Here is a 72089-nt window from a genome sequence, read left to right on the forward strand (position 1 = left end):
TGTTTAAAAAAAAAAAATCTTACTGACTTTGGAATGGCGGTGTAAATTATTTAGTTACTTATTTTATTTATTTAATTTTAAATAGTATCAAAGGAGAAAGATACTTTATGCTAACCAGCTTGTCTTAACCGTGTGTATGTGCGTTTAAGACGTAATACTTGTTTAGAGGGTTTAGTCTCATTCTTGCAATGTGTGGAAAGGAATCTTCTAGGAATCTGGTTTAATCAAATCACATCCATCTGCTTCCATGACCAGCCTTTAACCTTTGATACTGTATACACACACAAAGACAATCTTCTCTCCGGATCACTGAATGCTGTAGACCTATAAACCCTGCTGCAGTGTTGACCGAGTTCCTTTGGATGTGACCAGTGCTCAGTGGGTGAATTGTCAGTCAAACCCGCAATTGCAAATCGTTTTGTCTGAATGCTAGAGTTTGGTCAGTGGCCAACAGAACACAGAACACTTACCAAGAGTTTTGGTTTCTAAATGCTCACAGTTCAGCCCTCAGTACCTGACTTTTTTCCTCTCTTCACACAACCCTTTCTTCATTGTAATTCAATCACAGTAGAAATAAAGACAGGGAGGGAAAAGCATTGTTGCATTCCAACAGCCATTTTACACATACACGGCCATTCCATCATTGCAATCAATCTGCACTTTAACTGAAGCATTTTTTCTCGGGCAAGTGAGGCATTTCACAAACACTATAACGTACACAAACCTTTGTGAGTAACACAGTTCAAATAACATTCTGTTGAATTGTTTTGAATGACAGGGAGATAGGCACAACCTTAAATCAGCAATACTCCCTCTACAAACAACACACATACTGTAGCAGCTAAAAGTATTTATTTAATGCATGTAATGTAATGCACAGCTACATTTGTGATGCTCATCAGCCAATTATTCAGCTGTTCTAGACTCCTGAGATTTCCTCAAATGGTCTTAACAATGCCTTTGGAGATTAGCTTTTTTAATGTGGATAATTATTTTAACAACCTAAACATAATGTAACCAGATAGCGATGTTCTTATCGGACTCTAATGATCGCGGCTGTGCCGGCACATGACTTAATCTATCAGATTGTACTTTTAAAGAACAATGACATTGGTGGATAATAAAGTCAAATTCAAAAGACTGCAGCTACCTGATTAGTTCAAAGCACGCCGCCGCTTTGACACTCTGCCTCTCTCTCCCAAAGATGAATGAAAAAGGTAGAGCACGATAAAAGACGCGAATCAGACTCTGTTTGCCTTTTGTTTTAAACAAAAGTTCATAGAACATGGCTCCTTTTTTGTTACATCACAATGGTTCTGTGCCGAGTGACAGAGAGAGAATAAAAACAACTTTATTTTTACTTTCTCTTTATGGAGATGGAGAACAATGAATACTTTCATCTTTATTGTCGGGATACATTTTTTTAACCCACTCACTGCCAACCTGTTATAGACTACATTTACTTCACAAATAGGTTACAAACTTCCATTTCTCTTTTTGCTTTTTTTGCTGAAAGCGTTGAGCGTTCCAGCTAGCTTGAGGCAACTAGTGTGTGTGATTGCATGTGTATGTGTGTATTATAACTCAGCTCCTTACATGTGAGCAGATTTTGGCCTCTTTCTCAAAGCAAAGCACCATATGTCTAAAGCCGTCTCCTTCGATGGACTATGAAAGGGAAGAGTAGGGAAAACAAGTGGGCAATTGCCGAGTTTATGCATTAATTTCCTTTTACAATGACAATACACTGACCTAGCCTAAACCAGCAGCACTCCATTTGCTTGTGTTATGCAGAAATAATGCATCTACTGCATAAGTTGTTGTCAAGGAGATGGATGTCCTCAAAGCGTCCGGCGCAGGGAGAGAATGAGGGGGGCTATGCTGCCTCTAAAGTCTGACAAATCCCGCTGTTCCATCGCAACATTTTGATAAGCTTTTCTGAAGTGGTTTAACAGAGCTCTGGGAGTTAATTGTTTCCTTTTCAACTTTCTTGCACGGCAAGCGGTTTTTGTAGTGGCTCGCATGTGGGGAGACTGCCAGGCGATTTCAGAGAGACAGGGAGAGACCAAGGGATCACGTTCTAGCAAACTGTACATTCTGTGACTTCTCATAAAGGCCTAAATCTGTCAGAAGGTTCTGAGGGCTAATACACATAGCGCAGATTGCTCGGAAACAATGTGTTATTTGTCATATCCTTCTATATCAGAAACATCACAGTTAAGAGAACCATCGCTCCCAGTCTGACAGATGTGATGGACACATATCATCATATATAGACTCCAGTGGGCTAAGAAGGATGTGTTGGAATGTAAATCAGTGTAGTGTTACCACAATACACTACATTAACAGTTAAAACTAGTGAAAACAAACTAGCTTGGATGTTCCTTCTTATTAAAGGTGAACTACATAATGCTTGGCTTAAAAACTTTTCCTTTTATCATTTTAAAATTTGTATTATGTTTGAAACTGTTGAAAATCATGCATACTCACAGGAGATGCTAATATAACTAGTAGCCTAATAAATGTGATTTTAAATGGATATGATGCTATGTTCAATCTGAACTAAAAACATGGCTTTGAGGAATAGATCTGAAGTCCACTCAATCCCTGCACCTGAATATGCCCTACAATATAGAATGGAAAGAAAGTATGTGAAAAGATATGTCTGAATTCCTAGTATTTAAAAAAGAGTAGGCAAAAAGTACACGGATGACCTCCTACTTCCGGCAAGTTTCTAAAGTACACCTCATATGGACATTTTACTATACCATACTGGGCCATGGGAGAGAAGTTGTTAATGGCAGTGAAGCAACACAACTAATGACATAAGTCACATGAGTTATGACAACATAATAGAAGTAGTATGTCCAGATTTAATTCATACTACAGTCTACACATTCATAGTATATAAAACGTTTTAATGGTCTCAAAATGTGTTTCTGATCAAATATAGTATATACTCACTGTATGTGATTTGAGACATATCTGAAGTCACCTCATGTTGTTTCTAACCTGCATGACTTTCGGTCATCAGTTGAACATAAAAGAATATGTTTTGAAAAAAGTCTCAATGCTTACAGTATGTGTTTATATCAATGGGGTCCAATGTCCTTCAAATGATATTCTTTTGTGTTCCACAGAACAGATGACATAAAGGACATGAACTAATTTATGTCCAGTTTTGTTTAATGTCTGCATATTTTTAATGTTACACTGGCTGAACGATATTGAATGAATGGTGCGTCCATCTGTTCATCAGTCTTGCTGTCGTTCACTCCTTATTAAATACAGCTTCTTCTCTGACTACACTCTGTCTTGCACTTCATTACCTACTCTTCACTCCACACCGACAACACTTTGCTCCTGCTAATGAAAACACCTTCTTTTCTGGTGTTGAGAAGCCTTGGATATTCTTCCAGTGTCATCCATTCATTCCCCACAGCCATTTGATTGGCTAATAGGGAGAGTTTGTGGCGGTGCAGATTTAAGCTATTTGTCATGGCTGTGCTCCCCCAGACATGATTGATGCCCAGGCCGCTGGTGATGAGCTGCGGCTCCAATGATTCTTTATTAAAACGCTATCCAAGCTGACATTTACATATTAAAATTGTTACTTAGAGCAAATCCTCAGTGTGGAAACAACGGACTAACTGGTGGCGAACCATATTGATCATTCTGACACCGCGCTTATGAATTTATGAGGGAGGTGAGGACAGTGGGACGAGGCGTTGGACTGAAATTGGAGTAGATGGTGTTATTGCATGACGCTCCGGCCACATGGTGGATCAAAGCTGCTATCAAAGCATGAAAGGAGGAAGAGTGTGGAAGAAAGAGAGAAAGCAAAGAGCAACCTATTCTTTTTCTTTGCTTTAGCAGAGGCTTAGTTTAAGTGCTGTTGGTAATAGCCTGGGTCAATACTGTTAGATCTGCCAGCCTCAGTAAGAGAAGTAATCAAGGCAATTGAGCTCACCTCCAATTGTTTGGCTCATGATCTCTTAAGTCAGAGAACTTCTGACAATACCATTACTTTATGCAGAAGTCTTGGGTGGTTCAGAAGGTAGATTAAACTCTTGAATCCTTTGGCTGGTGCTAGTCTGAGGCCTCATTTGATTTCTGTATACAGTTACCTTCTGCTTTGATGCAGCAAGATTCGTAGCCATAGACTTTTCACAATGCCCAAATGTAGTTTTTTTTTTTTTGTTTTTTTTTTTTTTAAATCAAAGAATCCTGAAAAAAAACAAAACAAACAAAAAAAAAAAACAATATTACTGTTTTTTTTTTTTTTTTTTTTTTCCCCTGGGAATCAGACCCATAACATTTGAAACACATGCAACCTTTACCACAGTGAGGATTCATAATTTTTGGTGACAAAACAGACAAAAGACAATAGTGACTAATGTTTTCGCTAATTAAATTAGGGAAACAAAGAGCATACAAACAGAGACATCTTTTGGAGCGACTCAATCACGCCACGTGCTATTCTTTTGTTTTTGTGTGTTATCCATCCTTCTCTTCAATATATGTCTGTGATTTGCATGTGTGTTTTTTTTTTCTTGGTAAAGAGCTTAAGTCGTCTGGATGGGGGAAGAGTATTTGTTAAGTGATCCCCATGGCCGTGGGCAAAGACCTAAATCTATTCTGACACAAGCTTAGCGTCTGTAATCCTATTATTCCCATCTGATCCTGGGCTCAAACACAAAAACAAGTCACATTTCTGCAGCGAGTTGTAATGTTGTCCTATTGTGTTGCACTGCATCTGGACTCTGCTCTCAATGTGCCCACTTTACCTCATCTTCAGCAAATCAAGGTAATGTAGAAAACATGTAGAGAGAAGAATGGTGTTCTCTTTACTGTACCACAGGTGGACCAGCAACAGTATAGTGAGGTTCAGTTCATTAGACAGTTGAGCTTAGGAGTAAGCAGGGATGTGCAGAATTTCAGTTCTGTAGAGTGTGAATGTGAATTGAATTGGCCACAACACAGGAAGTCAAATTAAAATGAAAGGATGAGGAATTTGAATTGCAATTCAGAGAAATTCAGCAGAATATGGGAATCCTGGAAGTTTTCTTCCACCCTAGCCTATAAAGTTTCCTGTAACACATAAAATGTTCAAACTTATTATTTTATTTTTTATTTTTTACAGTAACACTTTACAATAAGGTTTCATTTGTTAACATTAGTTTATGTGTGAACTAACATAAACTAACCATGAGCAATACATTTGTTACGGTATTTGTTTGTTCTTTGTAAACGTTAAAAATACAGATGTTCATTGTTTTTTCATGTTAGTTCACAGTGCATTAATATTAACAACTACAACTCTTGATTTTAATAATGTATTAGTAAATGTTAAAATTAACATTAACACATAAAATAAATATAACATAAACACAAAATAAATGCTGTAGAAGTGCAGTTCATTATTAGTTTATGTTAACTAATGCAGTTAACTAATGTTAACTAATGAAACCTTATTGTAAAGTGATACCTTTTTTACTTTCAAACAAGGATGTCAATGAATATATGAACATATGACTGAATTTTGAGTTTAAGGTTTTTTTTTTTGTTTTTTTTTTTTTTTTTTTTTCACACCTGTAGATCGATTGCATTGTTCAGAAACAGTGACTTAATTTGTTACAATGTTGCATTTTCTTCTTGGTTCGGTTTGCTTTCACAAGGCAATATTTCAAAGTGTACCAAAATGTGTTTATGCAAGTCACATGCGTGTACAACTGTTCTCTTATTGGTCAGAGTTTGCTCTGCGTCATCCATTAAAACGACTGACAAGTTTGCTTCATGAGCTTACTGTGTTTTTTTTTTTAAACTGTCGAGACACATGCAAACACTATACCAATGTAGCCGTCATTCCTACTGTATACTACATTCGTATTAATTCAAGCGCAATCTCTCTGTATCTCCCAGCGCTGTCTTGTAGGCTAACTGTGTCGAGACAAAAACACTATACAAATGTTATAATGCAGCGGAGCGGGAATCAAGGCTTCGTCAGGACCGCATTCTTACACGGAGAAGCACAATTACACAACATTTAAGATGAAAAGGTGCTCTTTGGTTTTTAACTGTAGTAACTAATGTGCTCACTCACAGAATCAGACACTGCTGCATTGTATATAACATATTTCCCATTATGAAATATGATATTGTTTGGTCCGTTGGCTCGGATTGCTTTCACACTACAAGTGAACCATATGCCTAAACGAACCGAGCCAAGTGAGAAAACGCACCAGGTTCCTAAACAAACTCTCAGGTGTGAAAACACCCTAAATCCGCTCCTCTTTGCTGCATAATTTCAAATTCAGAAATTAGAATTCAAAATGCATCAAGTTACAGAAAAAAAAAAAAAAAATGGTTTTGCAAATGCAATTTAGTTTTAATAAGTCATCTTTTTGAACTGTGGAGGAAGTTTTGAGGAGTAAAAATACATAAAACTTAATTTGTTTTCATTATATGACCCCATTAAGTTACATTTGATATTATGGATGTGTAAGCAAGCATGTCATTGGTAGTGAGAGAGAAGAAAGATATAGAGCATCGAGGAACAGTTTGTTTGCGATCATTTCACTGTAAACAACACCTTCTGCTGTGAATGATTAGATGAATCCTCATATGGGACCAGTATGGAAATGAAAGAGACAGGAGGGAGATGTCCGTGAAGGACATTTTGCACACGTGTTTGGACACAAATGTGTGTATGTGCCTTTACAGACTCATTGACACACTTGAATTGCTAGCAATTGCTGAAATTCAGTATTTGTTTTCAGAACAACAGAGTGATTTGAAACTCTCACAAACATATGCAGAGCCTGTTTACACCAGATATTAACATCCATATCCACAAGTGGACAGACCAGACAGATTCACACTTGGAATTACCTATTACCTCTGCTTATAGCATTTGTTCTATTTAATTTAAACTTGAAAATTAAGTCTTTTTTAATGCGTTTAATTTTTATTGTGGTGCCATTGGGGGCAGTACACTTACACATATAGGTTACACAATTACCCCTAAAGGGTGCATATTAGTATCTTGAGTGAGCAAATTATAATTTTAAGGGTGCATACTTATATGTTAAAGGTAGCCTATGTATTATAATTTCAAGGCTACATATTTGTACCTTTTAAGGGAACTGCCCAGTAACAAGCTGTTGTACCCCAGAACATAGGGTGCTTTCACAGTGGTAGTTTAGTTTGAAACAGAGCATGGTTAACATGAAAAATTTGTAATGTAAAAGCTAACATGCAGACCTAGGGTACCAAACCCGAGACTACGTGTAGGATGTGGTCTGAGTTTGGTTGTAATGGAACTGTGGTACGATTCGCAGGAATGTGAAAGCAACTGGGACTCAGGTGTGCACTTGTTCAGGAAGTTAAGTTTTCATTCATGTGCCAATCACGTTTGTGACGATGAACACAAATGCACCAGGGTTCCATAGAGTCAAGTGTGAACAATTTGGGGACAAATGCACTCAGACGGCAGTAAACATGCCCAGTGTGAAAGCTCCCACAGTCTTTTGATGCTTTTAACACATCAAAACACAGGTAACACTTTACAATAGGTTCATTAGTTAAACATTAGTTAATGTATTAACTAACATGAACTAACCATGAGCAATACATTTGTTACTGTATTTGCTAATCTTCGTTAACGTTAGTTAATGAAAATACAGTTGTTCATTGTTTGTTCATGTTAGTTCACAGTGCATTATCTAATGTTAACAAGATTTTAATAATGTATTAGTAAATGTTGAAATTAACATTAACTAAGATTAATAAATGCTGTATAAGTGCAGTTCATTATTAGTTCATGTTAACTAATGTAGTTAACTAATGTTAACTAATGAACTTTATTGTAAAGTGTTATCAAACACATTAGCATGTATGCTACAAATGCGAGTTTCTGACTACCTCCAAATGGTTTTAATCTGATCACAAGTTGTTTTGGACCACATCTAGACCTGTACTTATGGCCGTCCAACTCTGACTGAACCATCCAAAGCGGATGTTAATAAATGGAGCCATAGATTCACAAACATGAACATGCAATGCAGTTCTATAGTATATAACAATACCATCACCATCATCAATGGTCATCATCTTCATTTTCAAAATCATCACTCCCTACCTTATTAGAATCAGACCCTGTGAACTCATTCCTTCCTAGAGGTTTAAAATCAATACTGTTGAAATTAAACTCTTGATTTGATGGTTTAAGCAGTTCAGACCTCCCTGAACCACCATCTCTGGACATCTCAGATGAAATAATGATGTTTGAATCCCCCTCTTTTAAACGCCTTAACTCTGTCTGAGCTGTGATTGAAGAAGTTTAGAATTCCCTTTTCAGTCTCTAAGGAATAGATTGATTTGTTTTTCATTGGTTGTTTTTCCATTGCTCTCCCTTTCTCATTTGTGCGGCTCACTTCCAAGTGTTTCTCCGTTCCATTCCAATGTGAACAGAGGCTTAAAGCTTTTACTGCCTCTTTGAATCCTCGGGTCATATAATACTCAGGGTGAAGAGTAAACTCTTATTAGGGAAAATACACCACAAACAAATACGCACTTAGCAAAACCATTTACAGTTTGCTGAAATCATTAAACAAGAGTAGCTCTGTGTTGCAAAGAAGAAAACTGTAAAACAAATATTCAGCACAAAGATACTCTCTAAGGTCTGTAACAGAATCCAAGATCCTCAAATAGAGAAGAAAAAGCCTCATCTCTCCTAACTTTCTCAATCACTTCATTAAAAAAAAGTGTCAGGGCCGGAATTTAATTAATTGCTGTAATTATGTATTTTGGACAACTTACTATTGAGTCACTCTCAGCTGCTTTTACATTTTTCAAATACCACTCAGCTTCTTGGCCACACCACATTAATTATGCTAATTAACAATTTTGACAGTTAATTTAAGATAATTAATAAAAATACTAATATTAGATGGCACACAATTGGAACAGAAGGAGAAAAAAGGTTTGTGACATGCGCGTGAGAGGGGGAAAAAGAAAAAAAAAAGTTCTCTCTAAACTGGTTTTTAAATTGCTTCACTCATTTTTTTAATTCTCAGAGAGTTTTACTTTTCACTAACTCTTCATTCCTGTCTTTTCCTATTAATGGAAGCATAAGAGACTTGAACTGGTTGAACACTGTCAAATAATAATGTCTCCTCTGACAGCCTTGTTCAGCAATATAAGCAAAAATTTTAAAAGTTCTATAAATGAAAAGCAAAAAGAGGTCACCATAAATACAGAGCAATACTCTGAAGTACATTAACATTGATTTTCTGATTACAGAGAGTCATTCAGTGTCATGATCTATAAAACTCAATCATAGCTCATGGCATCCGTATGTCTGCTTTTAAGAGGGTGGATTACACGTCCATTAATGAACCTGAGTGGATGCTCTCAGACTGAGAGCTTTAGTTCCATTTGCACTACTGAAAGTTTCACCGAGTTATGAGTAAGTCTTTTTTGTGAAGTTAGAGAACAGGCTCGATATAGCATTGTTGAGTTGGTGAGTGATGGTGACTGGCGCTCCTGTGAACCTCTTTGGCAGTGGTAGACTCATTTACAGCTTCTCTCTCTCTCTCTCGTACTATTCTGCTGAATAGATGTGTGCCGTTGTGAGGAATTCATCACTGTCCTGTTCACACTCACAAACGTGAGCCACACACACAACCGGACAAACATACTAGTTTTCTCAAGCTTAGTAATGCTTTTATTTTACTTTGTTCCACATTCTCCATCAAATGATGTTTTATTAAAGTTCAGGAGGAGCATGTTCAGATAATTACGTCAGTTAGCATTAGGAGGTATATATACAGCAGACTTACCTCTGTTAGTTGTTCAGCATCCCTACACCACCCCATCTCCTCACTTCTAATTATTCTTATCCCAACCTGGGATGGGAGGGAGTACTTTGGGTTCGGGCCAAATTCTGAGCTCAGAGCCCTCCCCTTGGACAGCACCAAATACGCATAACCTTTACTCTATTTATTTACTATGTTAGTATGAACTTGTGAAAACACTTACGATTTAACGATGCCTCATGGAACCAAGCAGATCATTACGAATGATAATTACAAACTGCTGTATTTTGTAATATGACTGTTGTTATTTTTGATTATTATTTATTTTAGATATTTGATTTGTTTAAAGGGGACCTATAATGCCCCTTTTCACAAGATGTAATATAAGTCTTAGGTGTCCCCAGAATGTTTCTGTGAAGTTTCAGCTCAAAATACCCCACATATAATTTATTATATCATGTTGTAAATGTCCATTTTTGAGTGGAAGGAAAAACTGTTTCCACGCATGTATCTTTAAACGCAAATGAGCTGTTGTTCCCCACCCTCTTGAGCCTTTACAACTCATACCTCAAGATACTCTGCCAAAAACTAAAACATCTGTTCGGTTTTGATTATCATCTCTGTCCAGGTAACGCTCATGCGACATTGCAGTTCTTCGTCATCATGAAAGTTTTAAATGCATTTTAAATCCATATCCATCTAAACTTCTGATATATGGTTTTTCTGAGCGCACACATCCGAAGCATGTGCACAGAAAGCTGGATGCACGTCCCGTGAGTGTTAAACTAAGTTCTCTTTCATGTCTTATTTCGCATAAACTGTCAAATACACAAATGGTTATGTAAAAAACACACAAAGTTCACATAAACACAGTTCAGTCATGTCTGTGAATGTAAACAGCAAGTAAAGAAATCTCATGTGTATATTAAAGTGAAAGCAGCATAATATACAGTACCTACTGCTATATATGCTGTTAATATGAATCAAACAAAAGAAAAACAGAAAATCACTCACTGCTCTTGATTGAATAACTTTAGTAGCTTTAATAAGAATACATATCTTACTTGAATGCTGCTGTTATATGCTCTGGCGAGGAGATAAACATAGCGGACTATGTGCAACTCACTCAGGACAGGGTCTAACGCTTATAGGGCAGAGTTCATCAGCAGTCATGGGCGGGGCTTGTGCAATGTGACGCCATATTTCATAGAAACTGCAAATGGCTTATTCTGAGACACTGCTTATGATTTATGGGGGTTAAAATAAGGAGTGGGTGGATTTTTACCATTATATGGTGGTTGTGTACACACACTTCCAACACACATTTATGTTTAAGCACAATGTAAAAGTGAATTTTTCATAAAAGGTCCCCTTTAAAACTAGATTTCATTCTAGGTTTATCAAACATATCTATATCTCCCCTCTAATTATGTAATTGTTTAACTCTTGATATCTATTTATTTCTAGAAAATATTAAACGTCCCGAATTTTGCTAACAGTGTTCCAAAAACTGAATAAAAGGAAACAGATACAATTTTTACATTTGACCACCTGAGGTTTATGATCAACATTTTCTGAACATTTAAAGAAGAAAAAAAGACATTTTGTGTGGAAAGTGGCTCTTTCTTACATTAGTTTTCTTATGGTTTTGTCAAACGACAAGTCACACCCGAGCAATTAGTCAATCAAACAAATCAAACAATCAATAAGATGAAATAAAATGTATTGCGATGTATACAAGCCACCTCAGGATAGCACAGTCCTTTACATGTGAATGGTAAGCTTAAATTTGAATGATTTATTGCAGTCCTATGAAAGTGACAGTTTTTCTACCACTAATGCTTTTTAAATATAGCCTCCATTTACACTTGACAAGTGGGCCGCATTAAATCATTTTAAGGAAAGTTTCAGATGTAAAAGTTCTCAGTTTTATTCACTCACTCTGACAAATTGTCTTTTAAAGGGACTGAAAATGAATGCTGAACTTGAGTGGTCTTTGGAAATGATTGATGTGTTTTCGGTACATTACTGAAGTAGTCGTTCACGCCACACCATCAACAATTAATTGTTCTGATGGCGATTTCACTTTAGCATTAAAAAGGGACCGAAATCATGACCCGTGTATTCAGAAGCCTGGAGTGTATATGTAAAATGTGGAGCCAGACTGGATTGTATTCCCAATAGGTCTGTGTGTCATTGTGTCTGGCTTCTGAACCATGTTAGCTCATTAAGGAAGTCAAAGTTGAATAAGTGATGAAGAGATTGTTTATCAATCCAGTCAACACGAGTAACCTCTAGATCTTTGGTTTACATTGCACTTTAACGAAAGCATATTTAAAAATGTCTTATAAAAAAAAAATATATATATATATATATAAAAAGTGTATTATATGATGGCATTTTAATTGGCACTTTTTGCTTTATGAACAAGTGTGCTATTTATGTTTGAGCTTAGACTTAATACTCACACTTGTGAAAATGTTTATTTTAGAGAAAGCAGTCGTTTTTTGAGCAGAGGCTGTGGAGACTATATTTAGGCCAGATCATTTACTGTACTTCTAGAACTTCTAAGTACAGTTTGCTTTGACTTTATATGAAGGACGTTCTTCAGCTTGACTTTGTCTTGATGAGGTCTGTGCTTTAGCATGATGAAGTCGTCTGCACTGACTTTGTTATGGTGTAAAAAAAAAAAAAAAAGAAAAAAAAAAAAAAAAAAGGCTGTGTACTGAAGCAGCAAACCATGTGAGATTTTTTTTTTTTTTCCTTTGGCATCCCTCATCAAAATTTTTTTGACCCTATAGTGCTGAAGTGGACAGAACAAGGGCGGGAGGAGATTAGCGGGCATGCTAATATGTGTATAAGTGAATGAACAAGTTATGCTATTTTTGGTAGTTGAGCGTAGAAAGATGAACGTGAGCAAGCTATTAACATACGGTGAAAATGGTTTGCTTGCTCCATCTATGACTGAGAAGAGCAGTTTCAGTAGCTAGCTGTGATTGTGAACCAGAGTGGCAGGTGTCTGGGGGTTGGAAGACACACACGCGCACACATACACTCACACACATGCACACAAGTTCCCTACTGGCTGTTGTTATGTGCTGGTAAGAGCTCAGGTAATGGTGTGGTATTGCTGATGTAATTTGCTGTAACAGATGCCAAACACAGTTGCCGGCGTGAGCTGTCGCATTGACGCTGTTATTGTTGTGACTGCAGCCATTTTAAATCTCAGGTGTGTTTTAAAGCTGGCAACAGTTGATGAGAGGAGGCAAGATGAATCACAAATATTTATGTGTGTGTGCTTGTGTGAACTCAACCCAGTCCTGTCCAAACATATAGACCCTTGTGCAAACATGCTTCCGCACACAAGTAAACCAGGATGAGGACATCCTGACACAACACATAAAACTCCCTTTGCGCTCTCGACCCTAAATAAAACCACATCTCCGCCTTCTCAAATGTCCAGCCTCTCTTTTTAATGGACGAAAAAAAAAAAAAAAAAGACACTACCTATGGTCTATAAAACCAGATTAGTCAAGTTTACATAAATAACTCATGGAAATAGGTTGCAGTGACCCATTCAGACTGACATTGTTGCACTTTATTTGCATAGGTTCGGCTTATTTACTCAAGTAAATTATGTCAGGTGCAATGACGCCATTGTTCACAAAAAAAGTTCTTATATGAACTTGGGTAATAGACATGAGGTAATAGGAAGATGCTTTCTCTTTTGATCTTTCCCACTCACTACAGTTTGTTTTCATCAAACTGTGTTCTCATCTAACTTGCTGTAATTTAGGGACGAGGCCAGAAATGTTTAAGGGTATTGGTCTTCATAAGACAGGGTGGGCAAAGCATACAGTTGCATCCCAAATTACGCACTATACTATGCACTATGTACTTAATCATACAGTGTATAAACTGTATTTGGTTATTTTGTCATTCAACATTGGAGATGACAGCCCCTCCCCTTCCACTACGCAAGGAAAGCTGTGACAGTCGTGTGCATGAAGTGTCCAACACTCCAAACTTTATTCATTCATTCATTCAGTTAATTGAGTGCATCATCCAGGTATTTTTTAAGGGGGGTGAACACACTACTCACACTATTTATACTACAAAACAATATATGTGACCTGTGCTGGCAAAATGAGTCAGAATGCAGACGAGCTAATTACGAGCTACTGGCAAAATAAGTCAAAAATGTTGATTTTGGTCAAATTTGAGGTTTTCACAAAAATTAATTAAGCCCTCATCTAGCGATCCAAATGTTTCAAATAGCAATTAAACATCTAAAAGTATCTTTATTTCTATGTTTTCTGAGAGGAGTATCGCTTTTCTCTGCTCGCTTCACCACTCATGCTTCCCCTCAGCAACTTCCTCAGTCCAAGTTTGGTATCATTTAAAGCGCAGAATTCCAACTTTGTGAATATTCATAGCAAATTTTTGATGGCATGAGTCTGAACCAATGAAATGTGATTTTCAAACTCATGCTGATGTAAACAAATCTATCTTACTCGCGCTGACTGACAGATCTGAAGTGCTCGCACAAAGACGCCTCAGACAGCGTGCGATCCTGACATACACATATAAACAGAATTACAATACTTCAAAATATTGAAGTAAAATATTTTTTTTTAAAAAGATGAATATATATATTTTCCTATAGATATTTGGTTTTGACGAGGTGTGTGCCAAATTAGGTGTTATTAACAGGGGTTTTAAGGTATGGTTGCTAGATGATTTTATTTCGGAACCTTCAGAAACCTTTAACTCGATTTTTCCAAAATTGACCTTGCTGACTCTATTGAATTCAAACAGGTGTAGCTCAGTCATTGTTTGTCGGATTCCAACAAATCATACATCATTTTGAAGGTTTTTTTTTTTATAGAGATTGTGAAAATAACAATAACATTTTTAAAATTAGCTCATTGTGACTCATTTTGCCAGCATGGGTCACATATAATTGTGTATACAGTCTTTAAAAAATAAGATTCTTTATTGGCATCTACTGTTTCTATGAAGAACCTTTAACATCCATGGAAACTTTCCGTTACATAAATACACAAAACTGGGAACAATTTTCTTCAGGGATGCACCTTATGAACACTACACACCAATTTACCAACAAAAATTCAACGCAGTACAATGTTTCAAAATAGCAAATAACAAAACAAAACAAGCAAACAAAAAAACTATGACAAACACAATAAAAATGTCTCTTCCCATTTTCTATCAAGTACTGAAAGTATAAACATTATATGAATGACTTTTTAGACTTTTCTTTTAACTATAAACAAATAAAATGTTTGTGCTTACCTTTACATGTCCTACTGCAATATCAGTGTGAGATGATAGGACTTCTGGTTAAACACAGAGATTATCTCATCATAATCAAACGTCTCTGTCAGTTTGCATTTAAAGAGCTGAGATAAATTGCTTAGGCAGCATAAGCATTGAGGTCCGTATCCAACACTTATCCAACACTTCCATCAGTGATGGAATGAAAAGTGATGAAAATTAAATTAAAAGTGAAAAGGTCTCTGTCTCCAAAAGTGTTTGAACCAGGTAAACAGACAACAGCAGCACACATAAGACCACAGGTGTCCTCATGAAAATGGCTCTTTAGCTCCATGATTTGTCAAACCTACACCTCATTCCACAGATGCTTCAGATCTACATCACTTTTAATGCTGACACTTTTCCCAAGAGAGACTGGGAAAGAGTGGGCAAGAGTAAAATAAACTGAAGAATCATATTTAATATTTAGCATCATATTTATATTTTCATTTTGACAAGGCCTACCAGGGAGAGGGAAAACTTGGAAACTGCCTGGTAACTATGGTAACTAGCATGTAATCATTACTTTAAAGTGCCCCCTGGTATTTGAAGGGTTTATAATTTTGTTTTGGAGGTCTCCTACAACGCATCCAAGGTCAAAAAACACTTTCATTTTCTCATAATATACATTGGATATCACCACATTGTTCAATGATTCTCAAACGAGTCGATGAATGAATCAGTCTCTCTAAATCCCTCCTTTCCGAGAGCCTGCTCTGCTCGGCCAGACGGCCCCGTCTGTTGTGATTGGTCTACCGCGTACAGCGCAAGTCGGAAACAAACGCCCATTACCATAACTGATTCAGCTCCGTATGATTCCTAAAGCTCAGCGATTGTACACACTGTAAAGACCGTAACGATGGCTTCGATTTTACCATATAAATCTGAGCGCGAGTCAGATGATGAAACATTATAAGAAATAGTTATTCAACCCGAGCCTCCATCACAAGAACGACTTGAGTTTCTCAGTGATACACTACTCAGTTTGAGGTACATTATGAGATGTAATTCCTCACTATCAGCATTAACAAGTATAAGTCCATCAACAAACCGATGTGCATATTTCTAATTTATTGCGGTGCACGTGGTAACTTTATCATTAACTGTATCAATAACGGTGCATTAGCCCAGCACTAACGTGAATGACTGATTTAACATTAAAAACAAATCTTGCTCCATCCTTTATCATTACTCAAAGTAGTAAGAACGACAGACAATCTGTATTAATGGACACAGTTTTAGGTAATTGTGGGCCCACAGCTGATTAGCAGAAGTATTTCACTAAGACAGTAATAACGTGGGTTAGCCAGAGACATACACAATATAGCTAAAACACAAAGCTATATATTTTGAACATTCGACACAAAATACATCAATAATTAATCACACTTACAGTTTGTGATTCTGAAGAGCAAGCTGGTCCAAATAAAGCAGCTACTGTCCCATCTTTAATCACTGATTTTTCACAGCCCTTTAGAAGTGAAAATAAACCGAATTTCCTTTCACAGTGCAGAGCACAGCCAAAGACTATAGAAAACACAAGACGCATCACTCGCATTGTTTTGAGTGGGAGAAAGTGCAACGCGCAATATGGTGGAATAAGTCCCGCCTCCTAAATAAGAGCCAATCGCCGATTGGTAATCGCGTCACTGCAGCGGCCTTTAGAAGCTCCGGTTCCTATAGAAAGAGTCAGACCCGCGCCTCCGAAAAAGAGACGCGCATTTAGGATTGCGCATGCGCATTAGCTTGATCCATCCTGAAAAATACCTTTTTTTTTTTGTCATGATTCGAGCGTTTAGAAACAAAATTTATGAGACAGTTGTTTTCAGATTTCATTGGTGATTTCAAATATGAAATTTTATCGATAGCTTGGCAAACAGCTTTGGAGAATTTGATGTTTCCCCATTCAAAGTGATAGGAGCTGCACTTGAATGCTGAGAGGCATTTCAAAGATGGCCGCCGAGTGAAATGACTTGTCTTACAGGGACTTTGGCACAGCATCTTGTCGACATGTTATCCACACGAACGAGCCACAGCGTTTGAAGCCGTGGTCACACTAGTCTTTGAAATTGCGAAATTTCATTGGATGCTGGAAAGGTCTTGATATGACATCACGGTCAACAGTGTCTTTTTTTTTTTTTATATAAACATGAATTCAACATATAACATATAGTAATACATTCAAAATGTAAAAATATACAACCTAATCGACTTTACTGCAAAAATATCATTCTTTTAATTCAGCAAAGTGGTCATGCCATGACAAATCGATCTTCTACTGGTCGCACATCTTCACATGATGCGAATTCGCAAGGTCAGAGTTCACCAAAGTTGAACTTTGGAACGCAGCGAAATGCGAAACTTTTCGCACGAGCTTGCATTTCCGGTCTGATGCATATGCACGCGTTTGAATGGAAGTCAATGGAACGAAAAGTGCAGTGTGACCACATCTTGAGAGGGGTTCAAGTTTTTGCGGGATGTCCACTCAGAACGTATGCAGGCAATGGTCAATGTTTTAACTTGGGATTCGAACTAAAAGCGAATCGTTTAAGCGGTTCAGAGTCAACTCTTTCTTTTGAGAGACAATAATGCACTGCTTTACAACTTTGCGGTCTGTTTACATTCACATACAGCTACATTGCACACTGCATGAAAGGTAATTTTTCAAAAATCCATAATAGGGGCACTTTAACTAAATATAGCCTATAACGTTATACTGTGAAAGACATTGTTGTTGTTGTTTATTAAATAATTTAATATATAAATGACCAATTTAGGTCACGGTAGGCCACGATTCAAAGTTTCGCTACTGATGCAACTAGACTAAAACTTTTTTGATAGAGTGACTAATAGTCTTGGGAGGCAAAAGACTTCTGGTGTACGTGTAATGACATGCAGGGAGAAAAAAAGTGTGGCCCAATTATCATCCAACCATGAGTCACATGTTCAAACTTAATGTCACACTTGCAGAATGACAGCGAGTAGTGATCTATCACGTTTTAGCATATGCACATATGCGCAAGTATGTCATCTGCCGTGCAAGTATGACAGTGATGCTGATAAGTAAAAAGAAAATAATTATTCAATAGCTGGGCTGTAAATTGATGAAGAAAGGAAATAATTTCACGATAAGCTGATTAATTATTCAAAATATTCACAATTAATACATACAATATGTATAGCGCATATCTATCTATCTATCTATCTATCTATCTATCTATCTATCTATCGAAACTTTTAGCATGTTTTATTTTTTTATTTTTAGTTGTTTTTTTTTTAGCCATTTGGTTTACAAGGACACAGGAAGTGTCTTCATAAACTTACATTGTAATACCCATGTCAGTATACACAGTTGTGTCCTCAAACTTTTAATGGTCTTAATCATTTTAATTACAAGTCACTGATCAAAAAACAAAAGAGATCCACACATGGAAAATGGGCCAAAAAAGCTCAAAATAATTTATTGTCCAGAGGCCACAAATAAAGTGCCTCTGGACAACGTTTTCGGGATCAACCCTTCATCAGTGCCAATTACAAGTCACTGGACAGGAAATTAGCTGGAATTGCACAAATACTGTAAAGTAACTTGGCTTGGAATAGCCTTTCCCTTCGTTTATAGAATTGTGACAGATGAGTAAATAATGTATATCATTTGGAAGTCCGTCTGTTTTATTCCCATATGGTTAAACATAGCTAATCACTGTCCTACAGTCCTACTTAATAAGTCCTACAGCCCAAGGCTAATTAATAATTTATCAAAAAACACCCTCTGCTCTAACAGAATTTAAGACATCGCAGAATGTGGTTGTAAAATATGAAAGTTGTCCAGTGTCCAGCAGATGTGCTGATTTTCTCAAGGAACATCCCAGAGGTACTGTGGAGTTCTTTCGGCCTGGCATATCCTTGCTGTTCTGGAAAGGGTTTCCTGGAAGTTACTAGGAGATTTTGCTCAGGCTGCTGGTTTAGGCGGTGGTGTCTTAATGATGTCCTTAGGGAAGCCTCTACCTGATACCCACCCAACACCATGTGACCTTCTGTTTATAATGCAAGATACTGCCAGCTGATCCCTCTCTATACACACACACTGACGCAACAAATCGTAAGTGTTTACTTCAGTCGCACAAACATGATTATGCACCAATCTGGTCACTCAGTAATGTAAGCACACATAAACATACATCCATAAATACATGATGTTGAATTATGGTCAAGGGTAAAAAGATTTCAGATAACCATTTTAAATTTTACAATGTCATGCTAGGCATCATTAAATATTTGAAGAATTAATATTAACTCACGTGTTAATTCTAAATGTTCAATCTATAGGTCTCTCTCAGTTAACAAATTAGCTAATCTGCAAAATTGATGATGCCCCCGGGTGTTGTCAACCAGTGGCCCATGACTTTAAGACAGTGAGCTGAACCTGCAGCACACACAGCAGAATCAGCCAATCGATTTGCTCATCACAATTGAGGAACAAATCCACTAGCATAATCTGACTAGATTTCTGAAATGGAAATTGGGGACATTACTTAAACTTGAGCGAACAAAAGGAATTGTATGTGTTGTGTTGTGATGTTCTCATCCCTGTTAATTCCCACAACATGTGTGAAGGTACTGCATCTTTGTAAGTGTCTATATATAATGGAAAATTAAATCAATAATAACATGCATCATTTAAATAAATATTGAATGGCTCTAATGCAGTAACCGTAGGGCCTATATATACACTGCCCGGCCAAAAAAAAAAAAAAAAAAGGTCGCTGTTTGGATTTAAATAGGCAAATGCTTAATAATCTATGACTGGATCCTTATTGCAGTGATTATTATGTTTCTAGCATGTTATATGTTTAGCAACAGTTCTTCAAATGCTAATTGATGGAGTGTGTAGGTTTTTCTTTTCTTCATTTCTTCATTCTTCTTCATATATATTTCTTCTTCATATATATGAACAGCTCCCGTTAGAGAAAGGCCAACAAAAACATGGACTGTCCCCAGGCCAGAAAACAAGTCTGTTAACCTATATCCTTTTAATTTTTAAAGAGAAATGTCGGAGGAGCTTAAATTTGTTGCACAGCTCTATTTGTTTGAACCACCAGAGGTGTCTAAGCTTACAACACTCCAACATCCTGCGTCATACATCGCGTCAGAGGATTACTCATTTGGCGCAAGTCGACTTGCGCATTCTGCGTACGGTCGTCCGCCGGAAGCTAGTTATTTGAATTTATAAAGTTGTAAATATGGATATTTTTCTCACAAAAATGTATCGCTTCGCTTCAGAAGACCTTTATTAACCCCCTGAGTCGTATGGATTACTTTTTTTTTATGGATGGATGCATTATTTTTGGCTTCAAAATGCAGCCCCCCATTCACAACCATTATAAACCTTGGAGGACTAAGGATATTTTTAAATATATCTCCGATTGTGTTCGTATGAAAAAAGGTAGTCATATACACCTAGGATCTCTTGAGGGCAAGTAAATCATGGGATAATTTTCATTTTTGGGTGAACTATTCCTACAAAATTTTGCAGATTAGTTTTATAAATTCGTTTAAATTATATTTGGTCAATCTAAATTTGGTCAGATTTACCCACACACACCCTAGTCTGCTGTCTAACTTGCTATCTGTTACATCACAATCTGTTAAAAGAGTGGGCAGTGCAGCAAGGATGAGATAGAAACTGTTGACTAATTAGAGCTATGAAAGGTTACAGACAGATAGAAGAAAATGGCAGGCAATTAAAACTCCCCATCAGGCGACTGCAACTCTTTCTGCTCAACTTCACTTTCAGCTACTCCTTAATCCTCAGTTTGGCACTGCCACCCATTTGCAGAGATGCACAGATCTTCCTCAAATCAAAATAAACTGTAAGGATAATCTGCAGCAAACATCCAAGTACCACAATTTGCTCAAAGACGCAAGGGGCTTTATTGCGTTTATGAAACTTCTATAATCTCTGAATCAAACGACCTGCAGGAATGTCAACTTGAATATCAGAGACTTTCGCTTAAGTTTCCTGCTTCTCAGATGTTTCTCCTAAAAAATGTATTTTCTAAAATTTCAGAAAATATCTTTGAAGTATCAAAAACTGTGCTCAAATTTGACAAGATTCTAAAGTCAAATATGAACTTTTAACTCTTACTATAATGTAACAATTGTGTAATTTGTGTCAATTTATATTATTTCTAGGAATCTAAGGAGAAAGATCTGAGATAAAATAAATATTTGAAATAAATAAATGAGACAGCCATATCTTCTGAGCGTTGAAAGGGCAAACAAAAATTCTAAATGTTAGTTTCTCTTGGTGTATCTGGGGACATGGTAAACTGGAAGCCACACCTGTGTGGATCTCTGTGTGTTGTATCGTTAGCTCTGTAATTAGCAGCTTGTCTGCATGTGAACACTGCATGAGATTGTGGTCCTGTGTCTATTTTCTGAGTGATTGAGTTACTGGCATTTAAAAGTAAATGCATTTCACCTTGAATGATAAATGCATGAGAGCTAATAGCTCTAAATTACAGCTTTTCCACGTTAAACCCCGATACTGCAAAACACAGCTTTGAAATGTTCCAACTTTAGATTCTGTATTGTATAAATAGATTCTATGTATAAATGTGCCTACACCACTGGTTCTCAGCCAGTTTGCAGATTGCCGGTGGGCCTTGGAGTCCAAAAATGGTGTATATATATTATTTTTACTACTACTACTACTACTATATATACAGTGCTTAACAAATTTATTCGACCACTGTCATGAAGAGAAAACAAATATTTTAGTTAAATCTGTCAAAAACTTGTTTAAAACTAAAAATTGTATTGTCATTTATTAGGCAAATAACAAACTGAAAACAACTAAATAGTCTTCATTCACACATAATAACAAAAAAATATTTTATTTTTATTTTGTATAGCCTCCTTTGGCCTTGATAACAGCTTACATTCTGCTGGCATTATTGTTGTGTACTTTTCCACCATCTCTGCTGTTATTGACTTCCAAATAGTTTCTAGTTGTTTCCAAAGACTTCCTTTTGATGAAACATTTGTGAATCCATTAAATTCCAAAAATAATGATATTTTAGCATTAGAAACACTGCTGTGACTAAAGAGCTTACACATACTGGTGTGGATTAACCATTACAGAAACATAAAAAATGAGTTTGGTAATCACCAATACTGTTAGTTTAGGGCTGTACACATGAGCAGCACGGCGCATGCGTGTGTTGCTGAAGCATTAGCTGGCCAATACTGAGTCTGCGTTATGACGTAGAATACGGAAACGCTGCACTGTCTTATACTACGCAAACAGCACAGGAGACTGACATGGAAGAGAAGAAATTGTTCAATAAAGTTGTTATTTTTGTTTTGTTTTTGCGCACAAAATGTATTCTCGTCGCTTCATAACATTAAGGTTAAACCACTATAGTCACATGGACTATTTTAACAATGTCTTTACTACCTTTCTGGGTCTTGAAAGGTGCAATGACTTTGCTACCACAAGTTAATCCCATGAGTTATTTTGTCATGGCCACGACAAAAATAAGTGAACCGAACGTGTCCCCTCCCGGTCATCATAGGTTGCTACTTTTTACCTGTTTGTATTCTGCTTAACACATCATGTAATATTATAATTCATACTGTAGCCTATACATAATTTATATAAATCATTTCTTCCTATTGGTCCATTAGTATACAGTAAAGCCTAACGCACATGTCAAATGGATTATATTTTGATGTGTGTTTTGGAGTCCCTGAGCATGGTGTACTCACATTGGATGTAAAAATGTTTGAATGGAAAAAAAGCAATAGCATATGGGCTTGTTATTACATAGCATGAGTAAACAACTACTTTAACGGGTAGGCAAAAGCAACATATAGCTTTTTCTATTCTAAAGAGTCATCCTTGACACTGATGCATAGGTGAGCTGGGGGTCTCAAGACTACTCTCTTGACATACCCCTGAGGCTGTAGGTTTTTGGAGCCATGAGGCCAAATAAATGCACAGTTATCTGAGTTATCTGCGATGGACTGAGCACCCAAATTCCCTCCGGGCTGGTACAAAGCTGGGAAAATGTTCCAGAAAACATTAGTTATTCTGCAATGGTTGAAGGTGCCAGAACCTGACCACTTTACTCATGCAGGTAATGATGCGTGTTGTTTGCCTGTGACTCCTGCCTGCCTCCTGTGATAAGAAAGAGGAAATGCCAAAGAGCCCAGCACACCTGAAAGAAAAAAAAAAAAACAGAAAGAGGAGAGGGGGAAGAGACACAGGATGAGGGAGGCAGCCAGAAAGGCGAGGATGGATGGACATGGTCGTTTCCGTTCAGTCTAGGATCTGTCAGCGCTCCCGCACATGGAGAAAGAGCAAATGGGTTTGGTGGTGGAGCAAGGAGGTGGGAAAGCAAGCGAAGCAGAGATTTATTATAGGTAAGAATGACTTCAAAACAAAATGATGCGTGACTTCATAGAAAAAGCCTTAAAAGCAGACTTGAAAGGAACAGTTCACCCATAAATGAAATAGTATCATCATTTACTTGCCCTCATGTAATTCCAAAAACCATTCATCATTTTTTCCAACGCAATTTTAGCTTATTGAGCCACTGAGTTGAATTTGTGAATCGGATCTCTCTGATTTGTGAATGAATTATTCAGAACTGTTTAGTGAACCAGATCAATCAAAAGAAACCCATTCAAAAGAACAATCTGTTCACAAATCAGGTATCGCTGATACTCTTGAGCTTGAGTGGATGTCAAAAGTTTCAGTGAAAAAAAAAAAAAAAAAAAAAAAATATATATATATATATATATATATATATATGTATATATATTTTCTGTTCCTCACACAAAGCTATTTAATGGCTAATAATATAGCATTCAGACTCATGTGGACTCCTTTTAGAGGCTTAAAAGAACCAGTCCCATTTCATTGTAACTGCTTAATAAAAACTACCAGTACATTTATCAAAATGTCTTCTTTTGGGGAAGAAAGTCATACACACAAAAATAAAGGCCCGTATAGGAAGTTATGGTTCCATGAAGAACATTTAATATCTAAGGAAACTTCTCAATGCACAAAAGGTTCTTTTTTTAAGAAATGTTCACTGAAAGGTTATTTTGAGAACCTAAAATAGTACTTATATGGCAGAATTACACACACACACACACACACACACACACAAATTAAATAACTTTAAAACACATTTAGAGAAAAAAAAAAGGGAAAAGGGGGAAAAAAGAGACAAGGATGGAAAATATACAGGTACATTGAGGGTGGTAAGGTAGATTAATGAATGAGCCTTTTCCCTCTGCAGTTCCAGCTCCAGACTGCCAGCAACCTTCCATCCGGGGGGCCATGTCTCTCTCGGCATGCCCACAAGAGAGGCGTCTGTGTGGGATGCAGCGCTGCCAGACCCCCTGCTCAGCCTCTTCATCATCCACTTCAACCTCTGCACTGCTCTGGCAGAAAACCTCTCAAAGAAGAGATGGGAGGGAGAGAGGTAGGAGGGGTAGAGAAAACAGAAAAAGAAAGGAATTACTTAAAGTCAAAGTAGTGCTCTTTCACAAACTTTCTGCTTGATGATCACTTTTCCATTACAGGGCGGCACAAGGTTATACATCAAAAGTGTGAATGTCTATTCATCTGATAAATGATTCTGAAAACAGCCTCTGTTTAGTCTCCGCTTCATCCGCTGTGGACTAATGTCAACATCTTTATTCTTTGCATCTGTGGTGCAGTTAGTGTTTGATAGATTGTTATGATCCGTGATGTATGGATGGTCCTTCAAATGAGTCATTGCTCCCTGAACAAGTTTCTCACATCTGAGGTGTGTGGTTAGAAATAATAGTACAGCTGTTGTAATAAAAGGGTGTTAGGTGGGTAGAGTATAAATATACATTATGCTAAATAAAATACATCCTTTTTTTAGACCGAAATGGCTTTTTTATATCACTTCTTTTTGACCTGCTTTGTAACATTGTGATTTTTTATTTGCTCCTTGTACTTGGAGACCATCAATATCAGCAGTTGCAAGAAAGTCTATAATACTATATACCAATAATGATACATGAAAGATTTGATTTTGCAGATGGTGCAGGTACGAGTAAACAAAACAACAACAAAAAAAAATTAAATAAATAAAAAATAAATAAATAAAACCAACTTATTCTCTATTTTGTCATCTTTGGAAGCCCTGAACCGCATGGTGGAGGGAAAAAAAAAAAAAAAATGGTGGGGAGGAAAAATAAAAGGAAACTGATCTCATTATTTCAACATAATAAGTCATTATTTCAAGATATTAAGTTGTTATTTCAACATAATACCTTGTTATTTCAAGATATTAAGTCGTTATTTCAACATAATATCTCGTTATTTCGAGATATTAAGTTGTTATTTCAACATAATATCTCGTTATTTCGAGATATTAAGTCATTATTTTGACATAATATCTTGCTATTTCAACATAAGTCGTTATTTAAACATTATAAGTCGTTATTTCAACATAGTAACTCGTTATTGTATATCAAGTTTAATAAAAGACGCGCACAATTCAACGTCTTCAGTTACGGAAGCCCTGTACCACAAGGTGGGAAAAAAAAAAAAAAAAAACTTTTGGTGGGGAGGGGAAAAAAAAGGAAACTTATCTCATTATTTCAACACAAGTCATTATTTCGACATGATATCTTGTTATTATGACATAATATCTCGAAATAACGACTTAATATGTCGAAATAACGAGATAAGTTTTCTTGTCTTTTTTCCTCTCCACCATGCAGTTCAGGGCTTCCGTAGTCATCAGTATATTGATAGGAATGTTTTGTTGTTGTTGTTGTTGTTGAATCTTGAGTCTTATTTATGCAAATATTCATTCTTGTGCACAGGACTTTAATCCAAAACAGAAGAAGATACACATGTACACTGATATGATAAGATAATTCACACTGACGAAGAATGTGTGCTTGAATATCCAACATCAACTTGTCAGGACTGATACAGCATTCAGCTTATTAAAGATTAACAGGGAGCAGCACTGGAATGCCAAGTTTTTTTGATTCACCTTGAACATAATGAGTTCATGTAAAATTACAGCAGCAAAAACTGCTTTCCTTTCATAGCCACAACTTAATTTTTTAATAAACTCATATTCATGATGGAGATGAATGTTGATTATGAAACATGTAGCCTTTTGTGTTGACCTCAGTAGAGGAATAAAAAACATGGACTTAAAAACATTGTGTTCAACAATAGTGAGCTGTAGGAGTGTCAAGGCTTGTGGGTTTTCAGAGAGCCCATAATTCAAACAACAATGCATGTCCATCACTAACAAAAATGAGTGCTACTTTATTATAGTACCTCATAATGTAATCAAATCCACTCAAAGGAGTGTGAATGCCATTGAAAAGACTAAAAATACTGTTGTTGATTGAGTTCACCATGTTAAGTTGGTGAAAAATGCAGTGAGTGTATACATTTTACACAGAATTACATTACCAGCTTTTTCTGAGTTGTGTTCTATGGCAGTTGCGATTTCTCAAATATCAGCTGCTGAAATATGTCAAATGCTTATGACTTACTGTAGTTAAATTTATGTACAAATAGGTTTGACGTGAATTATCCTGTGCATACAACAGCTTAGATGAGTGGTTCAATGCTGTCTGAATGAATAAAAAGAAAAACACCATTTCAAGCATCATCTTTCATGGACGTTCTATTATCGACAATTAAGCAATATCATGAGCAGAGTGTTGTTGTTTCAAATCACAATGGAATCACAGCCTTACTGATTTTCAGACCAACAGCACGACTGTGAAAATTGTATTGATTTTATGTAACAGTTCCATAAATAAGAATGTGGCAAGCAGGGCGGGGCCGAAAGCCGTGGGAACGGACCAATGCCGGTGGCACAATTGCTAATGAGCATGAAGCACCGGTCTCGAGTCTCACAGAGGAGCTCCGGGAGGATAAAAGGAGGAGTTATGACAGTGAAGGACGGGAGACAACCAGGCCTGGACTATTTATGTTGGGGTTTTTTTTGTTTGTTTGTTTTAGCTTAAGTGGCAGTCGTCCGTGAGGGGCTGATACTTTATTTTGTTTTGTTGTTTGATTATTTTTGGTCAATAACCCATTGTTGAACATTCACTGGTTTACGCCTCCTTCTTCCCTGAACGTAAACTTTGTTACAAAGAGGTTTGATTTTATACACAAATAGCTTGTGTATTTTTGCTCTGCCAATGGAAATTCAAACAAAGCCAAAGCACAATCAACTGTTCAACCGAATCAAGCACAACAGTGGTGTAGCGTTTCTGAATGAATCAACCCTAACCCTACTTGAACAAATCAATTTGGATAAGTGAATGATTAAATGACTCACTCATAGGCAGTCATATGTTTCATTTTTGAATGAGTCAGTATTTTTGAATGAATGGACACTCAATTGATGCGTCTCATTTCAGGGTCCGCGTCCTCAGGAGGTCGCATTCATCAGCCGCATACATCATCAAGGCAGTCTCATTTAAGAAAAGTAACCATTAGATTGCAAAGTAAGAAAGAAATTACAGTATTTTACACCTCAAAAGGAATAACAGTCAATTTTATTATGGTTACTTTTCTTAAATAAGACATCCTCCATGACGTATGCAGCCTACAAATGCTACCTCCGGAGGACACAACCTCCGAAATACAGCAAATGACTTGCTTGTTTGTTCATGAATAAAATAGCATTTCAGTCTAAAGCCATGCTACTATGTTATATATGAAGTGGTGTTTCACTAGTTTGAGTGTCCATCTAATCTTTGAAAGCAAAAACAAATGGGCTTGCTGTCTGTAAAGGAGGGAGAAGCTCAAGCTTAACTGAAGGTGGTTAATATTAAAAAGGCAGGTGCAGAGATGCTGAACAAATGTCATTAAGAACTCAATTTTGTTACTGTTAACAGAAACTTTAAAAGTCTTTTAGCTTTAATGATGTTTTCCCTGAATTTGTGAAGAACTCTGAGTTCTCCACACTGTCAGTGTTCGGTGTGAATGATGACTCATTTGTGCAGACGGTCACTTCACATGTAGGCAGCAAATCACTGCCTGATGACCGCAGAATTATGAAACACTGTGAAACCACCAAAAACTCCCTTAAAATACAGGCGTCGACATCCATCTGTGAAGATTTTAAAGACACACGCTGACGTAAGTACAAAAACACTATACTTTGATCTGCAAATAACAACTTGTGAATATACTCAAAAATTATTGTGGTTTATCACTAAAAGTCTTTGAAAAAAAAGTATGAATGCATGCCAAAACTACAGGCAAACCTGAATTATGGCTGTAAGATTTTCCATAGTGGCTAAATGTGGACATCCTGAGGCAATAGCGAATAATAAGTAGCGGTGACATTGATGGATGGCCACTCCACAAGGATAGACACACCAATTGTTCTTGTGATAATGGTTTCTCCTGAAGTGGATTAATCAGACCATCAGACTCTTTTTATGTGAGTGCATACATGTCTCCATAAAAGATGTGGAATGAATATTAGACTCCAATCTAACACTCAGGTCTTGGCAGTCTCTTAATAGAATGAGTGGTTAAGGAGGTGTTACAAATGTCGTTGCCACTAAAACAATCACACAAATGTTTCTAAATATGTTTGCAGCCGGGCCTCCCAAACATAATGGCAAAGTCAATGTTCTACCCTTAATTTAAAATAAAGCCACTACTCTTATGTTAGACTAATGGAAATTTAATTATGGATTCAGGACGACCCTTTTCAGAAAGCCTTTCATAGTTCAGCTAATCTGGGCCTCTTTAACAGTTTAATTTAACTTTGTGTTCAGGATGACCTGCTTTGACAAAACCCAGCTCGCTATACATTATGAGATCTGTCATATTGCGTTTGTGGTCATTCAGACTGAAGCAAGCGCTCAAGGACAAAGACGGCATGCAGAAATGGTCATTCACGCTATCAATCTGACCTACCGAAACGCAAATACCAAACTGTCCTAATTTCCATAGTGGCGTATCGTCTGCGTTTTTGATAAAGATATCAAACAAGATTACTGGATCAGTTCTTGCTCCTTGGTGTGTGATCACAAAATATGAGAGCTTTAGTGGGAGCATCAACCAGATTAACTGCGAAAGCTGTGGGAGTGATGTCCAATGGGGTTTTGGGCCCCAAACCAGAATCTCTGTTTCATCTGACTTCAGAGCAGAAGTATTACCTCTGTGTCTTGGAGACACGCTTTCAGCCACAACAGACTGAGTTCTTCATCTGTTCTCGCTGATATGTGGATTGATGTCCCTAGAGCGACATAAAAAGCACATGCGCAAATCTCCTACTCAAGATTCCACATTGATACCTCATAAAAAATTAAGGGCCCCAAAATTAAACCCCGCACTACGCCACTGAGAATCTTCATCTAGCGAGAGTGGAGGCGTCGCTCTAATTGTTCAAGCTGATATCTATCTGATGGGTGGTCGCTACCGCGGGGCAGGCGTGGGGGCTTACACACACGGGCTCGCGCGCAAACACAAACACACGCAGGGACTCCAGAGTGTGCCAGTGTGATTCCAATCTCCCTCTTATCTCTGTTTGTTTTCATTTAGATCAGTATCTCATCCACTGTGGCAGCCACTGTTATCTCCCGGGGGCTACACGGTTCTCTCCTCCTGTTCCACCATTTGGTTCTGTTCAGCTCTATCATATCCTACTCCACAAAAGAGTTAGTTCATGTGTTCGTCATGATAGGGATGTGCCTTCTGTCAACTTGATAAGTGGAATGGTGGTCTGTTAAAATCCGATGCCAGAGTTAGACTTTGAAGAGTCAATACAAACGTTGCGAATGAAGAAGTCAATGCTAAAATTAGAGCTCCAAAGACTCAAAGCAATCGGAGTGTTTATACTCAAATGTGTTGGGTTGCCTTCCAGTCACTTTACTGAACAATCTCTGTTGCTGTACTAAAAAGCTTTGGCTTGTTTTTACACTTACGCTGCATTGAAATGTAGGATGAAATTAATAATAAAAAGAATTCAAGAAGCATTTCTTTCACAGCAGATGTAGAGAGATCCTTTGTATTGCAAGAACAGAATCACTCTGAATCACTCATTATCTATCACAACCAAAAGTCAGAAAATATTTATATATATGTGTGTGAGGCAGAATAGAATGTTGTTGTATCTGCTACAATGGCTGTATCTCAGTAACTACACTGTAAAAAAATATTTTCCTGATTTGTTATCACAAAATTTTTTCTTTTGTCAAATCAACTTAGATAGTTAATGTAACTCAGATAGCATAATATTTTGAATTTCTGTTGATTAAACCGATCGCCTTCATTGTATTAACTCAATTTTTTAATTTCAATGAACTAAAAATTTTAAGCCAAGCAACTTACTTTTTTAAGTTAAACCAACAATTATTTTTTTCCGTGTAGAAGGTTTTGAGTACAATTATAGGATTCTTTTCTCTTGCCGGGTTTAGTACTGTACTGTGGTTTAACACACCTTGTTCAACATCTCTTCAAATAATACTCTTATATTATATTATATTATATTATATTATATTATATATAAGCAATAAGGTACGAGAGAGTTGTACCTTATTAAACAGCTAAACAGCCTATTGGCATTTCAGCAAAATTGAAAAAAAAAAAAAAATAAATAAATAAAACAATTATAAAATATAAAACAAATCATGAAAAAGCAACAATGTAAATGGTAATGCACAAACAAATCAAATTATTGTTTTGGCCAACAAATATTGTAATAAAAACATTAATATAAAAATAATATAATATAATATAAAATGGTTAGTTCCTGTTCTTGATTCTGATTGGTCAATAGCGGTGTTTTATTCACAATAAAACACGGCTATGACTGCTTCATTATATTATACTCCACTTCGCGTCGTGCCTAACAATGCCCTTCAGCCGTGACTTATTCACGATACAGCACCAGCCTCGAGTACCTTATTGCTTTTATAAAATGGTTACCACACAATACAAATATTAAAGCCAAAAAATATATGTATCAATGCAACTTTCATGAAGTAAAATCACTAAAAGCCTTCCTTCCGCCGGAAAAAATAGTCCCTGACCGTGAACAGCAACAGAAGTTACATTATTACGCCATTAGATGGCAGCAAAGACTGTCTTTATGAGTGTGTCAGTCAGTAGCGAAGACTTTTATATTAAAAGTCTAAATTTTTGTGAACACGGAACAAGACACAACTGACAAATGCTTTGACTAGGGCTTTTAGTCTGGAAAACCCTTTAACTGTTAAAAGGACAAGATATTGCAGTGGACATTTAAACAGATTTTTTATTATTCATAGGACTGACCTGAAGGAAAATACTAAATCTGAATGCAGGTAATAAACTCGTTCACTCGATCTCTTTCTCACAATACTCTTCTATATAAAATAGTAAGCTTCAATGAACAATATCAATTGAGAACATACAGTTTACGAGTGTTTGCTAAGGATGTTGTGTAGTGATACACAGAACCATTGGATGAAGTGGTCATAGCCATGTTTTATCGTGAATAAGTCACGGCTGAAGGGCGTTGTTAGGCACAACGCGAAGCGGAGTATAATATAATGAAGTGGTCATAGCCGTGTTTTACGGTGAATAAAACACAGATATTGACCAATTAGAATCAAGGACAGGAACTAATCGTATTATATTATATTACCGTTTACACTGTTGCTTTTTTTTTTTTTTTTTTTAATTTTGCTGAAATGCCAATAGGCTGTTTAGTGGCATGTTCCATTGTGACAACTTACCCCATATAGCATGACCATCTTCTATTGAAGGAATGCTGTCACATAAGGTAAATCTGTATTTAGTGAACTTTTTCTTGGTCAAAAGTGGTGGAAAGCTGATGGTTTCATCTCTAAATTCTGACTGGATGAGCTAAGCATACCTAGATAACACACTCTTAGAAGAAAAGGTTTTAAACCCTAAAGGGTTTATAGAACCTTTTAGGGGTTCAATCATGCGATCATTTTATTGACTTAGTTTTAATTAAGTTTGTTTTAAAATTAAATTTAATATTTAAATTTTATAAATTTAGCTGTGTGTAAATGTCACTACAAAAAAGAGAGAAATAACCTGTTAAAAAATGAAAGCATTACGCAATCATTTAAGACATTTCTCCTTAAAGAACTTTTTTTTTTTTTTTTTTTTTTGGCATAAAGGTTTCTTACTGATTCAAGAACCCTACACTTCTATATAGAAATGTGCTGAACTTTTTTCTAAGAGTGAAAAAATAGGGTTAGTATGCTGTGATATAACCAGTCGAGGTTCTTCAAAAAAAAAAAAATCACTCTGTAAGTAATAAAACTCTTAGAAACATATGCATTTTTTTTACTTTCTATGTGATTAAATTATGAATAACATGTCTTGGATCATTATTATAATAGACCATGGATCATTATTAAACATAATTAAAGAGAACACAAGGCTCTCTGACATTTTGAATGACATAGAAAAGTTGTGCTAATTTGGTGCTACAGCCCTATACTATACTTAGACTCACCTTATCAGACAGAGCCGAATAAAAACTTGACACAGTTTCACCCTGCTGGACGCTGGCAGAAATATTGCTATCCCTTTTAGCCAGAGGACAGGGACAAGGCTGAAGATGAATGGACGCTCCCTTCGAGATTATGCTGTGAAAGGGATGTGCAGAGATGTCAATAGAGACTATCTTTAACAACTTTTAACGTGTTACACAAATCAGTATAGCTAATGACCGGGACACAGACGGCAGAGCTTGGGACCTGCCGTGGCCGATAAAATTGATTTACCTGCTAACACAGAGATCAGTGCTGCCTCAGAAAAAAAAAAAAAAAAAGCCCAGGAGCCTTGAACAAATAATAGCACTTTCATCTGAAGAAGGGAAGCTGTGCCTATAAGTATAATAAGAATAATGGCCTCAAATCAGTATGTCAATACTGCCTGAGCTAGGAGCTTGTGGTTCTCAAGATTCACATGTTTGCAACTGTTTACTTCATAAATGTCCTATGTTTTCTCTACAGCAATAGTATAGGCAAATATTTTTACTTCATTACTATATTTTGTCTAGTATCTGAGCATTTTCATTTTGGGAAACTTTTAATTTTAATTAACTACACTCCAAAGCATAAAGTCTGATGTTTTACTCCAGTGCATTTTATAAAAATGTATCATTCATCATCATTATTTTAAAGTAAAGAGAATGAGATTGAAAAATAATCATTCTTTCAAGCCAAATCCTTTCCGTTGAATCGGTTCTCAAACCGCATTGAACTGTTCAATAGTGAATTGTACTGATCCGATTGCTGCTGTTGTTGAGTCAGCAATTCACTGATTCAGTAATCCGATCGGAGCGAGTCTACATTTAGCCTACTAATATTTCATTAAGGCAGTGGTTTTCAACCTGTGGGCTGCGGCACACTAGGGGGTCTCAATGATCCTCCAGGGGGGCAGAAAGATAACTTAAAATTAAATATATTAATATAATTCATCAATTTTATTATTAATACATTCAATTTAAAAAGATAAATTAATTTAAAAAAAAAAGTAAATTAAAACAAAGCACCATCTCTTTTTTACGTATTCTTGTTTCGAAGCAGCCCAAGCCATTTGTCATCGTGCTGCTGTGAAATACGGACTAAACGGCGGCCTTGGAGTAAAAAAGGTTGGGAACCACTACATTAGGGTAGTTGCACATTAACTAAAGTACACAGCACTGCTCTTCAGATCACTGGAGAATCACCAAATGGCCAAAGACTCCCTTGCTGTCCTTCCTGCAAAGTTAGCTTGAGGTAATGTTACACCACCACGGCCATCAGGAGCAGATGGTTAAGCATATTTATGTATGTGTGTGTGTTCTCTCTCTCCCACAAATGGCCCAAATGTGACCCAGAAATGACTTGCGCTTGTCAAGAGCAGAGGGTACCTGAATGGTATCTTCTGTATGGGACTTTGTTAATGCATTTCACAGTGGGAAGGGACAACATTTCAGAAGCTGACAAACAAATAGACCCATAACATTTGGCTAGCATCTGTTGATTTACACACTCATGAAAGCAGTTGAAAGAACATTTTCTCTCCAAGTTTTCTCTAAAATCTTTAACTTTGTGCTGTGCTGTGTTCCTGCTGTCTAGGGTCAGTTTTTTTTTATCCACCTGTAAAAAGAAATCAAACCACTTTAATCCTTGACCGACCCCAGCCCAGCTTACCTTTTTTTTTTAAGGACACACCCCTTTCATTGTGAGCATTCTGAATGTGTTTGAGATCAGGCTACACTGGTATGAATAGAGCTGGCACTTAGCAAATTACCAAGTTTTCTTTCATCACTCTCCTGTGGTATTTACTCTGTTTATCTGTGATTTTTTAATGCATCTAGCTGAGAAGGTCATGCAATTTTATGGCAAAGGTCGAAATGTTCAGTAAGAGTACTGCTATAAGGAAGGAGCTGAGGTTTTCTTTTCACTTACTTTTCTCTTTCTTCTAGAGTTCTTGGCAAGTTGAGCTCCCAACTGGTGCAGCATATGGTGGCTGGGGTCCTAAGGAGCGAGGTGTGGCTGTCTGTGCATGTGCCAAAGCCTAATTACTCACTCATTAGTACCCAGGTGGCACCTACAGTCCATTCACACACACACACACTCATACACATAAAGACAGGTTATAGCCACCACTCCCTCATTTCAGCAGTTACTTACTTAGGATAACAAATAAAACAACTCATAGTTTAATTATACTAACTATCTATCTGCTACAAGATAATAGACTCTTATTTGGATGTTTGAGCTTGTCTTTGAAAAGATACTAGGATAGGTAGGACATGAATAGTTTCTTATATCGGCAGACGATGCATTTGCAATATTGTAAAAGTTATAAAATGAAAGGCTGCCTGGAATGTTCGTGAGAGAGATGGAAAGACACTTGTCTACCTCATAAACACTTCTTTCACAAATGCTCTGTTCAGGTTGTTATCACTTTGTGTCCAAAAAAAAAAAAAGATAACCACACGCACACGCTCACACACAATCTGACCTTGAAGTGAAGAGAGAAGAGCAAGAAAAGAAACCTTGCTCTTTACACCAACTTAAAAAAAATAAATAAATAAAATATTCAGGAAGGTCACACTGACCTCTCAGTGTATGAGTGGAGAAATTGTGTGCATATGTGTTTTTAAAAGATATGATGCTAAGTATGCTTCATTGATTTTTTTTAATTGTTAATCTAAAAACAACAGCAGCAACAACAATAATATTACAAAACTATTAGTATTATTATTATTAGTATTATTATTATTAATGAACTGTATTAATATATTATAGTGATGCCAAGTATGTTGCCAAGTATATTGTAATTTATTAAATTATTATTATTATTTTTTTTTTACAACTGTTATAACAATACACATTATTATTATTATTATTATAACTCTATTTATATATTATCCCTCTATGGGACTAATTATGAAATCACAATTAGGTAAAAAATTAATGACTTTACATTTTACTAATATTTAAGTCTAAAATCTTATACTAAAATTAATTTTATACATCTGACTTTTGTCCTTTATTTAGGGTTTCGTCATTTATAACTGACATTGTCCTATTAGGGTAAAAAAATGTTATTGGCAAATTGTCTGAAACTTCGCACACGTTCAAATGCATTTTCACTAAGTAAAGTAGTGAAAAGGTCTTAGTGTTTCAAAAAACATTAAAAAGCTTTAATAATGTTCCATTTTATCTTCTTATAGCTTCTATATTTCATTTGGAACTCACATGACACAAATTTAGATGCAATTTCGCTACCTGGGAAATAGTGAAACCATGCCTTTGTGTTTCAAAAAACATTAAAACAATCTTTAACATTGATTCTTTCTTGGAATTTCAAATCAATGATTGTAGCATAAGTGAAAATCAACCAGACTCTTCTTTTTCAGTGTACCCCACACTTTCCACATGCAACTCGATTTTAACCTTTTTAGTCATCATTTTTGGAGCATTTACTTTAATATGCAGTGGCATCTTTCCTGACCTCTGGTTGTAGTGGATCACATCTTCCAAACTGGCAAAGGATAATGTATCAAAATGCCTGACTTCCATAACAATCTATGACTTATATTCTTCATTTCTGCCATCACCCTCACTGCTTCTGTCCTCCAGGATCTTCAACTTCTTCCTTTCTTACTATGACCTTCGTTTCTGATGCACTGCCGTCACTATCATCAATACTTTCTAGAAAAGATACAGCTTGTCCTCCATCTCTTCTAAAAAACTTACTAACATCAAAAAACAAAAAAAAAACAAACAAAAAAAACACACAGGCAAAAAGGCTATTATACTGCCTGCCAGTAATGAACAATAGTGCAGCTACACAGAAAAAAATCCATCCCCTAAAAGGATTTTTTTGGTATTTGAGTTATTGAATTTACAAAAACTTAAGAAAACATATTTGGATGTACAATGATATTTTTTTTAAAATAGAATTTATATGTATTTCCTAGTGTAAAATGAACTCACAATGAAGCCTTGACAGCATGTGACCTAACATGTGCTCATGTCCTTCATGTCCTTGTTGCCGAAAATGTCAAGCACATGGCACATAGATTTTAATTTTATTGGCTAAAGGGAATGCAATATGATAAAACTAAAATGTAATTTTTTGAGGTTGAATATTACTGCATTTTAAATGCGGTTTTCTCTGTCATTTATAAATGGCGACACCATAGATGGTTAAAGTGATGCCAAATATATTCTTGTTTATTAAATGGTGTTGTTCATAATAATTATGATAATAAACATTATGGTTATAATTTTTATTATTATTATCTACACATACAGTTTGATTTGTGTGTATGTAAAGTATGCATACAGTACAGTAAGGAAATAGGCCAAAGGCACTAAAGACAGATTAACGTTCATTCAGTGAAGTAAATAGGCTTACTGTCAAGTGGACTGACAGATCTACACTCCGCTGCTCAGTGAGAGTGGAAAAAAAAGTTCTCTGAGGTTCAATCTGAGGTTACAAACTGCTGTTTAATCTTTTTCACTGATATCCTAAACTATAAGCTATTGTAATACAGGTCTGTAGTTAGGAAAAAGCTGTTAAAATTCACAGCCTACGATGGCGCAATTGTCATTTCAAAGCTTTTTTGGATCCTTTTTGTCCTGAAGTCTCAGTGGGGCTGTGTCACTAACAGGTCTGATAACAGCGTTTGAGAGGTCTAAATGTCAGAAAATCTGTGTACACAGAGCCCCTGGCAGAGCTCAGCTCACGGGGGCTCTCTGCCCCTCTATTTCTTCCTCTTTCTCGCTCCTTTCACCCCTCCCGTCACGCTCACGACTGTCGTTCTTTTGTCATCTTATCTGCTGTCCGACTCTCTTCCCGCTCCTGCGTAACAGACAGCACACCTGGGATTTGCGGCCTCCCTGCTCTCACATTCCTGTCCTGCTCCGCTTATCGCTTTTTCGGCGCCTTGTCGCATCAGACGCTTAGGCAGGGGCCCCCAAGGCTCCTCAGAGAACTGCCAGGGGTCCGATGAGCCTCCACCACGTCTCACTGTCACCTCAGACATCAGACATCTGGCAGTGCCACACACACACACAGCTGAGATCTTCAAAACATTCCCTACAGAGAAGCATTTTGAAGTGAGAACAGACACTGAACACCTTGACAAACCAGCACCGAAGACGCTCTCTTTCTCTCTCTCTCTTTTTTAGAGAAGAACAAAAGTTGCCCTCATAGATGTCATCAGTCAGAAAGAACAAATGGAGCGCTGACCTGTCAGAGGAGATGAGGTGTGTGCAGGAGGAAGGAAAAGAGGGGTGAGATGAAGGGAGGAAAGGCGTGAGGGAGGTGAGAGAAAAGTGTCTGACAGGGGATGGGGCTGTTAGCATATTTATGAGGACAGATTTTCTGTTCAACTTCAATCTATCTGTCAGCGGTGGCCTCTGCTTAAAGCGTCACCCAACACACCTCCACATCATCATTTGAGGCCCACCTTCTCACATTTTACATGCTAAACAAATAGGATCCTGTTAAAAGAACCTATTTGTATTCAGCAAAGCTTAAAAAAAGTTAACAGAACATCTTTGAGTGACTTTAAAAGTTTGTCTCTGGGAAATGTATGACTTGTTTGGGGAATTGTAAGTCATTTATTTTATTTCTTTAATTATTCTTATTATAGCCCAGTGATTTCTGTATTTAGGTCCCTCTGTCAGCTCTACCGTTCAGATATTAAAGCCTGCGGTTTGTGAAAGAGATTAATGTGAGTGGAGGTCAAACATAATGGAGTCAATTTTAGGGAAAATGAGATATGATCACATTGCTTTTGTCCTTTGTTTCGTGCTGCATTAAGTTTAGTTCTAAGCGACTGGCTTTAAATTGAACTTTGCTGGAAGATTTATATACAGTATTGCATTTTCTTCTCTTTGCAGATGAGAAGCAAATGAAATGTCTTTGTCCACATTTCCCTCCGTTTTCGTACAAAACTATTTGAACTCAGACGTCAATGTTAATAAAACCTAAATAGGATTTGTTTGGAACAAATAAATTGCACTAAAAGCTCATTTAAGTGGTTGCATCTGTGTGTGCAAAAATAGATTTTAAGATGTCTTGAGCTACAAAACAAAACCAGACAGCTGAGCCCAGTTTTCTATTACATATTTCATTGGAAAAGAATGTTTTATGTAGTATTTGATTTTTTGAAGGGATGTAGCTTAATTATTGAACTGTCTGTTTGTATCAGTTCAGCTAAAGTTGTCTTAAAATAAAACACGGGAGTCTAAGATGTAAGTATACATTTTTCAGTTTATTTGTCTCCTCCTCGTATTAATGTGTTTGTGTGCATGTGTGTGTCTGTGTGTGTCTGTGTGTGTGTGTGTGTGTGTGTGTGTGTGTGTGTGTGTGTGTTTGCTTTGCACTGTGTGCACCTTTCTGTATTTGGCCTCGAATTTCCAAACGGATCTATTTGGCTACAATAATACACAACTGCCATGTATTCAAATCTAGAATATTATGCCCCTCTTTATTTATAGACATGAATCTCAATATCCAAAAGTGAAAAAAATGGATGAAAAGTTTGGAGATAAGGCTTTCTGTCACATTAAGAACCCCTGTAAAGTGGATTAGCGATGCTAACGGCTCCCTTGAGGAGCCTTACACACTACACTTGAAAAAACGGCGCAAATGAAGACTGCACTTTCAGAAAAAGTATATATAGATAGATTTATAGATATAGATTTATATTTATTTTGAAGTTTAAAAGAGTACAGTTAAGACTTCTCACATGTGATATAACCTACGTATTGTCTGAGAGAGTAAGATTTAGGCCACTGCTGTCCCGCTCACAACGTTAAACACTTAACCCTGACGGGAAAAAAAATCCCTCTGCGGAATCTGTTGCTTTTTTTTTTTCTTTTGACAAAGAGTTGGAATAGATTTAGGGAAAACACCTGATCACACACACACAGCCGCACACAGAATATAAAAACAGTCATGTCTAAAAGAACAATATTGCATTTGTAATGCACAAATGAATTTTCTGTACAATTGGCTTTTTAGTGGTGTGTGTGTGTACATAAACAACTAAAGGGCTCAGTGAATATATCTCCATTTTTGTCGTTTTCGTTGGTGGTTCTCATCATCGTTCACATTGTTTTGTTTTGTTTTTTTGTCTTGTTTTTGTTTGTTTGTTTTTTTTGTTTTGTTTTTTTACGATGTACAGTAGTGCTGTAAACAGGCACACACAGAAGCCAAGAGGAATAATCGTCCTCTTGTTTCTCTCCTTGTCTTCCTATCCTCCATGTATTTTAACGTTCTAGTTTTGTCCTCTGTCTCAGTCCTGCTGAGAAGCGCGTTATGTCCAGCCGCTCGGCCTTGAATCTAGTTCTGCGAGTCCGACTCTTTCACCAAGTTTTATGAGGTTTCTGGAGCCTCCGGGAATGCACGATCATCTGACGCCTCTGGAAATAGAGTCTGAAAACTTGATGCTCTTCGCATTTCCATCAGTTTCACTGATTGTGCAAAATCACGCCGTCTCTGGTATGTCCACTCGGAAAGAGCTAGCATATCCTTTTCCGCGCTAAAAAGGAAAAAAGAAAGAACGCTTATTAAAGATGATTTTTAGACGGCAAAATGCAAAGTGTTGTGCTAAGCTATTAAAAGACCATTGTTTGGTACATACAGAAGCAGAGCTTTGATGAGGAACTATAAGCCTACAATCATAAACTATTTCCTCAAAGTTAAATGCACCACCCACACAGCCTCGCAGCGCTCTTTCTGAGACAGATGTCTGAAGGTTTCAACACAACAAGAGCAGTCAATAATATCTCAATCAATTCCACTACCACCTCCATCCCCTCTAAAACAACAAACAGTGGTAGGCAGCCTAAACCTTATAAACTCCGGCCTTTTGAGAGCGTCTGTTTCAAGCTTCTGAGCTGATGTTTGGCATGACTAGTCAAACGTTGCCTCAATAAATATACTGCCTATGTACAAAACAATAGGGAGTTTCTGCCCTCCTTTATTCTCTGTTTTTTACAAGTTAATTTTAGATATTGTCAATCTCTGTCGAGTCTTTTCCTATGGTCAGATATTGTTTGAGCTAACATCTTATCACATTAAAATCCCACAACTAGACAACAGGGATTCTGTAATTTCTTACATTCACAAACACTGAGCAATTTCATAGTGGAATTTCTTGTTTCAAAGCATGCGCAATGTTGAAATAATTAATTTAGCAGGGTTGTGAACCATACTGAATTTGAATTAGAATGTTGGTCAAGACAGACATTAAATGTTGGCTTGACCTGTTTCAAAAGTCTCTAATGTTTATAGGCTACGGATAGATATACAACTTCATGCCAATTTAATTAATTAAAAGCTAATTATTCAAATCAGATTTTTTTTTTTTTTTTTTTTCACAACCCTGGTAATATTATAAGTAAACGTAAGTAAATGTATGAAGAAAAAACTAATCAGACACTCTTATAAATAAAGGTTCTTCAAAGCTTCAATCAAGAAAAAATAAAATCACATCATAGTTTTTGCTATTTGGTTCTCTGAATATTAAAATGGTGCTTGGTGCTACATTAGAGGTTTTTAAGATCAGCATATTGATTCCTCCGTTTAAAATGTGCAGCCCTCCAGGGGCCTTTAAAGCACCAGTAGAGGGTTTTCTAAAGAAAAAAAATCTTTGAGGAAGTTAAAAAGATTCTTTTATGGTCTCTCCTACACTTTTCCCCTCTATCAAATCCTTTATTTTTAAGAGTGTACACCAGAAACCAGTAGATGAAGAGCAGATGAAGGATGGGTAGATGTTGATGGGTGAAGGAGAACAGAAGTGTGAGGGCTTAGAGTTCTTAGAGGAGAATTCAGCAGCACTTCACGCTAGAGGCCTTGAATTTGGAAAGTTTTTCAGGTCAGATCAAGAGAGAGGAAAGCGCTCTCTCTTTGAGATACTCACACAGACAGGCGGCTTTGTAAGGCATGCGCGAGTTACACAGAAGTGCATCGAACTCTTTCCTCTCTAGCGTGGAAGCATTGAGGTGGTGTTGATGGTGTTGATGTTGGTGCATCTGGTTGGGGTGGTGTGGCGTCTCTTTGCCAAAGGTTGAGAATGACTGATCGCCCGCCAATGTCTCGCCCTCAAATACCTCAGAGTCGGGCACAGAGTCCATGCCCGGCACGTGCAGGTTGCTGCGGTAATCGGCACCCTGTCGCGCCTCGGTGGGCATGAAACTTGGCATCCAGCAGCGATCTGAGTGGCCGAGGGCTTTGCACTCCTCTGTGCAGTTGGAGAACAGGTCTGCTCCTGTGAGAGAGAACAGAGAGATGGGTTAGCTTGCGTTTAATTGTCCATGTGGGTGGATGAGAACGAGAATATGCTCCCAATTGCACTGGAAGCATGTCAGTGCATTAAAACAAGACAAACAAACATAAATGAATACAATAAAACATGCGTATGCAATGCATCTACGCTAAAACGTGCCCTTAATGTCTCCTCTCTTAGATAAAAGACCGAACCGCCACAATCTGCATTAATTCAACCAATCAGAAGTTATCCAGCATCTTTTTTACACTTAATCAAGCATTATAAATATGCTAATCCAGATGAAATGTAATGCATGTAATTCACTTTGAAAACATTAAAACTGTATGCATGAAATGTCTTTGGCACTTAACGTGCTAATCATGAAAAGATTGCGTGGTGCTTTTTTTTTGTCTTTTTTGTGACTTTTAAATTACAAATTACCCTGATCAAAGCATGTGTGGAGAACATACACACAGCGAGAAGATGAAGTCAATGCTGTAATCTCCTCTTGAGGTCTCTTTTTCCACTTCTCTCTTTCTATTTGACATCAAAGGTAAACTCTCTGAGACACCAAGCTTGCAGATAAACCCAATCCTCTGTTCTCTTTCCTTCTCTTCCGCCCAGCTACAAGATGAAGGGATATATTATAAAGGTTATAACCCCCTTTACTCTTTTGTCTCTTTCTCATCATCTCAATTAAATGAACAAAAAGAATGATGGACACAATAAGATATTATGTCACCTTATAAAAAAAAACAAAAGAAAAAAGGAAGGAAAATAAAACTAAATGATTAAACAATATTGGTAACTCTTTACAATAAGGTTAACATAAGTTAACATTAGTTAACTACATTAGTTAACATGAACTAATAATGAACTCTACAGCATTATTAATCTTTGTTAAAGTTAATTTCAACATTTACTAATACATTATAAACTCATGAGTTGTATTTGTTAACATTAGTTAATGCAACATGAACAAACAATGAACTGCTGTATTTTTATTAACTAACATTAACAAAGATTAACAAATACAGTAACAAATGTATTGCTTATGGTTAGTTCATGTTAGTTAATACATTAAAGGGGACCTATAATGCCCCTTTTACAAGATATAATGTAAGTCTCTGGTGTCCCTAGAATGTCTGTGAAGTTTCAGCTCAAAATACCCCACAGATCATTTATTATAGCTTGTCAAATTTGCCCCATTTGGGAGTGAGCAAAAACATGCCGTTTTTGTGTGTCCCGTTAAATGCAAATGAGCTGCTGCTTCAGGGGCACTTTATAAAAGAGGGCAGAGCTTTAACAGCTCACACTTCAGTTGCTCAACAACAACAAAGCTGGGGAATCTCACGCAGCCAAACTGACGATTGTCAGTAATGGTGTTCAGCTTTACATTGTTCAAACCGGAGTCAGACACTGATGAAGAGACTCAGGAAGAAGTTACAACCTTTAAAATGCAACTGGACGTTTCTGAACTGTTAGTGGATAAATTTATGCAGTTGCTGTGGAGTTGATTCAATCATTGAGAATGTGTCGTCATGTTAATCTTTTGTGCAAATCCAGCGTTGAATTAACCCTCTTTTGTTAAGCAGTCCGGCGTAAAATGACGCCATGGCAACAACACTCTACTACAACAACTCTTCCTCTTCTCTAAAGCAGCCTAACATGGCACCACCACCTTTGTTGCATGTTCTCGGGGGCAGGGTTTATGTAAATTTTAGGGTTATTGATGTCACCAACCCAGGAGGAAGCTCGTTGTAGTTCTTAAAAAGCGAATTTTTAAAAGAAAATATCTCCCTTTGCATTGAACTTTGAGTGTCGTAACTTTGCAGATGTTGTTTATGCTCTAACAGCAACATTAACTAAAGTAAAAAAACTGAAATCATAATCAACCACCCCTTTAACTAATGTTAACAAATTAATCTTACTGTAAAGTGTTAGCAAAATATGTATATATATCTAAATCATTTTATTTAATTGCTTTAACTAAATGAATATATCCTGAAACTGCATTTTCTGCACCATTTTCCAGGCCTTAAAAGCGAAGCTCCACCCCCAATAATAGGCCAACCACATCTCTCCCAGAGGTTTATCATGAGCCTCTTTGAAAATGTATTTTGATTTGCAGCATGTTTTTCAAGCAGCCCGCTGCTAATACTGCTGCTAATGTTCAACAGCGAACAACCACGCATTTCACAAAGCCAAGAGAAGCTAGCGCTACAAGAGTGTTACAGCTAAAGCCAGCGTGAGGGTAAAGATCCTGTTAGTTTGTGCGTAACAGTTGCATGATGCCTTTTACCCCCACCGGCACCCCAGCAGGTGTAAGCCGTGCCGTTTTGACAGCGTGCATCTAAGAAGAAGAGAGAGGTGAGCATTTTTAAATCCCCTTTTGGCTCCTGTGTCTAAGAACCCCTTGTCTAAAACAGTCAGTAATTACAGCTGGAGGATTAATGAAGTGCCATTTTCAAAGCAGCGCTAAGCGGAGATGTTGAAGGTATGGAGCAGAGTCAGTGGTGTGGGGGGGGTGTTCTTATAGCTAATCCTCAGACTAGCCCTTCAGACAGAAGACAGGTCAGCATACACAGACTTTGGGTTTCTGCTTTAAAAGAGGATTAGAGTCCTTTGGAGCTACATGCAAACAACCTACTTAGGCCTGGGCTTGGTAAGACTCTCCTAATTACAGACCCAAGTATAGGACCGCCTTACTAGGCAACAAGTAGTTTAGACACTGAACAAATCTGGAAGCTATCTGTGACAATATTCAGAGGTCTCATTTTTATAAGAGACTGTGAGCAAAGGTTCTTTGTGTATATATCTGACATACAAAGAAGGTAAGAGAGAGAGAGAGAGAGAGAGAAAGAGAGAGTTTGATATTTAGAGAGCGTGAGATAAGACACTTCCTCGTTGTGTAATCGCAAGGAGACATCTTGATATTTCCTGACATTTTCTGAAATTAATTGCTCTCTGTACTCATCCAGTGTCCTTTTTTCAGTGGAAAAAAAAAGGAAAAGTAATTATATTGTTGACTTGTGGTTCAATATTGCAAGAAAGAGTCAAGCCTGATGAAAAATGCAATGCTCTATGTTCTCTGGTTGAAAAATACACGCTATTTTTATACCTTAATTTCCGTTTCAGGTAATCTAATGCTAGGTATAAATTTGAATGGGGACCAGAACGTTTTGGAATATGTCCACATTCGGATTTTAAGAAAAATGTTCATAAGTAAATCATCATTCATCACATACTGATCTGTGAATCAATTGCAAGGGTTTTAATTTTGCCAGTTAAAGTAATTACTACACTAAATTATATTTCTTTTATATTTTATACATTATGTATTCAAGATTAAAATTAAAAGAAAATACACACCATTCAAAAGTCTGGATTTTTTAAATGTTTTTAAAAGAAATTTTATTCTTACCAAGGCTGCACTTATTTGATCGTCATCATTCTATCATTCTAATATGTCATCATTGAATTATTCAAATATGCTGATTTGGAGTGTATGAAACTTATTATTATCAATGTTTCAGAAGTTCGCCTGCCCATTCAGTCTGAATGGTTAATGGTAAAACAAACTTGGCTTGCTGTCCTCGAAGGAGGCTCGAACATGAGGCTCAGCTTGAGCTCTGAGTTAAACCCCCCGATAACAGTACTGCGTACAGGGAGAATAAGAGAAATAGAGGAGGAGATGGGGAGGAGGAGGGATGCTGGAAGAACTGTCGCTGGGATGACGCAGTGACTGCTGCTTATATACGCTCGTAATGATGACTGACAGGACTGAATGTTTAGGCTCCTCCCGAACCTACGTTTGGAACTACATTAAAAAATAAAATCTTACTGACCCCAAACTTTTGAACGGAAGTGTATTTGGGAGAAATCTAGCACTATTTTTTTTGCGCTTTTGTGCCATATGTCCATGCCAGTTACACACTGACAAAGTGATTGATGATACATAGTCACAAAATCAGAGGCTCTCATCTCAAAATCTGATCATAAGTGATCACAAAATATGCATATATATATATATATATATACACACACACACACACATATATATATATATATATATATATATATATACCAGGTTAAAATGCAATGACCAGATCACCCAGAGGTCAATTTTAATAGAATGTTTAAACAGGGTCCCTATGCCACAAAAGGCCACAAGAACACCACATATATTTCACCCACAAAGAAAACACATATTAAAGTCATTTGGAAGTTGTCTGAAACTCTACATCACTTTTTTTCTGGTGCTCTACACCGTGTATGACAAAGTGAGAGAAAGAGAGATATATATAAAAAGAATTAAAGATTACAGAAGATATATTGCAATGGACTGTAAACGAAATGATCCATAGAAACATCTCCCCTCTATATCTGCTCTGCTGCTTTCTGAGCAGAAGCCTCGCAAAGCATTAGATCTGATAATAACCTTCATTTGCTAATTGGTATGCATCAGGCTGAAAATAAATTACTGATCAGTGAGCTGTTTCTGAATTCTGAACATGACCTGCAACCCAAATGAGAGATTCTGTTGCAACGTGGCAGATCCTCGGGATAAAAGAAATGAAACCGGAATTAAATGATTCAGGTGTGTCACTGCATCAGAGAAGCTCTCCACTATGTATTACAGATGCATTTTTATGTATTAGAGAGAAATTAAGCAATGCTTATCTCTGCCTGTTTTTAATTTAGTAGAGATGACTAGATCGAGATGTCTACGTTGTGGCACAAGGCATTTGGATGACTAAAATTTCCTGTTTCAAAAAGCCCATAAAACAGCAGCTGGTTAAGAAACAAAATGTCTGAAATAGATTTGAAAGGATGAAGGCAGTTTCTACCGATTTCTCATTAAAATGAACAATGCAAGCTCCTGAATGCTCTCCAAGTCTGCATACCAAGCGGTGCTTTCAATTATCTTAATTAAAGACGATAGCATGCAGCAAAACAATTAATTTTTTGTGGGGGCAACATGCTCACAAATGGGAAAAAAGCACAACAGATTATTTTTTTTTTTTTTTTTACTTTATAGAGCTGTATCTTAAAAGGCAAGTGTTATTTGATGGCCTGCGACAACAAAGGCAGATGGGCTAGCTGACCTTGTATGGAAAAAAGTCTTGATTTTAATCTAATGTTTAACTGAGCAAAAACAGGCTAAATGAGAGCTGAAGCAGTCCAGCCACAGCATATGGTGCTCTGGAATAACAGCAGAGGACATATGCTCAACCAAAGAGAAATTAATGATAATAAGATGCAACTTTTGGTTGTATTCATTTGTGTCCAACTATGTCATAATTACATTATACAGTCAACTTCACAATGAACTTCAAGCGAGGTGTCATTTAGCAACAAAGCACCATTTCCAATGCAGCCGAATCTCACACATGTGGTCTTATGAAGGTAGACAAGTAGTGTCCTCCGTCAGTGGAATGCGGTCAGAAGGATTATGGTGGAAGGGTGAGGGGGGTGAAGAGGAGTTTTGGGGGGGGGGGGGTCGCACACAGTCAATGAATCGCTTGTTTGTTTGCTGCTCAACCTATTTGGTCCCATTCCCACAGAGTTGATGACAGACTGCCTGGACTGATCTAAATTCCATCATGTCTTGAGAGACGTGGGTGAAAGGGAGATAGTACCACTGAAGTAAATCCTCATTATCAGGAGGTATTCATAAACAATTGGATTATATTCTCCACTATGGCGAAGCATGCTCGCGCATCCATACTCAAAGGCTCGGTGGTCTAAAATATTTCTGCAAACAGCCTTGACATGCCTTGATCAGGGTTTTTGTTCTGATTGTGTGTGGATGAAACGCAACCAAGCTATTTAAAATATGCCATCTTTCAACCAGCATGTCTATCTCAACTGTTTAACCAACAATTTAAAGCCACATCTCTACATGCTCAGCCTAAATAGCAGCTCTTCTGTTAATCAATAACAAAACGAGAGAAATAAGAGAAATTGACTTATATAAACCTACCAGAGGAATGTCCGCGATGCATGGCGTCATGGTCACTGTCTCCCTGCTCACTGTCTCCATGACCGCTGTCTTTTGAGCTCACGATATCTGCTTCCTGGAATGCAGAGCTGAGAGAAGAGAGAAGGTTTGAGTCGACCGCTATGCCACACGACTCTTATATAACCACAATTTTACTGCTCAGCCTTAAAATGGTCTCAATTTGTCTCATATGCTCAGGCTGGTTTAGTTCAAATGTTTATAGACTTCTCATATTTATTTACTTCTATCATATTTATTTAAAAAAAGGAAAAAGGAAAAAACAAAAAAAAGAAATCTCTTCCATAAAGTAGGAGGGAAAATAAGTTTAAGGTCAGTTAAGTTAAGTGCTTACCTGTTAACACGCCTTGGTCGGTCCACCAAATAACTGAGCTCTGCTCTCTGGTGTTTTGTCTGTAAGAGAGGTGTCGATTTGAAATAGGCCCAACATAGTAATTAAAATAATAATAATAAAATATAAATAATAATAATGAAAATAATACAGGTCAGGATTCAAGCTTTGCTCACTGGGGGCATTGCAGGGACTTTATGGGCAGTCAAAATCATTAGGCTGTGTTGCTATTCAGCAGAATTCAACCATAGACGGATCTTTGTTCTTGTGAGGCTCTGCAACACCGTGACTGGCATATCTAATGCCCTATAACCCGGAGAGCTTTTCACAAACATGCAAATCTATCAGTTCAGTGACTCACTATGTTTACACTCTAACATGGGTAATTGCACAGTATAGGCCACACAGAAGATATACTAATAATAATAATAAAAGTAAAACAGAATAATATTGTTAGTCTCAGTCTGCAAGCAACTGGTTATCAACCTGTTTTTAGAGCTCACTATCCTAAAGAAAATTTTGTTTTGTTTTAATTCACTGAATGTGTATTTAAATTGAAATATGATAAGATAATTCAAATGTAAAATAGCAGACCATTTCAAAAGTATGACTATTGACACATCCACACACAATGCAGTCTTTTAATATGTCTGTATAGATACTGTGGCCTATATCTAAAGAAGAAAGCTAAATTTGCTTTCTGAGTACCATTAATTAAAATCAAACCAAAAAAATAATAATAAAAACGAATTACTTACAGTACAAGTAAAAAAAAAAAAAAAATAAAATAAAAATGTTTGGCAGGTAATTATATTACTTGAGTAAGTTTTACAAATTCTCGTACCTCACTGGAGAGCAGGCTGCCGTTGGATATGATGTCCGGCTGCTGTTGGTCTGTATAGCCGGTCACTATGGCTCCGCACGGGTTGTGCTCGGTGTCGTTGCTGCGCGACGGGCTGCAGGCCTTCAGGAACATGAGATCCGTTTTGGCCGATTCCGGAGTCAGACAGACCTGATAGCAGTAGTTCTGACTTTGATGTAGCGAACCGAAGCTCCCTGACTCCTCCACGGGCACCTGCGCGGCGCTCGCCACGCTCACGTTGGCTGTGTTAGTGCTCTGAACCAGCATGATATCTGACTTGCTCAGTTTCTTCTTTTTCCGGGCAGCCCGGGCCTGACGACCGCAGCAGCCGCCTGACCCGCACGACCCGCAGCCCACGAGGCAACAGCAGTCGCTCGCCAGGCAGGTGCTGTAGATGTTCAGCTTTTTCTCCTTCTGACAGCGCACGGCCAGCACGATCATAGCCAGAAGGAAGATGAAGGAAACGGAGCCGAGCGCGATGATGAGGATGAGCGTCAAGTCCAGAGACGCGTCTTTGGCCTTGGCAGTACCGCGTTCTCCACTGTGGCCTTCCACGAGACTGTCCACAAGTGTCACCTGCACCACCGCGCTGCATGACATGGGAGGCTGCCCGTGATCCCTTACCTCAATCAGCAGCTCATACAGCTGTTGCGGGTCTCGTTTGACTGACACCCGGCGGGCCGTGCGCAACTCCCCGGTGCGCCAGTCCATTCTGAACATCCCATTCTCGTTACCTCTCTGTATACTGTAGGACAAGCGCGCGTTCTCTCCATCATCTGCATCCATGGCGACAATGCGCGTAACTAGGTAGCCTGGCTCGGCAGAGCGCGGCAAAGGTTCCCGCGCAGTGCCATTTTTTCCAAGAGGCGCAATCACAGACGGCGCGTTATCGTTCTGATCTACTATAATGACATTCACCGTGGCGTTGGACCACAGCTCGGGGCTGCCTGAGTCTCTCGCTTGAACCACGAAGCTGAAGTCTTTTAGTTGCTCATAATCAAAGGATCTGAGGGCGTACAAATACCCGTTCTCCGAGTTGATGGACACATACGTGACCACAGACATACCCTGGATTTCACACTCCACTATGGAGTAAGTTATATAAGCATTCTGTCCGACATCAGGGTCGACTGCACTGACAGCGTAGATGTAAGCACCGGGGACGTTGTTTTCAGTCACATACACATCATAAATGGGCTGCGTAAACGTGGGCGCGTTGTCGTTCTCGTCAGACACGTGCACTTTGATTGATTTGCTGGTCGCCAGAGATGGAATCCCTTTATCTCTCGCAACCACGGTGACCGTGTACGCCTCTACAGTCTCTCGGTTGAGAGGACCGTCGGTCACGATGGTGTAATAATTTCTGAAAGAGGTTTTGAGCTTAAAAGGAACATCTCCGAGAATCTCCACATGAGTCTGGCCGTTGTCTTCAGAGTCTTTATCGGTGACGCTGAGCAGAGCGATGACTGTGCCCGTGGCTGCGTTCTCGCTCACTGACTCCGTGACGGTGCTGAAGATGATCTCTGGAGCGTTGTCGTTCACGTCCGTCACTTTGACCAAAACTTTACAGTGCGCGGGCACAGCATTAGGTCCCATGTCTTTCGCTTGAACGTAAATCTGATACAGACTGCTCTCCTCAAAGTCCACCTCACCTCTGACCTCTATACGGCCCGTTCGGGCATCGATATCGAACAGTTCCTTGACCCTGCTTGAGATGTGGTTGCTGAACGAGTAAATCACCTCTCCGTTCGGGCCCTCGTCTGAGTCGGTCGCGTTCAGCTGGATGACGAGCGTGCCCACGGGCGCGTTCTCGGCCAGGTTGACCGAGTACACCGGCTGATCAAACACGGGGACGTTATCGTTGGAGTCGAGCACCCTGACCACAAGCAGTGCTGTACCTGTCCGAGGAGGCTGGCCACCGTCCACGGCCGTGAGGACGTAACGGTGCATCGCCTGTTGTTCCCGATCAAGTGGCTTTTCCAAAACCAGCTCGGCGAATTTGTTGCCATCAGTCTGTGTTTGCACGTCTAAGTAGAAATAGTTGTTGTTCGTGATGTCGTAAGTGCGCAATGCGTTACTACCGACATCCGGATCAAAAGCGCTCTCCAAAGGGAAGCGCGTACCCGGGGTTGCGCTCTCGGATATTTCCACGGTGATGTCCGTCTCCGGAAAGCTCGGTGGGTTGTCGTTGATGTCCACCACCTCTATCTCCACGCGAAAGAGCTCGAGTGGGTTCTCCAGGAACACTTCCAGGTGAAGCAAACAGCTGGCGCTCTGCTTACAGATGCGCTCCCGGTCGATTTTCTCGTTCACGAAAAGCACCCCGTTTTCCAAGTTTACTTCCAGGTACGGCGTCCGCGAGCTAGGCACCACCTGAAAGCGGCGGGATGAAAGTTTTGTAAGGTCCAGTCCCAAATCCTCTGCTATATTCCCCACAAACGTGCCATGCTCCGCTTCCTCGGGCACAGAGTAACGTATCTGCGAAACTACCCCATCCGCGAGACACAGCAGGAGCAAAAACACAAACATCTCCACTCAGGAAAGGACACTTGGAATATTTTATCTCCGTGGAGCACGCAGCAAAACCATCACCCTCTTCTCCAAGGTAAGGCGCGCAGGCGTGCGTAAGGCTTTGGTTGTATGGTAATATTTTCCCTTAAACAGGGCTGTCAGCCAAAAACCATGCTGTCTGTGTGCTGGTTTACACAGGACCGATTTCCCAAGGCGATTTCCTCCACGAACAAGCTTTAGAGTCGCAGCGGATTTCTGGCACAAGTGAACATTACAACATTAAGCTGACACTGATATAAACAGATATCAGTTGGCGTATGATAAAGCACAATATCATAATCCACAGAGTTAATGCAACAAATGCATTTTATATTACAGCTAGAGTCTCTGACATCTCAAAGGTCCCAGTATATGTGGTGCGCTCCTGCGGGGTCCGCTGGCACAGTACTGAAGCATCAGCGTTTAGCTGTTCGGTTTTCCCGCAGCACCCTCCCCTCGCCAACCAATGGGAGCAACCGGCACCAGCAGAGCTGAAACTTTATTGGCTGTGTCCTACGTCAGTTAAGCCTCCTGGTGGCTGATAAACACGCCCCTGGTCAGAGCTGCGGGATTTCTGGTCATGAGGATTGAATGGCTGATGAGTTCGTAAGAGAATGAGTCAGAGAGAAGAGTGAGGTGTGATCAAGTTTTGGGAAGGAAAAAAAAGATTATCAAACCGAGATTATATATATATATATATATATATATATATATATGTGTGTGTGTGTGTGTGTGTTCCATACATTACTTTTTGTACAGTAGCCTAATGCTTATAATGCAGTACAATTAGTATATTGTGGGTTATGTGACCTTTATTTGTCTACATCACTTTATTGTTGACTTGTGTATAAGTGAAAAAACGCGAAAAGGGCATATGTGCATTTCATTTCACATCAAGTGCTTTATTGAAGCTTATTGTATTTCATTTTAGACCCGTTTTCTTTCATTAGAACATTTTTTCCCCCACAATTACTTTTGTTTTCTTTATATAGGAATAAAATGCATTTAATATATCGATTGCAGACATATACCAGGCATGTTCTCTACCTCATCTTACAATGTGTTGTCTTTAGAGCTTTCTCAGGTTTGGTTCCCAAGCGCGAGCCACATGCGCCTCCTAGCTGCCAAAACGAATCTGTTGCGCTGCTGTCAGTCACGCGCCTGGGATTCCTCATGGCAGCTGCACATAAATAAGAAATCTGTGGAAATGTCCAGCACGTGTATTTCATCCCTGTAATTAAATAAGATTCAGTTGTGCTCGCTGGATTAAGTAATTAACCCGTTTAGACCCAGTGTCCATTCTAATGGACATCACCTTTCTCTGCTGCTTTTTGTCATTTGGAGCAAAGCAAATCTGAAAGGATTACATTAAATACTGCTAAAACAACCTGCGAGTGTTATATCATTGAATTTTAATTAAAAAAAAAAAAAAAACTGAATGTTTATTGTAACGGACAGTGGGTCACAGCTAAGAAAATGAGCTAGGCCTATACTATATGTGACTCTAAAGCTGTTAAATGTGATTTCAGTAATGTATTATATCCTATAGATTTCTTCGAATCTTCGCCAAAATCAAATTAGAATATCTTTATTTTCAGACATTGCTGGGCAGAAGTTGAATATTTTGAATTTAAAACAATTGCCTGTCACAACAACCGAAAGAAGCTCTTGCAATTCAACTGTCTGTTTGAAAACATGTCAAAAGTTGTGGGTGGTGACACATTAAACCCATATGTAGCCTATATAGAGGTTGTCAACTGTAATGGAAATTACAAATAGGCTAACTAATAAAACATCATAACTAATTATCATTTTTGGCTGCATTTAGAGTAGAAATAAAGCACGGTCATTCTCTCTCTCTCTCTCTCTCTCTCTCTCTCTCTCTCTCTCTCTCTCTCTCCACGGAATAGCCTATAGGCCTAATTCGTTTCTGAATTGGGTAGAGTAGTCATCCAATCCCTTATGTTTCAAATAATAACTTTAGTGCATTATATCCGTGCGTTTACCCCTCTACCGGTGAAAGCGACACTCTATCAAACTGTTGGTCTATACCTCCTCCGCGTCTCCCAGCAACCAAATGTCACGGTTTTCATCTGAGCGGAATAATGCAGGATCCACGGTGGCAAACACAAGGAACAGTCGGAGCGCCCCCTAGCGCATCACAGAGGCACCACACCCCAATGGCACATAAGCCATAAAGGACTGATGGCTGAGTTTAGTGTCCCCTCAAGAAAGGCACATTTCAAGAAGCGTCTGAAACGGTGCTGTGCCAGAAAGAATCTTAACACCAGTGGAGTGTAAACATGAATCGCTTCCAAAAAGAGATTTTCTAAATCAAGTTCTGGCGAGCCACTGGCGCACTCACTCGACTTTATGCTTTAATTCCCACAAGGGTGCCGGAAGGATTGAATAGATTTGAGTTTTCATGAATATTTCAAGATTTATGGACAAACAGTGATTTGAATATGAGAATCAGATTATCTCCCCTCCTGTATTATAATGTGAGCATACCTCTACAGCATGAGGAGAGCTGCCATTATGATTGGCACCCAGGCACGCTCTCTCTCTTTCTCTTTTTGTCACTCCTGCAAAGCTGATTTAGGGAAAGGTGATGTTTAGAGATCCAGAATAAGTAATTTATTCCATTACCTGTGTGAAAACGCACAATTAAAGATTTGTAAAGAAAATATAAACATGTGGTGGTTCTTTCTCTGTGGGATCATCCCCAAATTTGCCAAGCACAAACTCGGATTCGGACTCAAATTGGCATGAAATGGAAGTTGTGATAGTCTTTTCCTCCCTATTGTGACATATAGTGAAACGATTTCTCAAATAAGAAAAAATGTAGGGCAGGACTTTATTTTGTACATCAGGAATTGATTGGATCATTGTGGTAATTTGGAATTCATTTAAGTTTTGTGGGCCTACCATCTTCTAACTGTGCTGTATAATAGTAGTAGTCCCGGGTGACTTCAATAATAACATCATTTCAGCTAACAAATCAAATTTTGAAATCAGGAATTAGAGAATTTGAACTTTTTTTCCCTCATCAAGCTCAATTCCATTTATTTCTAGTGGAAGCGAATGGTAGGACTGTGGTTGTTTTCAGGAGTGTCGATCCAGGAACCAGTCCAATGTTGTGAAGTCATCTTTGTGTAATTTTAGACAAGTTTAATGCTTGTTTTGATCAGTTAGCATGCTTTTTGGATAGAGTTTTTTACAGTTCAGGATGCCATATTTAGATCTGCCATGGTAAGTCGGGAAAACAATGGGTATCAGATTCTCTCATTAGGTGCGTGATGGACAAGGAACAGTGACAGAGCCTTTAAACCAAATCATCTTGGAGTTCTAACTAAGTTTCACCATGTCAGAATCTTGAATCTGGAACATCAGAGGAAAATAGCCTCAGTTCTTCAATCCTGCTTCCCTTTTCCCCCACAGAAAATAGACAGAAAACAAAAGAAAATTGAGTTTTCAGAGATAACAAAAGATGTCTGTTCTCACATCTTAATATCTGATGGCCATATGTGGCGTCGGTCTGTCGATCAGCCCTGCGTGTGGTTATGTGCGCGTCTGGACGTCTGGCTGCTTTCATAGCAACTCTCTGGTGTGTGTCTCTGGCCCGGAAGACCTTTTCATCTCCAGCCTACACATGGATATGTGTGTGTATGTGTGCAGGTCTGACACTGCAGTGACAGGATGAGATGGGACAGAGAGTGCTGGTTGACAGGAGGATTGTTTTCACTCCAAAAGCCTTATTAAAAATTTAGCTGTCCCTCAGAGACTGGGTGAAGGCGAGTGTGTGTCTCTGCTCGTGGTCAGTCATGAGGAAAATGTAATGTGGTATTTGGTATTTGAGTTGTGTTAGAGGGATTTGTGAAGTCTTCTCCTTTGCGAGTTGTGTTTCATGTGAAACTTCCAACCCAGATATCTGCATGTCAGCGTATATGACCCAAATAAGTCAAGAGTTGACATGCTTTCACAAAAGATCCTATAATAATTCAATAGCAACAAAGGTCAACATAAAAGCTCAATTTTGTTCAATATCTCAAATCTAAGTATCATTTCCTGAGTTCAGAGTGTTTAGTTGATAGTAACAGTGCTGTGGTCGTATTTGGTGAAGTCCCTGCTCATCGCGGTTACATTCATAACCAATGTACACTACAGTTCAGAAGTCCCGTATGCTCACCAAGGCTGCATGGGAATTAATGAATCGATCTTTTGTATCATTAAAAATGCCTTTACTGTCACTATTGATCAATTTAATGCATCCTTACTGAATAAGAGTATTATTGCATTTGGAAAAAAAAGGGAAACTGCAGGGAACTATTGAAGCTTGTTGCCAGCTGAGAGTAAAATTAAATAAATAAAACAGTTAATTGTGAGATAAAGTTTAAAATAAAGTCACAATAATAAGAAATAAAGTTCAACTGTGAGATATAAAATCACAATTAAAGAAATAATTCAATTATCTTTTTAGCTGGCTTCCATTCAAAACATTTAGCAGATAATTGTGTTTAATATTGTGAAGTTGCTTTGAAACAATCTGTATTGTATAAATGAATAAATGTGGCTTGAATTGTGCAGTTTTATCTTTAGGTCAGTGTATTCACTTATATTTCTATGCTTTATGGAAAAGTTTATGAGAAATGTACTTCCAGTTCAATAAATTCCCCAGAACACAAATGGCTTTTAGAAATAGTTTTGGACTTCAAATACTCAATAAAAATCTTCTCATAAACTCTATAAATGTGTGAAGAGATCTTTAAAGGTGGCTCATTTAACCCAACCTCGCCTTATTGCTTTGATCATACACTCACAACTGCACACAACAACAATCTCCAACTATTGATTCAAGTATGTCATAGTAATCAATATGAAACATCTATAAGAAATGTAAGGACGGTAACAGACCTACATTCTAGGTCTCCTCTTTGACATGCAAATTATATCCAGTGCCAAAATGCAACACCCACACGTGTGCACACACACACACACACACACACACAAGCAGGTTGTGATGAGAAACATGATCTACGCAGGATCAAAAGGGATGCGTACAGCAGGATGAATAAATGGAAATGTGCGCTGATTTCATGTAGGTCAAGAAGTCTTTACACAAACACACACACACACACACACACACACAAACACACATACAATCCATTAAGATGCTCAAAGCAAAACACTTCAGCAATACACAGCTGATACCAGTATGATTACCTGTAATACAGTTTTGCCCTTTCCGTCACATACAGGTAACATTAACATAAATACATCAGCATGCTATCAGTTAGCATTCAGTGTGGGTTTCTTTGAGAGATTAAAAAAAAGTATTTTGTGAGGAATCAGTTTTCGTGATATGTTGATGCAGCATCTGTCAGATTGCTGTAATTGACTGATTATTCTTTCATCTTTTTTTTAGTTAATAGAGCGACAAGACACACTAAGAGAGAGAATGTCAGCAGAGGAAAATAAGGGGCATATTCGTAATCTTTTTTACGAAATAAAGGCATGCTCGCATTTTCTGTTTTTCACACGTGCCATTTGAGCCTTAAAGGAATAGTTAATCCAAAATGAATTCTCTTCTAAGGGTAAGGGGATTTGTGTGTTACAGGATTGGATTGACATTATGAGTAAAAGATGACAGTATTTTTCACTTTGGAGAGAACTATACCTTTAAGCAAAACGAAAAGCATATAAATGTATATAAAAGACTTAAAAAGGCTAGAATTCAGAAACCCTTGTTATTAGCGACACCAGTGGCCGTTAAGTGAACTGCAGCCAGCAACTTACTGCTCATGCTTGGACTCATGCGCAGGTAACGTTCAAGAGACTGAATATGATTCAAGGCCCCGATATACTCAGGGCGAAGTTCTTTTTCGTTCTTCGCTTAGAAGTAAAACGAAGTAAAAAACCGTCACATCCTTTTGATTTTCCTGGCGAAATCAGCCCGAGTCCTTCACATAAAAATCTGTCTACAAGCTTTCATAGACAACGAGGAATGTCTTGTTTTTTAAAGGGTTAGTTCACCCAAAAATGAAAATTCTGTCATTAATTACTCACCCTCGTGTCGTTCCAAACCCGTAAGACTAAATCCGTAAGATCCGGAAGCTCTAATGTGTTCTGTAACCAATGAGGTTCATTCTCGTGTGTTACACAACATGTTTGAGCTTCCTGAAGAGGCTGTTCTCGCACGTCATTCAGGTTTGGTTGAGCTTCTGTTTATGTTCGCTGATCAGTGTTAATAGGCGAGTAAAAGCCTAAATTCAATCTGTTCATCAGAAAAAGCGTTTGAGTCTCTTCAGAAAATCTGGACTAAACCACTCAATTCATATAGATTACTTTTACAATCTCTTTATGAACTTTTTGAAGTTTCAGTTGCGTAGCTGTCTATGGAAGGACAGAAAGCTCTCGGATTTAATCAAAAAGATCTTCATTTGCTTTCCGAAGATAAAGGAAAGTCTTACGTGTTTGGAATGACATGAGGGTGAGTAATTAATGACAGAATTTTAATTTTTGGGTGAACTAACCCTTCGTTACAAGGTGTTCACACATTGGCAATACAAAAAACGATTAATATATGAAAATTCTTACATATAGCCCCTTTGAAGGGTTTTCAAAAATGAAAATAATGTCATTTATTACTCACCCTCATGTCATTCTACACCCGTAAGACCTTCGTTCATCTTCGGAACACAAATTAAGATATTTTTGATTAAATCCGATGGTTTAGTGAGGCCTCTATAGACAGCAATGCCATTGTAAATCTCAAGATCCATAAAGGTACTAAAACATATTTAAAACAGTTCATGTGAGTTTAGTGGTTCTAACCTTAATATTATAAAGCGACGAGAATACGTTTTGTGTGCCCAAAAAACAAAATAATGACTTTTCAACAATATCTCGTGATGGTCGATTTCAAAACATTGCTTTGGAGCTTTACGAATCGAATCAGAGTTTCGGATCTCCTATCAAACGGAGATCCGAATCACTGATTCGATTCGTAAAGCTCTGAGCCATCAGATTTAATCAAAAATATCTTAATTAGTGTTCCGAAGATGAACGAAGGTCTTACGGGTGTAGAACGACATGAGGGTTAGTAATTAATGACAGAATTTTCATTTTTGGGTGAACTAACCCTTTAAGTGCTGAAATACATTTGAGATGCAGTTACTTTGATTCTGACTTAATGGAGCACATCTGCTTTAAAAAATAAATACATTTTAATGTCATGTTAAAGTGTCACACAGATTAGATATCACAGTTATCATTTTAGCTTCTACCTATAGGGAAATTAGAAAATTGTGACTATATAAATGTCAAGATAAACAGACTCACAGTTCAGTTTTTAAGTTATTTGTATTTTATGTTTTAGCAACAAATGCAGTGAAAACACTAAAGAAACTGATTGAAAGTGAACTTATTGTCTTTGTTTCCCTTATTTACACATAAACAAGACATTCTGATCTGAACAGTGCAACCAAAAGTGCAAAAGCCAACAGATAAAAGTTATCTAGTCGTAACTGCCCTCCCTTGATCTTCCTTGATCCTTCCCACGCTGTCAAGAGTAGCATTCATGGTGTTTCACATCCATTTTTCGCGATTCTAATCTGAAAAATTTGTAACATTTAAAATTTTATGCAAAATGGATGCAGTAAATACTGTAGCGTTCACAACTGTAAGATGCAACAATACAAAACAAACTTTGTCCCGTACAGATTATTAATACATAAAGCAATTATGTTCCCTTAAATACAGGTTGATTCTGTATTATATGGTAAAGTTGGAAACCCTAGAGGCAGAAAAACATGCAAATGTGATGAATTTGATTTGGAGTAATTCTAAGACACAATGAGAGCATCAATGATGAAAGTTAAAGTTAATTTGTGAGAAGTGCCTATTTGAAAGACAGACGCACTGTCCTGTAACATGATCTATGGCAATATAACAAACTCACAACATCCAGTGAGTGGTGAAAACTCTGCCACCTACTCACCTAAACAGTATTTGCATACGGCTCCCTGCTTCCTTCCTGTCTGTGTCCTTGTGCGCACTCGTGAGATGGTAGACACAAAAAAATATATGGATCCTGTGGGATGTCCAATCAAACCACAAACGGAGCACATTTCAAAGTCAATTAGCCATATAACACCCTCTTTAGAGCAATCGGAGCAGAGCGATCAGCATCAGTATCAAGGCTAAAGCACTCAAATCTTATAGACCAAAAAAAGGCTAACATATCCACCCTATGAGAGCAGCAGGTAGGATCTATTTCTCCAGCCCCCGGATATAAACACTCGAATCAGCAAAGAAAGCAGCCATGAATCACCTTAATGTGTGGTCAATTACATAACTGAAGAGCGAAACTTATAAGCCTGCAAAAGGACGGCTATCCACCCACTTTCTATATCCCGAGAGGCCCATTTTAAGCTTATACGTTTTAATACGTATGAAGTGCTCTAACATAATTCACATATCATTGTACCCTAGTGGATCAGTGTACCCCAGTCTCATCTTTTAAGTAAAATTGCATTTTTAATTTCAGTTCTTTTGTTCATAAAGTTTGCAGCCTCATGCATTATTAGAACGGTTATGTAACTTGTCCTTATTACAAGGCTTTCCAGAATACTTGGTCAGTCACAGCTTAACTGTACATTTGACCATTGCAACATGCCGATGATACTTTAATGTTTCATGTCTTTAATGTTTCTCTGCAGACATACGTGTAACTTAAAACTATTAACTATTGTCTGTTGTCTAACCCTTGTTCCCTGAGAAAGGGAACGAGACACTGCGTCGGTAACAACACTTTGGGGAAGTGTCGCTACAGACGCAGTGCGAGTTCCCTCGAAAGGGAACCAATGTTACCCACGTATGGAGCAGAAACAATGCAACCTTGTTGTCCGTTTCCAGGCCTTCCCGCTTAGATCTCTCCAGCGCTGAAAAACTTTTCTAATATTAATGTGGGTCCTAAAGCTCTTGCCTGATCATAACTCTTTTTTCAGTGATATTTCTTCTGACCTTTTCTCTTTTGCAATGTTTCTTGTTTCTTAGCCTTCACTCTTTCTAAAGTCTTTCTTCAAATGTCCCTCTTACTCACTCTCTCTCGTCAACCATCTTGAGTGTATATTGCACTTGGTCCGATCCACTTTGGCCCTTTCCCAAATGGCACACTTCATGTGCACTTTCGGTCTTGTGGACTTAAAATGGCCACTGCGTGGACGTCCATTAAGTCCGAGAGACCGTAGGGAGTCCTATTCGTCATTTTAGCTTTCAGAAGGGTGCTCGCGAGCGCCCCCTTTGCGGCCGCTATGCGCCCTTGATGCGCACTTCTCCTGAGCCCACAAGTCTGTGAGCTATGCAGAGGACTTCTACCCGGCAGTCAAAGCGGCATTACGTCACAAAAGTGCGGATTCAGAGGAAGACCATGAGGGTTTAGGGTGCCATTTGGGACAGGGCATATCAACAGCATTTCTCAGAAATCACTTCACCTTTAAGAGGATTATGTGACACTGAACGCTGTAATGACTGCCCTGTTGAAAAAAAAAAAAAAAAAAACATTAATGTAATGTTTTGCTTAAAAGCTGGTGTCTGATATACAATATTGTTGAAATGTTTGTTTTGTTAGACCAGATGTCTTGTATTTCATCAACTGGAACCTTAAACTTTGTTCATTTTTTTTTTTTTTTTTTTTTGTCATTCTGTATACTGTACTATATAAAGGGTTTATTTGTGTAGATTCTTTCAATACTTTTTATTGACCGTGAGACATCTATGACAGCAGGCAGTCTATAAGGACATCTTACAAACAGAAACCATTATTTGACAGGTCTTTATCACGGAGTCTTTTATAAAAATCATTTAAAGTTTCTTAGAATAACACATTCATCTTTGAGTCATTTTGTATGGCAGGTGGACTACAAATAGCAAATGTCTCCAGCAGTTATGAAAAAGTAAGGAACCATGGGCAGGCTTAACACTGGCTGGCACCATGTTGTTTGTGATGCCTCTGCTTACTTTTTCACTTCGACATATGCAGTCGCTTCAGCGGGGCAGTGTGTGAGTAAGACCAAAATTATAGTGGTGTTTTTCACAGCCAAATTGTGACAGGGATGAATGAAGACAAAAAAGCCCGGGTAGGGAGAAGGGAAGATTGTGTAGCAGCTGTTACAGGGCACGGGATGCTGCTGGATGAATCCTCTTATCTGTCACTCGCTCTTTCCCATGTAGACCCGAAATACTCTCTCTGTGTCATTTGTCATCCAAAGCAGCCATTAGATGAGTTTGCATTTGGTGTGTTTTGAAGGCAGGAGAGAGGTGCAGATTGTTTTGGCTAATTGAGTTAACTCTCTCTTTGTGTGTGTGTTTTTTTTGCACTTTCATAAGCTCACTTCATTTCATCCCCCCCCCCATCGTCGTTCATTCTACTCACAATGTTGTTTGTCATCACAGATGAGGATGTTCTGCGTCATACTGTCAGTACGCATCTCTGCCCACACACACATACACACACACAGTCCTTTCTGTGTTGAGTCTCTCTTTCTCATCCTGCATATAGCTTAATTATCCCCCTTCTTAATTAATTCAATCGATAATTAATTCAAATATACTTTTAGAATTAATTATTGTTGTATTCATGATAATTAACTCTTTTAATTAACCTAAAATTGTAATTCCTCTGCGCTGATGAGGAGCACAGAGAGAGCTGTGGACTTTTGTTTACCACAAACCATCATTAGACCCCCAATGCCACAAAGGAACTACATTTATGTCTGAGTGTGTGTGTGGCTCACTGAATAATTTCATGTTATAGATAACATTTAACTTAAGTAATCTGTATAATATGAAGATTTGCTATGGTTTCCGCTAATGAATCCCTCTCTGGATGGATGGATGGATGGATTCAGTGAGTGATTGATTGATTCATTCATTCATAGATAGATAGATAGATAGATAGATTCAGTGATTGATTGATTGATTCAATAATTCATTCATTCATTCGTTGATAGACAGACAGACTGACTGACTGATTCATTCATTCATAGGTAGATAGATAGATAGATAGATAGATAGATAGATAGATAGATAGATAGATTCAGTGATTGATTGATTGATTCATTCATTCATTGATAGACAGATAGATAGATAGATAGATAGATAGATAGATAGATAGACAGACAGACTGATTGATTGACTGATTGATTGATTGATTCATTCATTCATTGATAGACAGATAGATAGATAGACAGACAGACAGACTGATTGATTGACTGATTCATTCATTCATTGATAGATAGATAGATAGATAGATAGATAGATAGATAGATAGATAGATAGATAGATAGATAGATAGATTCAGTGATTGATTCATTGATTCACTGACAGACAGACAGACAGATAGATAGACAGATAGATAGATGGATGGATGATGGATGGATGGATGGATAGATTGATTGATTTAAACCAATGGTTGGGTTTGTCTATATTTGACCCAAACATGGGACTTTATAATTGAAAGCACCACAACTACACAGTTCACATAAAAAAAATAAAATAAAAAAAAACACTATTTCAGCTCACAAATGCATGAGCAAACATGTTTATAATGAACTAACTTTTGTTAGCCACTCTTCAAACATGTAAAATGTTGAGTATAAACTTCAAATACTGTGTCTCTATCAGAAACACCAGAAATGCTTTCATCTTTGACCTCTTTTTCTTTTCTAAGGTTGACGAGAGTTGTGTGTGTAATGAGGGTAAAACATGGAGTTTTACAGATAAACACGGTACCAAAGAGCCACATTAATGAGGAAAATCATTTCTATTAACTTGACAGTTGTCTAAATACACAGGCTGTCCTTCAATATGTGCAGAGTTTGTGTGTGTATGTGAGCGCAAGTATCCATGAAGCGTAGCAAAAACCAGGCTGAATTTAATGACATGTATGACAATTAATGTGCCGTCCAAGGAAAGAGACACAAATTTAATAAGCCACTGAGTTTAGCGTGTGCGTATGTGTGTTCGTTGCACTCGTCTCATCACCGTGCCTGTCTCCAGGGCTGCCGTTATAATCTCCTTTTTTTTTTTAGCCTTACGCCATAATAGGAAACATGCGTTTAATTAATTTAATAAGGTCAGAAATTATTACCTCCATACAAGGGATTTCGTCTTGCCAAGTTGCTCCCATCATATATTTTATTTTTTAATTGTGGAAGTATTTTTAAAGGTATTTCTCTGTAGATGGCTCCAGAGGGATGGTTTTTAAATGAAGGTTGGGTCCAGGTGGGGCCCAAGTTAAACTGCTTGGTGGTTCTGCTCCAATTACACGTCCACACTTGTTCACACACACATCTGTCAACACACCTGGGATAGCGGCCCTGTGAGACTCTAAGCTACTTTGAGTGGAGAACATTGTTTTCGGATACAGAAGTCCAAACTAAATGAAGGCCTTCACTCAAAGCCTCTACAGAGATTCGAGATCCTCTCGACTGTAACTTCTGGTAGTGCTTTTAAAACTCTGTACCATGGCAGGGTGGATTAATCCAACCAGGAAGTCAATATTTACACCTCACTCTGCATCAGGCCACATCCTTTCACCAGGCCAGCCTTTCAGTGCTGGTGACAGGGAGTAAATTTTAATTAAAAGGTGATGCAGTGTGTCTTTTTTCCCTGCTAAGGAGGAAGTAGAATGTCACTTTTTGAGGCAACGGAAGATTAGAAACACGTATTGTGTGGGTGGGTGCTTAACTTTTCATAAAGTGAATATACAAGTGGTAAGTATTTTGGGAGATCTACAGAACTCACCAGGGCCACCAAGTCCACTGTTCTCTGCCTTTGCTTACTCTCTCTCTCTCTCACACACACACACACACACCCTTTAAACCTTTGATATCTGCTGTGTTTGCTCAGTCCTTTTTGTAAAGCCCATTTTGCTTTCATAATCTGACATACTTCTAAGTGAAACAGAATATTCAATGGCAAAAAAAATATATAAATAAATAAATTAATTAAAATAAATAAAAAAAATAATGTGGGGCTTGATTTCTCTCTAAATAAATAAATTAAGATTACAATGATGATAATACTTTCAACATTTTATTATTTAGCACCAAAATGTACTTTAAAAAACAAATGAGGGGATTTCTCTTTGAAATGACAATACAAATTAATAAATCAAATAATTACAATAAATTAAGCATAAGACAACACTTGTCAAATTCCTGTTCCATCATATTGTGAGAAGTGGATGAATTTAGGGGAAGCAAGATACATTTTGATAAAATAATATGAAGACTAAAATTAAAATAAAATAAAAAAATTAGTTTAATCATGCAAATTAAGAATTTGAATGTGCATTTTAAAAAGTAAACAGGGTCAATTTTATTTCATTCTCTCTAATTATATATATATATATATATATATATATATATATATATATATATGTATATATGTATGAATGTATATAATATATATATATGTATATATGTATGTATGTATATAATATATATATATATATATATATATATATATATATATAATAAAAATGCATTCACTTTATGAAATTCCCATTCCCAGCCTAATTCCATGAGTATGCTCATGGCAGTTTCATGACAGGCAAGAGCCGGACAGTGGGGAGGCGTGTGACAGCCATTAGAGTGACTGACAGGTGTTGAGGAGGAAAGGGAGGCGCAGCGGCAGGGTCGCCTCTGTCACTCACAGACTCACCTCTGTCTGCATGAAGAGCTTGCAAACTGATTTACAGCACGGGTGTTGTATATAGATGAAGTGTGTGCAGTGAAGGTTCTTCATTCCTCACCCTTGTTTATAGCAAACTCACTATTGACAACAAAACAACAGAAACAAGCAAATAAACAAACAAAAAGACAGCAGGTGACAAACAATCAAAGGCTGTCATGTTTCTCCTTTCCTCACGTTTTTTTCTTACCTATTATTTAAAAGTGTACAGAACTGGTACTTGGCTTTGAGCACTACTTAGGCCATGAAACCCATGACCACAAACCATTAGGATGTGGTTCAGCTATGCGTTTGAATGTCAAATACACATGCAAAGTCACTGGACATCTTTGGCCGACTGAATCCTACCTCTCATTTCAATAACATTTGTGTTTGACCTTAGTCTCTGTTTAGAGGAGGCAACCGTAGAGCACTGTTGGCAAGACATGAGTGGGGGAGGATATTTATAACCCCTGTTAGTCTCAAATATGGACAGGATATACAAATATGCTGTCCAATTCCAAGAAAAAGTAAATACTATCAATTCTCACAGTGAATTGATAAATAAATGGTGCGTTTTTATAGTAATTTATGCATATTTAATACCCAATGTTGGGGGTAACGCATTACAAGTAACCTGAGTTATGTAATCAGATTACTTTTTCAAGTAACTATTAAAGTAACACATTACTTTTCAATTTACAACAAAATATCTAAGTTACTTTTTCAAATAAGTAATGCAAGTTACTTTTTCACATTTACTGACTGACAGCTCTCATGTTGAGAGAAATAAAGTGCAGAGGTGTTGTGTGCACTGTGTAAACATGATGGTTATTGTAGTTCTAGACTAAATGTGAACATGCATTTACTCCTCTCACTTGCACAAAAACATTCAATATTACTCAAAATGAATAAAAACAGTAAAATGCAATCTCAAAATTTTACGCAAACCTGTAATAATTAACTATATTAAATTACACAAATATACTTTATGTATTTAATCTCACTTTATTAACCAATGTCTTTGCTGCTGACCTTCAATGACCTAATTCAACCATACTAATAAGCTAAAATTATTTTAGATTAGATTTAGAAATAAGAGTGTTGAACTTCCTCCTCTTGTATCCTATTCTTCTTTAATCCAGAATGGCAGCACAGCTGAAAGGTTTGTTTGAGCTGCGCCCTCTACTGTACAGGTGTAAAAATGTATTTCTTTCAGCCTGAGGATTATTCATTTCACTGCAGATGTCACGGCGGATTGTGTTTACCGACAGTGGTTTCTGGAAGTATTCCTGGCCCCATTTAGTAATGTCATTCACACAATCATGCCGATGAGTGAAGCAGTGTCATCTGAGGGCGTGAAGACCACGGGCATCCAATAAAGTTCTTTGGCCTTGTCCCTTACGCACAGAGATTTCTCCAGTTTCTCTGAATCTTTTGATGATGTTATGCACTGTATATGATGAGATTTGCAAAGCCTTTGCAATTTGACGTTCAGGAACATTGTTTTCCACAATCTTTTTACGCACTCTTTCACAGATTTGAGAGCCCCTGCCCATCTTTACTCTTCCACTCTAAAGCCCAGAATACACTGCACGATTTTCGGCTGTCCCAGACGAAAGATTGCCATCGTGAAACAATTGTTGCGATTTCTGTGATCGTGGCTCTTAATCGGTGGTCCTATGTCATACAGTGAGAGAGGTTCAAAGACGGCCATTTTCCTGGTCTTGCGACCAAAGATAGCCTACGATAGTTTTCTGACAGTGTCAGAAATACAGCCTGATCAATGCACAGTGTGTTTGCTGCTACGACCTACGTCTACTGACCAGCCAATAAAAATGTGTCATGAAATCAAAGCGACATGGCGCTAAAACTTAAAACGGCTTACCTCAAGGTCTTTTTCCTTCTTCTTTCGCCGCTTCCTTCTTATTTTCAGCACACATAAAAACTACAACTGCCAAAGTGTGATTCAACATAGTGTTTTGTTTACCAGTAGCGCCTGCTGATGACATTTTATTCTTCTATAGAAACTTGCATCGTAGCCTACGAGTCAACAGGTGTCATGATCGTATAATGCATGTCGTACCCAAGTTTAGTAGATCCATGTCGCACAGTGTGATAAAGTAATGATCTTATAGAATTGCTAAAATCGTGCAGTGTATCCAGGGCTTAAGACATCCCTTTTATAGCTAATCATGTTACAGACCTGATATCAGTTAACTTAATTAGTTGCTAGATGTTCTCCCAGCTGAATCTTTTCAAAATTTCTTGCTTTTTCAGCCATTTGTTGCCCCCGTGCCAACTTTTTTGAGACCTGTAGCAGGCATCAAATTTGAAATGAGCTCATTTAGTGGATAAAAGTGTAAATATTTCTCAGTTTAAACATTTGTTATGTTATCTATGTTTTATTGTGAATAAAATATTGGCTCATGTGGTTTGAAAATCTTTTAGTTTTCATTTAATTCAAATTTAAAAAACATCCCAACTTTTCCGGAATTTGGGTTGTAGATTCTTAGCATCTCCAGTTGATTTAAACATCCTAACTGTTGCCCAGATAGCGGAAACGAGTATTCCAACAATGAAACTCTTATTTTATAGTCATTTCATGATTTGTGCAGCTTAACAACCTTTTGTCACACATCATTACTGTATTCTCAGGTCTTTCTCATAGTGATGGATGGCTATAGGAATTTGGCCTGTGTGTCACTTCATATTTAGAGCTCAGGGAAACAGGAAGTTATGACTCTTGCTTCTGACTAGTACTAACAAGTAGCAAAATTTGGCCCAATATAAAGTAAAGGCTATTGTCTTTTTGTGAAAGAAAGAAAGAAAGAAAGAAAGAAAGAAAGAAAGAAAGAAAGAAAGAAAAGTGTGCCATCTGAACTTCCTGTTTTAAAAGTAAATACATCTCCAGACGAAAGTGTGTTCATCAAACAAATCTTTAAGGAAGACACTGATATATCCCTGTGAGCGAAGTCAGAGAGCTGTTTGATATGATACGGTCATACTTATTAACAACAACTTCATCACGCTGTCGCTTTTCATTTCTTCAGCTTCGTGTTGCCTGCAGTGGACATCTGATCAACTAACCTGACAGCTTCAACCTCAGTTAGTCTACACTTTCTATCACACTTCTCATCAGCCTCTAGACATGATAATGTCAGAGTGTCCAAGCAGCACATATCTTCATCGCCTCGTCGGACAGGCAGAATTAATGTAGATTTTTGAGATACTTAAGGAAGTAACATCTGTGAAATCTAAACCAAAATATTTACTTTTGGGTAAGAGGTGGCACTCCATCGCATCGCGGTTTATGACAGGTGACACAATACTTTTGAGTGTTTGACAGCAGCTTAGTGAAATGTCAGGTGACAGTGTCAATGCTGAGGAAGTCAATAAGCTCTCACAGATTTGAATGGGAATGTCTGTTAAGCTTAAGAGTGTGGGCTGTAGATTTCCATCAAGGCTCAGTCAGTGGGTTGATATGCTCACAGTTTGCACATGAGTTGTGTGTGACCGTGCTCAAATTTGGGTTTGCAGAAATGTGTTTCTTTATCTGGTGAGTGGCCAATGATTTTTATTTGCCTGAGTACCTCATTGGGAATTGCTGGTCTGTGTTTTTGTGCCTGTGAGAGTGTGTGTCTCTGCGTGTGTCGGGAAATGGGTCTCTTATTGCTGCTCGGATGAAGAAAAGCAGTGTTTTAATCGGAGGCTCATTCCCATTACAGAGTTGACGGGATTCATAACAGTTAAGCGGAGAGAGCCTGGGGGCCAGCCGGGGCCTGATGGCTCTTAAATTGGCTCTTTTGTTGGACATGCATTAAGGAGGACGGCTGACCTTGCCAGTGCCTGCTGGAAATAGCGGTGAGAGACACGGCCTTTGTGTTCTGAGTGAGCCCTAAGGTGCAGCACAAATCACACTGTCAGCTTCAGCACATATCAAGAGAAAAGTGCCACACAGAAACACAGACATGTACTTGACATGCACTCACGTAGTGTTCTAGCAACATATATCACCTTTATAAAGAGGAACCTTTGGTATACAGTATCATGCAGCCAGTGAACTACAGACATCAGTGGTGTGCACAGAGGAGGGCTATATTCATATTTAAACTATATTCTCCCTTTTGTTCATTAAACTTAGTGTGCTTCATGGTAATCAATCAACTGATGACATCATATATGACATCATATATGAATTATATGATATTAATGATGTCACATGATGAGATTATCTTTAAAAAAAAAAGAGACTTTTAGTAAAAATAAAATCAGGTAGAGGTGCCTTTAACAGCAGATCTGAGATATTAACATAAATATTACCGTTTAAAGGTAATTTTGTGAAATATTCTTGCAATTTAAAATATCCTTTTTCTATTTTAATATACTTTAAAATGTAATTTATTCCTGTGATACAAAGCTGCATTTTCAGGATCATCAGTCTTCAGTGCCACATGATCCTTCAGAAATCATTTTAATATGCTGATTTGGTTGCTCAATAAATATTTCTTATTATTTTATATATTTATTATTAATAATGTTAAAAACAGCTGTGCTGCTTAATAATTTTGTGTTAATCATGATACATTTTTTCAGGATTTTTTAAAAGAATAGAAAGTTTAAAAGAACAGCATTTAATTTAAACTGTTTTTCTTTTCTTTTTTTTCTTCTTTCTTTTTTTTTTTTTTTTTTTGACATTACAAAATTACTGTCACTTTTGCTCAATTTAATGTGTCCTTGCTGAATAAAAGTATTCATTTCTTTCCGGAAATCTTGCTGACCCCAAACTTTTGAATGGCAGTGTAAGTATATTTTATTGCTAAAACCAATACATTTCTGAATGCTCCATTCAGCAAAGTCAAATTTTCAGCATAATATGCTTTTATTAAAAAAAAATTAAATAAAACAACGATGCTGCAAACAAGCAACCTGACGTGACAGAACTAGAACACTCTAATTGTAATCAACAGAGCTGTCTATATTTCAAGTGTGCAACACCAGTTTTACCACATCAACTGCATGTCAGCATGGTGAAAAACAAATTAAGCTCCTCTTAGGCTTTTCTTTTATAGCCTTGAATATTAACATAGCACATAAAGTACAACAAGACTGTATTAAATAAAAAAAAGAATATGCTTTCTATAGAAACTGACAGACAAAGAGGCTGATGAAATCAGAGTGGAAGCAGCAGTATGAGAAAGGCAGTAAAGAATAAAAGAGGAGACAAGAAAAAGATAAAAGATAAAGAAATGGGTTATTAGAGAGGATGGATATTAGAGAGGAAGAGGATATATATCAGCTGTATTTAGAGCACTACTCTTCTGTTTGTTGTATTTTTGGAAATTTTAATGACAAATTGCTATTGATGATCTTAATACAGCTGATTCATGCCAGTGGTTCTCAGGTGGATTTTATTTCTGGACTCAAATGTAAAAAAAGTTCTGTACAAAATTATGCACTACCTTTGATGTCAACAAAAGAAAGATATGGGAAGTGTTTTCTCCTCAGCTGATAAGTTGATCCTAACTATGCAGGATTATTATTTTATATATTTTTTTTATATATGAAATACAGCATTCAGTATTTTATTATTTAGCATTGCTTTTTCATGACTCAATCAATCCCATTTTTAGGTTGTGACTCTTTATTTATTATAATTGAGTAGTGTTTGGATACTGTAAAAGCAAACGTTAAGTACGTGCAAGTGTCTTGTGTGCTCATTAATTTAATTTTTAAGTTTTTATGCCATATCACACTGATGAACATACTTAAATAAAACTATTGTATCTTATTTAATAGCCAAAAAAATTGCTGATTTAAAACATAGTCAACAGAGGTTTGTATCAAAACTTTTTTTTTTTTTTTTTGGACATTGAGATCCTACTGCACAACTGCACAAAAAGAACCCAGTGAATAGTCAGTGAATGTTATCTAATTCATAGTCTTCATGTGATGTTACATCCTAATAGGAATGCCCCTTTGAAGGGCAAAACAAGGCTTTCCTCTGCTGCCCCCTAGTTATTTTTTACCAATTTGCACTAAGTGATTTTAAAAGACCAAATACATTATACATCTTACTGATGATGCAGGCAAACAGATGCGCCCAAAACATGAACACAGTCCTCTAACTTGCACGTTAAGCATTTTCCCAAAGAAAATCACTATAAAGCATGTGCTTAAAGGATCTGGCTATATGTAGAAATCAGAAACCCTTTTTATTAATGACACCGGTGGTCATTAAGTGAACTGGAGCCAGCAACTTATTGCTCGTGCTCACATACATGAAGCAGTTGAACGTGATTCAATACCCACGGCGAAGTTCTTTTTCGTTTTTTTTTTTTTTTTGCATAGAAGTAAAAAGAAGTTGGAAACGTCTTTGCAGCAATATACTGTTAGCAAACATCCTGACACCCACCATCCACGCTGCTGAGAGTGACGGTTAGATGAATATGTAAATATGTGCTGCGCACTCTCCTCTCAATAACAAAATAAACACAACAAAATGACAGCGGTGAGAAAGCTGCACACAGCAATGTGAATTTGTTTGCACAAGCTCTGCGATTAATGTCGACAGATGAGCTAATTAAAATTACACTGTCATGAGAGTCTGAATTTAAAGTATGTTTGAGAT

The 72089-nt window shown here is 37.6% G+C and overlaps 1 protein-coding gene across 2 annotated transcripts; it reads right to left on the reverse strand.

Annotated features, from left to right (window-relative positions):
- Nucleotides 1-38934: 38934 nt before the first annotated feature.
- On the reverse strand, nucleotides 38935-52361 carry pcdh10b (protocadherin 10b). 2 transcript variants are annotated; one of them, XM_051860533.1, is made up of 5 exons: nucleotides 49154-52361; nucleotides 48313-48371; nucleotides 47943-48049; nucleotides 41799-41956; nucleotides 38935-40225 (listed from the first exon to the last, which is right to left on the reverse strand). In XM_051860533.1, exons 1-5 carry the CDS (start codon nucleotides 51698-51700, stop codon nucleotides 40172-40174), a joined length of 2925 nt encoding a protein of 974 aa, XP_051716493.1. In that variant the 5' UTR covers nucleotides 51701-52361; the 3' UTR covers nucleotides 38935-40171. The 2 variants fall into 2 exon arrangements, with proteins under 2 accessions (XP_051716493.1, XP_051716492.1); XM_051860532.1 differs by having other exon boundaries at nucleotides 41609-41956; nucleotides 49154-52359.
- Between the last annotated feature and the right edge of the window lie 19728 nt (nucleotides 52362-72089).

Source organism: Ctenopharyngodon idella, chromosome 14, assembly GCF_019924925.1.
Source record: "Ctenopharyngodon idella isolate HZGC_01 chromosome 14, HZGC01, whole genome shotgun sequence".
NCBI classification, from domain to species: Eukaryota; Metazoa; Chordata; class Actinopteri; order Cypriniformes; family Xenocyprididae; genus Ctenopharyngodon; species Ctenopharyngodon idella.

What these genes read in the sequence shown, in the direction of transcription:
- pcdh10b (XM_051860532.1), bottom strand. Translation starts at nt 51,700, where the DNA reads ATGTTTGTGTTTTTGCTCCTGCTGTGTCTCGCGGATGGGGTAGTTTCG. An exon ending in CGACCAAGGCGTGTTAACAG is followed by an intron (nt 48,050 to 48,312) that starts GTAAGCACTTAA and finishes CTCTTCTCTCAG; the next exon opens with CTCTGCATTCCAGGAAGCAG. An exon ending in TTACAAAGCCGCCTGTCTGT is followed by an intron (nt 40,226 to 41,608) that starts GTGAGTATCTCA and finishes TTTCCTTTTTAG; the next exon opens with CGCGGAAAAGGATATGCTAG.